Below are 63,520 nucleotides of genomic sequence, written 5' to 3'. Positions count from 1 at the left end.
GGCGGCGGCCATCTTGACTAACGGCTCATGCGTGGCGGTGGCCATCTTGACTGAGGGCTCATGCATGGCGGCGGCCATTTTGACTGAGGGCTCAGGTGTGGTGGCGGCCATCTTGCAACAAGGCTTTGGGATGGCGGCCATCTTTATCACTGGACTGACGACTTGGGGAAGTGCAGGACAGACGGAGACTGTGACATCAAGACCTAAAGTCTTGTTTTCTGTAATTAGTTCTGTTGTTAATCCCCCGGCCAGTACTATGTCTGTTGCCTCTGTTGCTCTTTGTGAAATCTTCTTGAGGTTTTTTAAGGAAAAAGTAGTTAAACTAGGGCTGGTAACTCATATTCCCCCTTCTGAGCTGCCTCTCCCCCGGAGTTGTCTGCATCTTGGGACGTCTTTGAACCTGTCTCCCTTCAGTCACTCACAGACACTATTGCCAAGTTGAAACCATCATTTTCTTCATATGATGTTATCCACCCTAGGTTTTTAAAGCAAACTGCTGATTCGGTTGGACCAGGTCTAGTGTCCTTTTCAAATAAATGTCTTTCAACTGGGGTGGTTCCTGCTCATCTGAAAGTGGCTACTGTCACACCACTCCTCAAGAAGCCTTCACTTGATCTGTCAGTGTTAAAAAATTATCACCCTATTTCTGTTTTACCATTTATTTCCAAGTTTTTGGAAAATATTGTGTTTTTCCAACTTCAATCTTTCCTTGCTGTAAATAATCTGTTTGAACACTTTCAGTCTGGTTTTAAGGCTGCCTACAGTACTAAATCTGCTCTTTTGAGAGGGTTAAACCACATCTTTTTATCCACTCATATGGGTGACTCTGTGGTCCTCGTTCTTTTAGATTTATCAGCTGCTTTCGACATTATTAACCATTCTGTATTAATCAATAAACTGAAATCTTGGATGGGTCTCTCTGGGACAGTTCTAAAGTGGTTCCAGTCATTTTGATCTGACAGGAAATATGTGATTAGGCTAGGAGAATTTTTATCTTCCACTGCTTCTCTCTGCTGTGGCCTTCCGCAAGGCTCTATTTTGGCCCCCTCCCTATTTTCATTATACAGGTGCTGGTCATATAATTAGAATATCATCAAAAAGTTGATTTATTTCACTAATTCCATTCAAAAAGTGAAACTTGTATATTATATTAATCCATTACACACAGACTGATATATTTCAAATGTTTATTTCTTTTAATTATGATGATTATAACTGACAACTAAGGACGATCCCAAATTCAGTATCTCAGAAAATTAGAATATTACTTAAGACCAATACAAAGAAAGGATTTTTAGAAATCTTGGCCAACTGAAAAGTATGAATATGAAAAGTATGAGCATGTACAGCACTCAATACTTAGTTGGGGCTCCTTTTGCCTGAATTACTGCAGCAATGTGGCGTGGCATGGAGTCGATCAGTCTGTGGCACTGCTCAGGTGTTATGAGAGCCCAGGTTGCTCTGATGGTGGCCTTCAGCTCTTCTGCATTGTTGGGTCTGGCATATCGCATCTTCCTCTTCACAATACCCCATAGATTTTCTATGGGGTTAAGGTCAGGCGAGTTTGCTGGCCAATTAAGAACAGGTATACCATGGTCCTTAAACCAGGTACTGGTAGCTTTGGCACTGTGTGCAGGTGCCAAGTCCTGTTGGAAAATGAAATCTGCATCTCCATAAAGTTGGTCAGCAGCAGGAAGCATGAAGTGCTCTAAAACTTCCTGGTATATGGCTGCATTGACCTTGGACCTCAGAAAACACAGTGGACCAACACCAGCAGATGACATGGCACCCCAAACCATCACTGACTGTGGAAACTTTACACTGGACCTCAAGCAACGTGGATTGTGTGCCTCTCCTCTCTTCCTCCAGACTCTGGGACCCTGATTTCCAGAGGAAATGCAAAATTTACTTTCATCAGAGAACATAACTTTGGACCACTCAGCAGCAGTCCAGTCCTTTTTGTCTTTAGCCCAGGCGAGACGCTTCTGACGCTGTCTGTTGTTCAAGAGTGGCTTGACACAAGGAATGCGACAGCTGAAACCCATGTCTTGCATACGTCTGTGCGTAGTGGTTCTTGAAGCACTGACTCCAGCTGCAGTCCACTCTTTGTGAATCTCCCCCACATTTTTGAATGGGTTTTTGTTTCCCAGTCCTCTCCAGGGTGCGGTTATCCCTATTGCTTGTACACTTTTTTCTACCACATCTTTTCCTTCCCTTCGCCTCTCTATTAATGTGCTTGGACACAGAGCTCTGTGAACAGCCAGCCTCTTTTGCAATGACCTTTTGTGTCTTGCCCTCCTTGTGCAAGGTGTCAATGGTCGTCTTTTGGACAACTGTCAAGTCAGCAGTCTTCCCCATGATTGTGTAGCCTACAGAACTAGACTGAGAGACCATTTAAAGGCCTTTGCGGGTGTTTTGAGTTAATTAGCTGATTAGAGTGTGGCACCAGGTGTCTTCAATATTGAACTTTTTCACAATATTCTAATTTTCTGAGATACTGAATTTGGGATTTTCCTTAGTTGTCAGTTATAATCATCAAAATGAAAAGAAATAAACATTTGGAATATATCAGTCTGTGTGTAATGAATGAATATAATATACAAGTTTCACTTTTTGAATGGAATTAGTGAAATAAATCAACTTTTTGATGATATTCTAATTATATGACCAGCACCTGTATATGTTGCCTCTGGGATCTATTTTTAGGAAACATGGAGTGTTGTTTCACTTTTATGGCGATGATCCTCAAGTCTATCTACCTTTCAGGAACTGGTCATGACTGCTGTTTTATCCTGTCTAGAGGAGGTTAAATCCTGGTTATCTCAAAAATGTATATCCTTAAATGAAGAGAAAACTGAAGTAATTGTTTTTGGCCCTTCAGAACATATGAAAGCATTTAATTTTGACCTGGGATCCCTATCGGCTTTTAGGTCTTCACAGGTACGTAATCTGGGTGTTATTTTAGATGACTCATTAAAATTTGATAAACAAATATCCACTGTGATTGGGTACAGTTTTCATCAGCTCCGTATACTTGCAAAAATTAAACATTTCCTCACTGTTAAGACCCTAGAGATGGCGGTGCATGCTTTTATTACGTCATATCTCGATTACTGTAACTCATTATACTGTGGCATTTCTAAAGCTCAAATTGCCCGTCTTCAACTGGTCCAAATGCTGCCTCTAGATTTCTTCTAGAAAAAAGAAAAAAAGGGATCACGCCACTCCGCTTTTTAAGGCCCTTCATTGGTTGCCTGCTCAATTTAGAATACATTTTAAAATCGTATTATTTGTTTTTAAATCTTTACACAATCAAGCACCGGCTACCTATCTGAATTGCTGCATCAGTACATCCCCTCGAGAAGCCTAAGATCTGGTGAACAGAACCTTCTCTTAATCCCTCACTCCAGACTTAAGTGTAGAGGTGCCCGTGCCTTCTCAGTAATCGGTCCTCTCCTCTGGAATGACTTGCCAGTGGAGATTCGAATAGCCCCTAGTCTGACCATTTTTAAGTCTCTTCTAAAAACCCATCTGTTTTCATTGGCCTATTAGGTTTTAAATTCCTGCCTATTATATTTTCTATTTTTTGGTGAATTTTATTTATTTATTTATTTTATTCTGGTTCTTAGTTTTGTGTACTCTTATTACTCTTATGATGCTGTTTCTCTTGTGAAGCACTTTGGTCAGCCTTGTGGCTGTTTTAAATGTGCTATATAAATAAAGTAAACTTGAAACTTGAACTTTAACTCTCCACCATCCCTCATTTCCAGCTCAGATCTTCTGCAGTCAGACTCACTGTTTTGGACGATGTCCTGCATCTTCTTCCAGACTCTGAACGGCAGGTTGCCCAAGTAACGTGGCACATGAATCAAAGCTCCAGAAGCCATCTGTGGATCTGGCTGTGAGCTCTGGACTCTGGAAGAACATTCAGGAGTCAGAACTGCAGTGGCTTTGGATCAGAACCAGAGAGACCAGAGACAGGAGCAGATCACTCACCTTTCCACTGAGACTGGAAACTCCTGCAGAACAAACACACCATTTATCATCAAGAACTCAATCAATGAACCAATGATCAACCAATGATCTGAAATCAGACCTTCAGAAAGCAGACGTCATTGGCTTTCATCATCTCCTCCATGTCTTTGATTGTGTGTGAAAGAGCTGAGATGTGTCTGTTCATCTCCTCCAGCTTCTCCTTCATCATCTGCTTCTTCTGCTCCTCTTCCTCCCTCAGAGCAGTGATTGTAGCTTCTTCTTCATCTCTGAGAAACTGATGAAGCTTCTCAAACTGCTGTTTAATCTGGCGCTCTGTGTGCTCAGCTTGAGACTGAAATCAGATCACATTCACTTCAATTATCTCAATCAACACACATCAACACTTCACATCATTAATATCAGAGATACCCTCAGATACCGACATATAACGGATCCAGAAGCAGATTGATGCTCGTCATTTACAGAAATAATAAACTGGAATCCATTATATTAAATATATCAGATCATAACTGTATATAGTGATCCTACAGCTGTAATGAAAATGACTGATTCTGTTTCCTCACCTTGATGTGTTGAACTGTTTCCTCAAACTCTCCTTTCATTTCTTCATTGTGTTGAAGTTTCTCTTGTAAGGACTCCAGTGCTGTATTGAGCTCCTCCTAGAATTGAACAACAACACATAAAACACCAGATTACAGTTAAGAGAAGAAAAGACAGTGATATGATCATATAATGCTGTGAAAAAGTATTTGCTTCATCCTGATCTGTTTTTGTGAACATCTCAAACTAAACTGATTCAGCAATTAAAATCTACTATAAAACAAAGGCAACCTGAGTGAACACAAAGTACAGTTTGTAAATGACAATGTTATTTATTGAAGTAAAGTTATCCAATACCAACTGGATCTGTGTGAAAATGTATTTGGGTAATGCATATAACTTTCCATAACAAGTTAAGTAACACAATTAGTTACTTTCATAGGAAGCAGGAACATCACTAGAGGGACAGAAGGTGGTGATGTTTCTAGGGGCCTCCCTCCAAATTATCTCTTTACATGTGAAACAAGAGTCATTTGTCTTACCTTATATGATGAAACCACTTCACTGATGGGTCTGAATTTATGATTGTCATGTTTCTGTGAATCTCTGCACACTAAACACACAGGCTGTTTGTCCTCCAGACAGAAGAGTTTGAGTTTCTCACTGTGTAAACTGCAGATCTCCTCAGATCCTGATGAACGCCTCTCATTTCTCTCCTTCAGAAACGACTCACACAAGTTCTTTAATGCCAGATTAACTGGAGGTTTATCTCTTGAGGATTTTCTCCTGCAGACAGGACACTCCTGAGTTTTCTTGGTTCTCCAGAACTGTTGAAGACACTCTTTACAGAAACTGTGACTACATGACAGAAGAACAGGATCCTTGAAGATTTCATGACATACAGGACAAATATAATCATCTTCAGCTGCTGAAGCCATTTTCACTGTTTGATCTGTTTAGAAACAAATGTCTCAAAAATCCTTCTGTAAAGTTTTCTCTTCGTTCTCCACTGATCGCTGATTCTTTATTGATTTTGTCGAGAAAGTCAGTAAGACAGAAAAGAGAAATAATGAGTCTGACTTTTCCTAAACAAAGTGTTTTCAAAATGAACTTACATTGAAACATACAAATATTATGCTGTAAACCCTTTAGATAAAACACAAAAGAACAATAAAAATTATTTATTTCTCTTTATTTGTCTCAGAGTTTCTCAGGGTCTGTCATGGTCAAATGTTTGTCAGAATGATTTCTTCTCATGCTGAAGTTCGGTAATAAACTCTCGTCTGTTTATCGAGCTGATTGTCAGTGTTTGAGAACCGAACAGATTAACAGATTAAAGTCCTCCATAAACAGGAGAAACGGAGATGTGACAAAAGTTAGTGGTCTCTCTTTATGTAGTATTTCTGGTTAACTGTGATAAATACTCACTTCATTAAAGACATTTCTGAACAAATAGTATTTCAATCTACATTCAGCCACATCACTGTTTCTCAGACAACATCACCAGAATAATTATGTTTGTATGTGTGATCATGCAGCTACTGCCCTTATGGATTATTAAAGAAATTAAAGATCCATCTTTAATCGTTGAAACATTCTACAGAAGCACCTTGTTGTATTATTATTAAGATAGATGTCATGTGTGCATGTGTGATTGAGTCGCTGTAGATGATCAGTGATCGCAGAGCTTTCAGTGAGGGCGGGGCTGCAGCACGAGCGGAAATAACGCATCGTGACGTCATCGTCCACACAAACTGACGAAAACACGAGCAGAAATAACGCGTCGTGACGTCATCATCCGCACAAACTGACGAAAACACGAGCGGAAATAACGCATCATGACGTCATCATCTGTCTTAAACCCCGGGAAACAGTGTGAAATGATGACAAACAGCCCAGGATGAAGGGTTTTACAGTCAGTTTAGTGTAACCTTTCACAATATCATCCAGCAATCCTCATCCATAATGGATTATACAGCATCTGCTTTCAGACTGTTGTTTTTTAACCTCACTAAAGACAGCAAAGCTGTGACAGGATTAATTTATTTAATTAAAGAATATTACACACGTTTTATTTTTTATTAAATGTATGTTTTAAATACATGTTTTTGTCTTCTCAATATTCTAATTTCAAGCAAACTAGTGAACAATAATGAGATGGTTATTTAAAGGTTGGTTAGTTAGTACAGCTGGTTAAACTGGACTCTTACCTGATCTGTTCTCCGTGTCTCACCAACGCCTTGAAGATTTCGAAACTGAAACTGACGAGCACGAATAAAGCGCGCGCGCGCGCCCCCGTATGGACTCGATGTCCTGACAGGCTGGAGCTCGTGCATCCTCCACAAACACAATCATTTACCATGACGATGATTAATTAACACACTGACCCACGGCCGCTCCTACTGAATAAAATACTCTGCAGTGAGTCTGCGCAGAGCCGGTGTTCTGAAATATTCCGTGGTGACACTGGGCGGAGCTCACATGAATATTCACGAGTTTACTGTTTTGTGTTAAAATATTTGTGCATGCTCCTTGGCTTACATTAAAGGTAATTAGCCTATGTTTCAGCGTTGAACGAAGTGAAGCGTATATTCTAACTGTTACTGATGCACAATAGTTTATATGTGTGTTAGCCATGTTTAATATGAACACAGCCAATGATTTGTCAGAGGTGTCCTTAGGATATTAAATGATCCAATAGCATTTAATTAGCCTATTTTTGTTGTTTCTGTTTTACATTGAGAGTCTTTAACGCATATTGTTTTAAATGTTTGCCGAAATGTATGGCAGCACAATTATTATTCTACACTAATAAATTTGGTCTTTTAAAGTCACTGTCGTACATTAAGTCACGTTAAGAGTTTTCTTTATGGGAGGAAAATGCTTAATGTGAAATCTTATTGTGGGCTCATCTGCTTTTCTGTACAAAATATGCTTTATTAGCAGTTGTTTACTAAGTTCGGTTTGTTAACACTGTCTTATTAAATTAAGCTTTTTCCACGTAAAGCATTCTAGAACGTCATATGAACATTTGTAAATAAAACCACCATTAGTAACTTTTAGTTTTTGATGAGAAGTATGCATTAATTCATGCATATCAAAAACATAAACATAACAGAAACCTAACATTCTCATTGTGTTTTAATAATATCAAATCAGTGGTGTAATCACTAAATTAAGTTATATCACATGACACAGTGTAACCTAAAAAAACTATTGAGCATACATTAACATTTATTAAAAAGAATCTTAACTTCAAGTTACATATACAGTTCGAAAAATGTTTTAACCTGCAATATGGACAATATTTACTGTGAGTTTTTCAAGTCGCATGAATCAAATACAGTTTTAGTGAGAATTAAAATATGAAACGGTAATACCAACCATCAGGTATTTTATCTTGGCTTATCAAACTGGTAATCATTTTGTCCTTACCATCTTGAGGCCCCCTAATGGGCTCCGGCCCCCTGGTGGAGAACCACTGAACTACAGCATGAATGCTTGTATATACATTTTAGCCACAAATGCAAATTAGACTTTTGTGAAACAGTGACACATGAGTAAGCCTTTATTTTAAAACTGCACATTCAATGTTACAGATGTGCTGAATGTTTTGAACTAAATGAGTTTATCCAGCTTGCCCTTCCATGTTTCATGTTGCTGCAGAGGAGGTGAATTCTGAACAACTATTCTGCTTCAATGTATATCTTTTGACTGATTTATAATCAAGTTATTAACCAACATTAAATTATTTGAATGACTTCTTCAACGTATGTTAAAGCATTTATTTTCCTTTTCATCTTCAAGCACTAGAGAATAATGATGAATATTGTCTGTACTTCTCACCAGAACTAGAACATGTTATCAGTGTGTTTTGAGAATCCTTCCTGTTTATAGTTGGAGCCTGAACCAACGTCAAACTTAAAGTAGTTGTGTATCAGTGTATGTGCGTTTGTTTTCTGTGTAGGTCCTTTAGTGGTAATGATGGACAACTGGCTTTCTCTAGAGACCTGCAGACACCTGTTCATGACTTAACAGATCTCCCTGTGCCTAAATCTAGGGTCTGAGCATCAGAATCGTGATGGATGGAGATATGCTTCTGTCTATCAGTCTGTGTGGAAGATTACTAATTTTGTCTTATTTTAAATCAGATTCATTAACCTGAAGTAATGATGTAGTTAGTTGACTCTGTTAGAGTATAATTGTTGTGGAAATGTGAATGTATATAGAGTGGCCTACGAACTCCTTGGGCTTCTGCTGATGAAACTGCAAACTATTCTTCAGTAAAATTTCTTCGATTGATTGCACTTCTGACTCCTGGTCTTTCATTCATCATATCTGGTCTCAGGTCCTGAACTGTTTATGCCCAACAATTCAATATCCCCAACAATATGTGATGAATCCATAGAAGGTATTTGGAAATATGAGTGTATCTTGTACGGTATTCTCCATTCGACTCATTGTAATAAGACACAATTCCCTGTGCAACATCTCCACAAACAAGTGCACCTCCAGAATCTCCCTGTGGATGATATCATTGATTACTGTATATCCAGCATGCACTAACAATACACCATAGATAAGAATTTGTAAGCAGTGCCACTTGATCTACCTCTGCTGTGCCAGTTGTTCCCTCGCTGCATAGAGTGTCATTTGTCACACAGTTTTTAGAATCTATCAGAGTAACGTTTGCTTCTTTGAGGACACGTGATGGAGACCCATGTCCGTATTCCTCCAAGCCCCAACCCATGACCATGCAATCCTTCAGGATTTCTCCATTCTCAGTTTTTGGCAAGGTGATAGTATTCACAGTTTCGTTCAAAGTTGCTGGAGTTTTAAGCTGAAAGGGAATGTGTAAAAGTCCTGCATTTCTTCCAAACTTTTTCTGAATTTTAAAGAATGCATTCAGTACAAGTGATTAGATTCAGCCAAATTATATTCTGTAAACATCTACTTATTTTTTCAAGACGTGATTCTAATTAAATGATTTTATAAACGTTATATATTACCTTTAGAAGCATGATGTCATAACCTGGAGTGTTCCTATAGAATTCTGGATGTGGAATTGGATGTACCGCTACACTGTCCGGTAAAAGTTTGGTGTCATTGACGCCCAAATACACCACAAGATGACTAAAGATGACCAAAAAAAAGGCCAGATTTACAAAAATATATATTTACAATTTAAAGACATACTGCCACTTTGGATATCAAAAGTCACTTTTTTGTTGATTTTGTTTTCATACAATTGTGGATTTTGAGGCACGTTGTAAACCCTTTCTAATTAAATTCCAGAATATGATAGTTAATTTCACCTACCGTCCGCAGTGGGCAGCTGTCATCACAAAATCCTCTTTTATCAAAAAACCACCACATACTCGTTCAGATACAGGGTCACGAATGTAGACCATGTAGGGCCGACTGTGTGGAACGGAGACATTACCGCCAACGATGGAGAAACCTGAAAAAAGATCAGAGTCTATGAAGCAATTCAACAGCATATTCTGAGAAACAACCTTCTGTAGTTACTGAAGCAGATTAGATGTGGTCACCTGGAGCGCAGAAACGTAACAGCAGCAGACCAGTCATAAGCCAAAGGACGCTCATTGTAGACAGCTCAGTCACACTCAGTACGCACCACACAAATGTTGTCTCCTGCTTTTATACAGATTCAAGGGACCCACACCCGGAAGTTCATGTAGAAGCTGCAGCTTGCTCTGCATCCAGATCAGTTTCACTGATGTAAAAGCATTTACGTTAGAGACTGTTATAGGAAGAGCTGATCACAGGTCAGTGATTATCATCAGCTTCCGCTGTTTTACACTTTGGTGATAATATCAGAAAGTGCACTAGAGACAGTATTTATAGTTGTGAGAATTTTAGCATCTGTAATTTGAGCAACTTTTGGTACCTTGTTTACCATACTTTATCAGGTACAAATTCTACAAACCCCTTTGACCCCAGAAAAGCCTTCATTTATTGTGGTATGGATTCAGCATATATATATATATATATATATATATATAAATTTAGAAATTCTAGTTTCTGTTGGCATGGTGATGTGAATCTGTCCAGCGGTTTCCCGGACAGGGTTTAAATGAATCTAGAATAGTTAATCATGGCTTTAAAAATGGTTTCACAGATTATGTACAGATTACTAACACCTGGACTAAGCCCAGATGATGCCCTTCCTCCAGGGCATCATCTTATTATACTCTGAACTAGACTGTCACAGACACATGACAGACACCGGAGTACTGATCACCGCCACCTGCACTTCATTATCACTCTTATCAACACCACCATAAAGAGCACTCACACGCAGCACTCTATGTCGTTTTGCTATACTTACATGTATGCTTACCTCAAGGACTCCCCGCTCTCTACTTACCTGTCTCCTGTGCATCCCAATCTCCCAGTGTGTTCTGCGTCTCAGTGTGAGTGTTAGTAACATAGACTAAGTCTAGCACTATTTAAATCCACGACATAGAAATCAGATTTCTGTTAATCTTCTTCTTCTAGGACTAGGTGTAATCTCTGTCCGGGAACATCCCCTGAATGTTCTTGGTGTTTCCTTGCTGCTCAAGACATTTCACGACTAATTCAAGTGTCTTCATCTTTTGTGGTGGTATAGACTCTTTAGCATTGAAGCATTTATCCTCTTTGTACAGAGTCCTTGCAGAGGTTGTGCAGGTTTGATCTGGTGTGAGATTGTCAAGAGTAGTCAGTAGCTGACAATCAAAATCTCCACCTTGAGCAAAATCTTGACTTGGATGTTATCCTTGTCTTTTTAGGTGCAGAAACACTTGTCCAGAGAGTTGTGACATCCACTTAGACAGCTGTTGTCCTGTTTCCCAGAAGTACAGCTCATTGGGTTTTTGTAATGCACTAAATCACAAATATCTATATACACACAAAGTATATATGTATAAAATGTCTGAGTGTGTTTCTTGACTTCATAAATGTTCACTATGCTGTTTCGCATTGCTTTCAGTCCTAATCAGTATCATCGAATTGCATCATCTACTCACACAAGAGGATGTCAAGTTTATTCTGCAGATCACCAGATAAAGTCTCCACATGTAGTGAAAATGTGTGAGAATGTGGTTTTTTTCCTACATTATTAGTCATAAAATAAATCATCTGCATCTGTCCTAGAACAAAACTTCATGAGTGATGAGACAGGCCAGTCTGAAAAGACAAAACAGCTCCATTAAAGTACTTTTGCACTATATTGCTTTTTGAAGACATGATAGTTTTTTGTGAAGAAAAAAAGGGCAATTTATGCTATTATTCATTGACAATTACTTGGATGTCACTCTGTTCCTCACACAAAGTTATCATGTGGTTTCCGAAATATGAATGTAACTGCAAAAGTAGAATCAACAACTTTTTTTTTTTTTTGTAAATATTGCATTTGATGGAGAACATATTCCTTTTGTTTTCCCCAGAAGAATCATTTTAAATGACATAATGGTGAGTAAATGATGACAGAAAATAATCTACCAAGGAAATTAGTCCTCTGAAATGAGTTGAATATGGCAACGATAATATAAGAAGCCATGCAGTTAATTTGACCTTGTTTTCTTGAATGCTTTTGAACTTGGACTTAAATGATTAGTTTACCCCAAAATGAAAATTCTCACTAGGTTGTGTAACCAGAAAATACGATTTTTTAATTTTTTAAAGGTTTCTCACGGATACCTGTGATACATTATCAGCCCACAGGGCACACAGGGACAATATTTAATGGTTTTTACAGTTTATTACTTTTCTCTTATTCACGATCTGTCTCTCTCTCTTCCTCTCAGAGCGATAAGACATCTATCACAAACTGCGCAACTGTGCATGATCTGATGTCTTTAATAATGGTGCTGTAAACAGAACCTGCTTCATCTGTTTTTTTTTCAAACAGGTACACCAGGGTCCAAAATGAACAGTTGCAAGTGCCAAATGCACAGAAAATTGGCTTTTGTGAGTTAATTGCAGTAGAAGAAACTCCTGACGAGCGTTCGCCAAAATGAAGCTTTTCTAGAACAGACAGATCAGATCAGTGACATGTTAGAGAGGAGAGGTATAAATTAAGCTGAACATTTGGATGTTCTACTCTTCTCAATTTGATTTGCAAAACATATGGTGTCTGCTTGCATCAAAGAAGGTCCTCATTTTAAAAATGAACCCAATAATGACCAAAATTACATATTGCAAAATAATTCACAATCATATAATCCCAAAGCCTATTGAATTACTCAAAGGCCTCCACTGCAAGCACCAACCTCTGCAAAGAGAAGCACACACTCAACTAGAGGAACGTGAAATCACTAAAAAAACATCTCTTCATCTTCCCACAGATGTTGTCTTTCTAGTAGGTGTCGGTTGATTAGAAGCACTGAGCTCGGAGAGAGATGAGATAAGAGACAAACTGCCAAATCTTCAAGCATTGCACTTATGTTTCAGCTTACATGGAGATGAAACACACTTATCTCACAACCACAAGATAAAAGATCAAAGTTCAGAGGCAGCATGCATCTCACATTCATTCCTCCAACAGATATACAGCAGCCCAAAATTGGCTATTTTTTTAGTTTACCTTTGTAATTTGTCTAGTTTGTGAAGCCATAATGAGACTGAGTTGCATGAGCCAGACTATGGAGAAAAACTGTGGAGATTTACTGTAGGGTTTATTTGAATTACTTATCTATTGACCAGACAGACTGTGGGCATGAGCTTGTTACTGGAGGCATGAGAATCAAGTTTTTATATTTGCTATTTCCTACACTAGTTTTTTTAAATATAATTTAAACATATATTTGAACACTTTCTAAGCTGCAAAATTAAAATAAAAATGTATTAGAGAAATTTGTATATATGTTTACTAAAATTTTAGCAACTTTTTTAGAACTTCCGCAATAATACAAACCAGCTGGAAAACTTCCTGTGAAATGTCACTTGTTGGTGTGTCGGTATCTTCAATGTCCTGAGGTAGCTTTAACAGCATCAATAGTGTAATACTTAGTTTATAATCAGAATATAGTCACTTAAATAGTCAGGCTTAGCGTTAATTTAGTTATTCAAATTCAAGACATTAAAAAGACGCGTCCCTCATTGTTTGTCCTCAGTGACATTCAATCTTTTTTCACACTTGTAAAAAAAAAAAAAGTGTCAACACACTGTAATTTAAGGATTTATTTATGGAGTTAATATCGTGCCATAATTAAACAAACAAATCCTGCATTTCACAAACAAACACGATCTGCTTTGCAAAGGAAAACTCGACTCGCAAACAAACAGAAAGTGATGTGCAAATACAAAGGTCAGTTTGAGCGAAAACAATATATGTATTGTGTTTTACAAATATAAATAAATGTGCCTACATCATATTTCACAAATAAATACAAACCACCCTACAAATGGCATGTAACCTTTGAACAAACACCAAATCTAGTGCATATAAACACACACCTGTCTGTTGAGCAACTTCCTCTTCCAAAACAGCAGATGGCGCTTTGCTATGGGTAAATTTACACTAGTCTCCCAAGAGAAGCCCAGAAACATGTTCACCGCTTATTTTCGTCAGCTGTAAACTGTTTGTAAACTTATTATGTATATGTGATTATTTTGTTTTGTATATATAACTATATATGTCTTGAAATGTGTTTTGATGCATGTTTCTGTCTTCTATTTCCCGCTTTGAGATGCAACTTTTAAAGGCTCTATAAAACTAGTTTATTATTATTATTATTATTATTATTATTATAAATGCATGTTTCAGGGCTTCTCTCAGGAGACTAGTGTAAATTGACCCATAGCAAAGCGCCATCTGCTGTTTTGGAAGAGGAAGTTGCTCAGCTGCATTTGTGAGAAAATCTGCCTGCATGTTTCTGTCTCAAAGCCATTTCAAATCCTTTTAAAGTCGTCCAATGAAACCAGAAATAAGTGGAGGGACATTGCAAGTGTCACAAAGGTTGCAGCATGTAAAAGAGAAGCAAATAAGACTGTTGGAGGTACCAGTTCTGCTCATCTTCTGACTGCAAGGAAGGGAAAGCTTTGGCACTGGAAGGGATCTATGGAGGCACAGACCCATGTGCTTTACCCAGCAATGTGCCTCTTAAAATATTTGGTCTTTTGTAAATATGTGCTTTTCTAAGAAAAACCTAAGCAATTGTTAAATGAAGCATTTTAAAATGCTATTAAATGATTAAATGCTTGAATAACGTGACTAAAATCTGTTGATTATGAAGCATATTTATGAACTGAAATAGAAACTTTATTTTTCAGATTTTACAGTATGGTTTATCATCGAGGTCTGTTTTCTCCTCTGCTACTTTGCATCTCTGGATCTGATGTCATAAACCACAAAAGAAACAGCAGCCACGCCCACCAGAGCAGTGATGACCAATCGGATCACAGGTTCAGTAAATCCGCAACAGTAGTTTTCTGAAGGAAAAAATGAGGACTTATACTGGAAAATATACTAAAGACAAACGCTAATATCAACACTGACATACCTGGACATGGTTGACAGAGTTGACTGATGTCCAGATGTTTGGTCTGGTTGCTGATGGGATTCTTCAGCACACAGCTGTAGGTGTTTTTATCCTGATTCTCCACCTCCAGATGTAGCGAGACGCTGCTTCTGAGATCAGACACACTTATGCTGGACAATAAACTGTTTCCTTTGTACCAGGAGAGAGCCACATGGTTCACATTCACAGCTGAACACACCAGTGAACAGTTCGATGATGATGATGATGATGATGAAGAACACTGTGAGGAGTCTCTGGTGATGGCAGGAACAGGCAGACGGGCTGCAGAATAAACAGACATAATCAATTGTAAAATACAGGCTAAACACTAATTTAAATAATGACTCAAATCATTAGGTTTCATTTGACACCAAATTCAGAGGCTGCGTCCTTCGAAGGCCACATTTGGAGGTCACTGTGGCACAATGAAGTCTGGGAAATGAAGGATACAACAGATGAATCCTTTGTGGCCTCGCCTATCTCACAATTCATTGCACGTCAGTGATGACAGGGTTTATTTTGAGAGAAATTTCCAGATTACACCCTAGACAGCAGTGTGTCGGTGTCAGTAGTGTTGGCCCAGATCCGGCCCACATCTGGTACGTGTGGAATCAGTGGCAGATGTCACATTTGCTAGGCCACAAGAACAGTACTCTATAGGCTAGACCACCCATTTAATCTGCCTTTGTGGCCTATGATGGATGCAGCCTTTGAATTGGGACACATCTTATATGTTCTAAATAATCTAAAAAGGACAAAATTATTGACAAACGTAAATAATTTCCATATTTCATGACCAGCAGGTGGTGCTGTCTGTGGTTTTCTAACTCCTCAGATGTAGTGTCCTCTGCATTACTCCTGGAGAGGTTTTGAAACGGTAGGTTTTTCAGAAAATTAAAAAAGTTTTGAAAACCAGTGTATGCATATGACTCAGCATGAGCATGAGGAGAATTACGTTTCTTGAACCGAAACATCTGACAGACGTTTCAGTTCTAGAAATTGTTATATATAGCAATACTAACAGGTACAGTGGGTGAACATCCAGAGACCAATGCTATAAAAATGAACAATTTGTTGCATATCAACTTCATGTTTCATTATAGTGATTTTGTTCCAATAAAAGAGTTTGAAATTAACCAGTCACTCACAATAGACGGTAAGATTGAATTTCCTGACTTGGTCTCCTGCCCCTCCCTTGACGTTTACTTCATAAGGTCCAGAGTCTGTGGTTCTGCTGTTGTTGATGGTCAGAGATCCAGTCTGATTGTCCAGCTTCAGTCTGTCTGTGAATATCCCATCAGGACCATCAAATAATGAGATCTGACCGGCATCTATGAGAGCTATGAGAGCACCTTGATCTCCAAACGTCCACAGTATCTTATTTCTCAGTAGTTCAGCAGCACCAGGCTTTAGAAGGACTGAATCTCCCTCCATCGCTGACACTGACTTCACTGCATCTACATCACCAAACACTCCTGCAAAACAAACAAAAAAAAAATTGAACAAAAATACATAGACAATCTACAACATTTTAAACAGTAGATTAAATAGAGATGAAAGTTGCTTATATAGAATAATATATGTTAACATAAGTATATAAATTACATAAATTTCCTTGCAATATCTATTACAATGTTTAGGCCACAATATAGATGCTTACCAACGGGACTCCACGAACAACAGAGCAAAGCAAACAGGCGAAGCATTTTCCTCAAAGGTTTGCTGATGTTTCCAGCACCTAAAAGCCTATCAGTTGTCATGAATCTCCTGAAAACTCCTCAAATCCCACAAGTTTTGTAATTAAATGAGAACAAAAGTAGTATGAAGTGATGTTTGTGAAAGCTGACAGTCAGAATAATCTCCCACGATCGCACCACCTTTTGTTTGTGTCGAGTTAAACCCATAAAACCACACAGCACGACTTTTATTGGTGTCGTTTCCCTTTTTAGAGTTAGTTGTAATAGGAAATGACAAAACACATGCTTTATAAGATATGAGAACAACTGAAGAGTGTGCACATAAAAAAATAAATTGTATATTATAGTATTTACTACACTTTGTAAAAAGATCGACTGCTAAAGCATGCTGTATAGCTATTAACTATGGTCATCTGATAATAACTACTTTAGATTTTACTAAAGTAAAATGTGTACTTTTCTATACTATACTTTACTAGAGTATTGGGTAAAGTAATTTTTTATATTACTATAGTAGATTTACCTCAACAACTATAAAATTACTACAACAAATTCATTCAAGTTACTGTAGTAACCTTACCATAGTATGGTTCAAAAACCATAGAGAAATTTTGCTACCTTTTCTATGGTACTATACATTACTATAGTATTTTAAGACAGTTTACTGTAGTATATGTAGTGGGAAATGATCGTAATGAGAACACTATAAATACAGCTGACTAAGCCACCCTGTTAACCAGGGAAATATTAATACTTATGAATTAACCGCATTCAAAGGGCACACAGGAGCGTGGTGTCGAAAGGAAGGCCAGAGATGTAGATACCAAAAGTACAACAACTTTATTATTTTGACAATCAAGCAAAAAAGACTGTAGGACTGGGTTAAAATATACAAACATGGAAGACACTAGAAAACATGAGGAGGAGACGAGGCTTGCTAGTGGAGGTCAGCTAGTTTAATGAACGCTAGGCTCCTTTATCACAATCTGACCACAACAAACAAACACACACACACACACACACACACACACACACACACACGAGGGCCAACTAGTGGCCTGCCTGAAGCCTCACTAGTCTCCAAATAAACAGAACAAAAATAGTATTGATAATTATAACACAAAAAAATACAACAGACCAAATGTAGACAGTTCGGTATTAAACCAGAAAAAAATGCTATGAGCTTCAAAAACTAATATCAAATGGAGATGGATGTTCACACCACTTTCATAAAAACAAATACAAGCAAAAGAAATGCAGACTAAACAGCAAATTTAAACAAAGCAAAAGAAATATAGATAAAGCAAAGATGAACTGAAAGTAGGTTAAGCAATGTGAAAAACAACAACAAAATCAAAACAAATCAAATACAAACTAAAGAGTGAATTTGACCAGAGTAATATAGACAAATTAAACAAGCACACTAATATACAGAAAGCAAATACAAACCAAACTTAAAGAACAAATATATGACCATTCCAGAATTGAGTGAACATTTCACATAGAGAAAGAATACAGAAAGTAGGAATTAAACTTTTTTATTTTCATAAAACAAACTTTAAATTTTAATATTTTGAATGTTTTCTGATCTTAAATTTGTAAGGTTAAAGTTGATCAGAAGCTGATTAGCATAAAAATGGTGTTACATTTATTTCTACATATTACCCATTTTACCTATTACGGAGTTGACAGATTTTTATGCATTTTCAGAATTAATATTTATAGAGTGGCCGCGATCGGCTCCGCGGAGGCTTTAAGGAGCCGTGCCGCATCAGTGATATCGGACTCGTGCATACAGGACATCTTGTATTCCCAGCTCTTCCCAAACTACATTTAAAGCGGCCCAGTACCAGAGCGACTGCGCAGGTGTAACCGTATGCTTCTGTGATCTGTGTTGTGTTGAAAATGAGTGAAGAACGTACAGGAGATCGCCGGATTGGCTCTGCATAGAGAATGTATTTTTATAGACAGGCCTTCACGGCAGCCTCAGCTCACACATCAGTAACACTGCCAACAAAAATAACATTCCCAAGTATACCAATCCACATAAATGAAACATGTATGTTAAATATATATATATGATCTTACATCTGTGAATAACTAACAAAATAAATAAAAACTACTTAAACATTGTGTATTTCTGTGTGTGAATTATTTTCAATCAATGCTAACAACTGATCTGTAACATGGAACACAGCATACCTGTTTCGTTCGGGAGAAAGACGGAAAAGACAATACGGCAGGTATGGCTGTCTGGGCTGAACCACTTTGTTGTAAAAGGAGGGGGGGGTGGTAAAAGGAGGCTCCTTACAGACACTTTTAATGTATTTTAAACACTGGTTTAAACATTTGTAGAATAGTATTGAATGCATATTAACAGGAAAATCTTGTGAAATAAAACAATTTTAACCTCGTTACACTGGCGCAGTGCGGGATTTCGGCGATGGGCGCGGTCCAGAAATCTCAAAGTCCCAAAACAGATCCAAGTAGACAGCGAGACGCTTCTTCAACACAGACACAATCGTCCTTATTTAACTCATTTTCACAACAACATGAAGAACGCGTTTTCTATGTTTGTGTGTTTCTTCTTCGTAAAGGGTAAGTGTTTGAATTCAGATTTTCTTTAATGCTTTCGGTTTCACTTTGTCCCTGACAGGTGTGCTGTCTTCACTTAGTACCCTACATGACAAGCCTTTGCATTTGATTTACGCATTATCTTTATGAGTGATGATATGCTCATTTAAAATATCCTCGGTTAATCACCGCAGTAAAGATAGTTTGCGGTTTGATATTCAGATTTCTTTTGGCTATAAATACGCAGTGCGCTGTCATAGACATGCAAATAATACCGAATATCGTTCTCCATGATTTCTGAATTAAGGTGACGCTGTCCTTTGGGCCGAAATCAGTTTTTTTTTTTCGTAGCGACTCTTAATTTTATAATGGCTATAGCTCCAAATGTTGGACACTTAGAGGAATGAAACTGGTGTCATCTTCACCAGCTTGATCTGTGAATTTTTTCACAGCAAAGCTCTTGTCCGTAAATCCCTTGGTAAGTCCGCCAGTAAGGAATGTGAAAGAAAGGCGTTCTTCATGTTTAACGTCTATTACCAATGAACACGCAGACTGCTGGAATAAAATAACATTGTTTTAGGTCGAGCTCGATTTGTGAAAACTTTCACAATAGCATTTTATCTCGTGGTCGTGTTTCTCTTTGCTCTGCCCCCCGTTTTTTGTATAATATGGTTTTACGTTTGCTGTTTCAATGAATAACCCTTTCCAATCCAGTAGGTAAATGACCTTATATATATAGTTCAGTACAGGTTCAGTACAGGTGAGCTGACCCTTCCCATGGTCAGTAACATCACTATTCTAATCTGTGACAAAGTGATGTAAATGACCCAGGGAAGGGTCAGCTGACCAAAACTGACCTTTGAAAGTTTTCACAGATCAAAATAGTGATATTAGTGACCTTATATATATATATATATATATATATATATATATAGGCTATATATATAAGGATAAGCTCCTGTCATTAATACGCTGTGGTCTAGTCATCAACAGAAAGTAACGGATTGAGAGGGGAGAAGAATGGATTTTGGCATGACATTTCTTGCGTGTGCGTGAGACCGTGAGATTGATGCTGAAAGCGTGAGTGTCACGCCAGATGCGTGAGAGTTGGCAACCCTGTAAACATCATAAAGACATCTTCTAAATGTTTAGGAAACATGTTATAGACATATTGCAGATGAGCAAACACTCTAAAAATACGTCTCTGAGATGTATGTGTGCTATCATGGATCCCATTTCAGGAAAATTAGGATGTAGCTCGTTGTCTGCTGTGACTGATTTTAAACGTTTATCTCGTGAATTGTTGATCTGGTAAATTAAATTCTTCCAAATTTACTGAATTCAGCAAGTTTTCCTGGTTAGCAAACAGAGCTCCTCTCTCTACTATACAAACAGGGATGCGTTTCTCAAAAGTTCAAACATAGTTAAACGATTCTGTGTTTCCCGAAACCGTAGTTCAAACGAACATCAGCAAACAGCATCGCAGATGCTTTCATTGCAGCGCTCAACCTGTTGTACTGGTTAGATCACAGTTTCTTGATAGTAAAACATGTGGACACATGCTGTGAGGCTCAGTGCAGTACAATCTATACATTCCATCCCATTTACAGTATATCATATTGGACACATTACTGTTTGTGAATTCTTTTTGAAAGAAGTCTCTTATGCTCATCAAGCCTGCATTATTTGATTAAAAAATACAGTAAAAACAGTAATATTGTGAAATATTATTACAATTTAAAAAAAACGTTTTCTATTTTAATATACTTTAAAATATAATTTATTTCTGTGGTGCAAATCTGAATTTTTAGCATCATTACTCCAGTCTTCAATTTGACATAATCCTTCAGAAATCATTCTAATATGCTGATTTATTATCAATTTCAGAAACAGTTGTGCTGCTTAATATTTTATTGGAACCTGTATTGCTTTTTTCAGGATTTAACGATGAATTGTAACATAGGGAGTCCACTGGAGGCGAGCGTAGGTAGAACCAAAGTGCAGTTTAATAACAATATTCCAAAGTACAAACGTGAACAAAAACAGAGACGTGACTTGACATGAACACTCATCCTGACACTCACCATAAGCAGGTTACATTCAACAAAGAGGGCTATTTATACAAGGAGACTAATGACAAACAAGGAACACCTGTGAACAGTGAAGACAAAGGACCAATGACAGGACAGAACTGAAATCACATGACAATGACAACCAATGAGGACAATGACACATGAGACAGGGGAAGCACATGACAAGAACACAAGAGGGCAATGGGAAGCACATGGCAAACAAGGAAAACAAACAAAGCAATGGAAAAGCATAACTATAACATAAACCATGAAATGTGAACATGAAACAACACAATAAGACATGACATGAATAAAGTTTAAAAGAACAAAATCTATTCAAAATAGAAATATTTTCTGACAATATAGGCCTTTATTATAACTTTATCAATTTAACACATTCTTTCTGAATAAAAGTGTTAAATTCCTTTCAAAACAAGACATTATAAAAATTATTCCGCTGAATTAAAAGAAGACATTTTGAAGAACGCTGGTATCCAAACGTTGGCCATTGACTTCAATAGTAGGGGAAAAAAATACTATGGCAAACATTGGTTACCAGCATTCTTCAAAATATCAAAATATCAGAACAAATAAGCTCATACAGATTTGGAACAACATAAAAGTTAAGTAAATGATGAGAGAACTTTCATTGTTGGGTGAACTATCCCTTTTTTTTTTTTTCTGGCAATTGTTTATTTTTGATAAAAGGTACAGCATATGGTCAATATATAAATGTAACATGTTTCTGAATATGAAATGAATAAATAAGAATAAATATAATTTAATATGAATATAAATATGTTTTACTAAAGTAAAATGTGTACTATTCTATAATATAGTTGTAGAAAACCTACTAGTGTCACAGTTCCTTTCTGTTCTGGACTCTATATCCCATGATCCTCCCTGCTCCACACCTGCACTCACTTCCAGGTCTCACCACAACACACACACACAGGATCAAGCATGAATAGACAGAGTCCCACCACCGCACATGAGGGCCAACTAGCGGCTTGCCTGAAGCCTCACTAGTCTCCAAATAAACAAAACAAAAATAGTACTGTTAATAATAACACGAAAAATACAACAGACCAAATGTAGACAGTTAGGTATTAAACCAGAAAAAAAAAAAAAAAAAAGACTTTTGTCTTTTCATCCATTAATTCAACTTTGAGCCTAATAAGATAGTGACTTTATATTTTTGGAGTATAAATAAATACATTTAACCAAAACGGTGTACATTTTCTCTAAACATAGCTTTAAAAATCAACGAAATCGTTTAACATTTCATGAAGTAACACTACTTTTTATGCTAATCAGCTTCTGATCAACATGTTAACAATAAAACACATCAGTGTTTCTGCCAGACTAGTATTTTAGATTAACTTTAAAATATGTTTAAATTTTTATTTGTACACATTAGAGTAAATCAGGCTTGTGTTTTCAGTTATTTGAGGTTTTGTTCTGCTGTGCGGCTGTCAAAAATAAACTTTAGTGAAGAAAACATGAACTTTAGTGAAACTTTAGCGCTGCAGCTGGTGTAAACACAAGCAGTGACTAGAGTGGCCGCGATTGCGCAGGCGCAATGCGGGATTTCGGCGATGGGCGCGGTCCAGAAATCTCAAAACACATCCCAGTAGACAGCGAGACGCTTCTTCAACACAGACACAATCGTCCTTATTTAACTCAGTTTCACAACAACATGAAGAGCGCGTTTTCTATGTTTGTGTGTTTCTTCGTCATAGAGGGTAAGTGTTTAAATTCTGATTTTCTTTAATGCTTTCGGTTTCACTTTGTCCCTGACAGGTGTGCTTAGTAGTTTTACATGACAAGCCTTTGCATTTGAAGTACGCATTACCTTCATTATTGATGATATGCTCATTTAAAATATACAGGAGAATTTTAAAGAAACTATCCTCCAAACACAATGTTCTGCTTTAAAGGAAAATAGTTTAGTAAAGTTGGCAACAGATTCACAGATTCGAATTTCCGGGATCAGTAACTCGTGAGCTAAAAGTTGTTACTACACAAATAACACCACTTTATAATACAGTTTTTCTCAGTCGCTTTGGTGCATTTCTCACATCACTATTTACATTTGCACAACAGTTAGTTCAACCTCCACAACATTTAGTCATTTGTGCACATCATAGTAGCAGTTTCTCATTCCTTTGAACAAATTGCAAATGCTTTTGGACATGCATCAATCGCTTTCATACAACTCTCTGCTGTTTTATAACATTATCATTTGCTTATGTCATGTCAGTCAAAATTAACTATACTTGTGAATGCTGAATAGTCATTCCATATAAAACTAATAATCCTCATTTCATTGCTTGAGTCATTACATACAAAAATGTTGAACTAGTTGTCAAAATCTGTCAAGCAAATTTTACACATTTTTTTAAAATCTTTTTTTCCTGAAAATGTCTCCTAAATTGAACAATTTCTCTCAAGTGAATCTCAACTTTCACTGATGAGAAGGGGTGTGTGAAGCATTAGTTGCAACCAATGATAAGCCACTTCTCTACAATCACTGTCAGAGCTGAATCCCATAAACCCCCATTTTACAAGCATATACGAACCAAGCAGGACATAGTGTGTACCATTTCTACAATACTGTGACACAGAAGTGGAAGGTCAGCCTCGTGGAAGAGGGGTAAGGGTGCGGGGAGGAAGGGGAAGGGGACAAAACAGGGGAAGAGGAAGAAGAGGCCAATAGGCAGATCCCTGATGAAATCAGGGCTACAATTGTGGATCATGTTGTCAATCACGGCCTCACAATGGCTGAGGCCGGTCGAAGGGTGCAGCCAAATGTTGGGAGAACCACTGTAAATTCAATTATTCAAACATTTCGTCGGGAGAACAGATGTGTATAAATGGACAGTAATTCAGCACTAAACAATCTGCACTGCACTACTGTCATCGTGTCATACATGAAGCTTGCAGTGGGACAAGAACTTGTCACTGTACATTTTACATTTAGACGTACAGCTTTACTGCATCACACATTTAGTGTATTGTAGCGTACAGTAGTGTTACAGTAAAGATTTGCCATATGTACTGCAATATTGTTTACAGTTGTGCACAGCTCTACCCAAAGGGAGTTTATGTTTGTTGCAAATAAGGGTGTATTTTTTCTTTTGCACAATGCTGTGAACAAATTAGAATTGCAAAGAGCATGTGCAGTAAAAATGTGAAACATACATATTCAGTGTCTTGTACTCAGTTACCTCACTAAATACAGTAATGTGTAACTTTACTGTATTTTTCAAATGGCTGTGCAAATAGTATATAGTGCTGTCTTGAGCATTTTCAGGTAGTGTCACCAAGATCTGACTTTTTTACATTGGAAAACATTGACAGAGTAAACTGTCATAATGAAAACATGACAAAGCCATTTGACTATCTTGTTCATAAACAATGGTGTCAGGACTTTTCATCTTGATGACACTGACACTTTCATTGACACGAATACTTGCTTTTGAGGAATGACCTATCCATTTTGAGCAAGTGACACGCTTTTGCAGGTTATCAACTAGGTTTTGCAGTTTGTACTAATTGTTTTGAGAACTGCATTAACTGTTGTGCAAATGTAAATAGTGATGTGAGAAATGCACCAAAGCGACTGAGAAAAACTGTAACATGCAACGAGCTACAATCTAATTTCATAACGAGCCTTCCTCTGCAATGTACGAGCGGCTGAGAGAGGAGTCCGGAGGAACCGTCTGCAAAGTGCAAACCCCGAAAAAACGTTACAAAAAAAATAGTGCCACTATATTCAGTTTACACATCAGGTCTCCTACTTGTTATGCTATATCATTTAGTTTGAACATAATTTGTATGAGTTTTTATTATGAAAATCATTCAGTAACATAACTGTAACGCATTCACCAAATTCAGTTCACACATCCTGATGGTTATACTACAACACTTAAAACATGTGTATTTAAAAATTAAATAAATAAAAAAATTACATATAAATTATGTAAAAACACCTTTTTTTCAAAGTAAGTTTTGTAGTATAACCAGCTGGACAGCGATGTTGTGTGGACTGGATTTGATGGCATTACACTGCATAACAGTGAAGATATTGAATATTTTTCATAATAAACACTAACAAAAATATGCAAGAACCAATAGGAGACCATTGTTGTGTAAACTGAATTTGGTGACACTACAGTGTGTAACATTAATGTTGACTATTTTTCCAGGAGCACTTCTACATCTGTCTATTAAAAATCACGGTAACACTTTAGAATACTGATCCTTCATTAATGAATAACTACACAGGAACAAATGAGTAATGCATTATTAACACTATAGTAACTACTATTAACTAACAAGTAACTCTGATGAATGAATTAGTAAGTAATAGTGCTCAGTTAAAGGTGGTAGTTCACTATTAACTAATCAGTAACTACTGTTTTTTCATTCCTCCCAGAGAACTACTAAGAACTACTATATACAGGTTCATAATTAACGTGAATAATGAATAATGTATAATTAATTTTAAAGTAAAGGCCTTGGTAACCCACTAGTAATGACTTAAGTATTACCAAATACTTAAGAAGGAATTACTGATTATTTGGATCAGTATTCTGGGGTATTTTGAGCTGAAACTTCACAGACACATTCAGGGGACACCTTAGACTTATATTACATCTTGTAAAAACATAATCTAGGGCACCTTTAACATTTTTTTTTCTGCCAATTGTTTATTTTTAATAAAAGGTAAAGCATATGGTGAATGAATAAATGTAACATGTTTCCGTTTGTTCTGCAGGTGTGTTTGATGTTGATCCAGATGAAGTGAAGACCGTGATCGAGGGAGATTCTCTTAATCTACAGACTGATTTTATTGAAACGCAGAAAGATGGTCTAACAGAGTGGAAATTTAATGATAATAGCATAGCAACAATCAACAGAGCAACTGGAAAAGTTGAATATAGTGATGTGAAGTTGATGACGATGTTTAGTGACAAAATTAATCTGGATCAAACTGGATTTCTCACCATCTGGAATATCAGAATCCAACACTCTGGTGTATATAAAGTAGAGAGTATCAGCAGTGTAGGGATCAAATCCAAGACATTCAAAGTTATTGTGAAAGGTGAGTAAATCTGAGAATATGCAAGCTGAATTATTCAACAGTTATGGGATTGTGATATTATTTTTTCAGAATCTCCACTCAAGTCTGTTGAAGATAAAGATGAAATAAAGGCATTGTTAGCCACAAAGGGAAACTCTGAGACCCTACACACTGATACTGACCTACAGAAACATGATCTGATACTGTGGAGATTTGGAGCTGAAGGATCTCTCATCGCTAAAGGTGATGCAGATAACAATCGGACCTTGTACTATGATGGCGACGATGGGAGATTCAGAGACAGACTGAAGATGGACAGCAGGACTGGATCTCTGACCATCAGTGACATTGAAACTGAACATGCTGGAGAATTTAGACTAAAGATCATCAGTGACAGAAGGATTTTGTTAAAAAGATTCACTGTTACTGTCTCTGGTGAGTTGATGTATTCCTTCAGCGCAACTATAAAACACTAGCGGCTACTAATACTTTAGATATTCAGTTAGATAATTCAGGTTCCCTTTCGAAAGGGAACTCGCTCTGCTTTTGAACGCTTTGGGGAACGTCACACGTGACCCGGTGTCTGAAAGCAAAACTATTCAACAACTCCAATCCCTATTGGCCGGCAACAGCCTATGACGTAATATGGATCGTTTGAGAGAGCTGTTTCTCTCTCTGCTTCCCCGGGGCTGACGAGCATGAGTTGTTGGATGACGATGACGTCCGTGTTTTGACATCATCACTTCCGGCAGTGCGCCGGCTGCTGTGTGTGAGGGCTGCTGTGTTTGTGGACGTGCTTTTCGGCAGGCTGCCACTGCCGTGAGAGCGCGTTAAGAAAGGGGCTGCGCGCGGACGGCTCGACAAGTGGTTCCTTTCTGTCCGTGAACGCTGCAGCTCCCATAAACTTTCCATTCACTCCTGATATCCACGTTTGAGATCAGGAGGGCATGGAAAAACACCTAGCCATTCAGATTTGTGTCTGAATCCAGACAGACTGGAGGAGGAAAAAGCGAGAGTGAGATGGAGGATCAATTGTAAACACCACTGCGTTTGTAATCGATTCCCCAGCTATATAGGGCGACTTTTTTCTACCCTCTCTTCTTCTTCTTTCACCTCCTACATATATATACAGTACAGTCCAAAAGTTTGGAACCACTAAGATTTTTAATGTTTTTAAAAGAAGTTTCGTCTGCTCACCAAGGCTACATTTATTTAATTAAAAATACAGTAAAAAACAGTAATATTGTGAAATATTATTACAATTTAAAATAACTGTGTACTATTTAAATATATTTCACAAAGTAATTTATTCCTGTGATCAAAGCTAAATTTTCAGCATCATTACTCCAGTCTTCAGTGTCACATGATCCTTCAGAAATCATTCTAATATGCTGATTTGCTGCTCAAGAAACATTTATGATTATTTTCAATGTTGAAAACAGTTGTGTACTTTTTTTTTCAGGATTCCTTGATGAATAGAAAGTTCAAAAGAACAGCATTTATCTGAAATACAAAGCTTCTGTAGCATTATACACTACCGTTCAAAAGTTTGGGGTCAGTAAGAATTTTTATTTTTATTTTTTTGAAAAGAAATTAAAGAAATGAATACTTTTATTCAGCAAGGATGCATTAAATCAATCAAAAGTGGCAGTAAAGACATTCATAATGTTACAAAAGATTAGATTTCAGATAAACACTGTTCTTTTGAACTTTCTATTAATCAAATAATCCTGAAAAAAAATATTGTACACAAATATTTTGTACAATTGTACACATTAAATGTTTCTTGAGCAGCAAATCAGCATATCAGAATGATTTCTGAAGGATCATGTGACACTGAAGACTGGAGTAATGATGCTGAAATTTCAGCTTTGCATCACAGGAATAAATAACTTTGTGAAATATATTCAAATAGAAAACAGTTATTTTAAATTGTAATAATATTTCACAATATTACTGTTTTTTACTGTATTTTTAATTAAATAAATGTAGCCTTGGTGAGCAGACGAAACTTCTTTTAAAAACATTAAAAATCTTAGTGGTTCCAAACTTTTGGACTGTGCTGTATATATGTATGAATATATGTATATGAGTATATGTATATATATTTACATATGCATGTATATATTTTATAAACATATATCTTGCTCAGATACTTATGGTCAGACTGATGGCTGGGCCCATAGTGATTATTTCTGTCGACCTGCTTTTTCGGTTTGATAATGGGAGGATCTTTTAGGTTTAAAAGAACCTTAGATTCCATTTTCGTGTGAAATTAAGGAGTCTTCGGTCTTTGAGATGCAGGAGGGTCTATATTTTTATGTGTTTAAAATAAGACCTTGTTTTTCCTGTATAGTTTTTCTGAGCATGTAGTCAAAAATGGGTTTTTGGGTAAACTGAAGTTGTTAAGCTGGCATGATATATTGTGCAGGCCACAAAATGACCGCCTCTTAGCCACCTGTTTAGAGTTGCTTCTCATCTGCTGTTTTCTAGAGTAGTTTGAGTTAGCACTCGTCACTTCAGTAAGTATGTATGTTAGGTTGGCCTTAATCGGCCGCCTGACATTGTTTGCTTGTGAGCTTCGCTTTCTTTCTCTTATCCATGAAATTTGGAGGTGAAGCCCAGGCTTCACTAGGCTTGTGGCCCTGTAAGAAGGCCCGTAGCTTAGCGGCTAGGCTAGAGCTAGGTTAGGTGTGTTATATGTTACCCTATGTTTACTATCCTCTGTCAGGTGGTATAGTTCCTAGTTCTGGCCTCCTCCCGAGGGAGTTGTTAGGCCATATGCCCATTGTCCCCTTGTTTATGTAGGTGCAATTGTTGAGTTTAACAGCTAAGTTTGTAGACTGTTTTTAGACTCCCTGATGCTGTTTTTCTCAGGTGGTAGGCCCTTATCTTTGCGTATATAAGTTATCAGTTTATGCTAGGCCCCACTTTCTAGAACCTTTCATGCTATGATAAATGTTTTTCCTCTGAGCCACTTGATTTTCATTCAAGTTTGAGTTGACAGCGCTAGCTTTTTAGCCTCCATCCTCTAGGGCTCAGTACAGATTTGCGAATCTGTTTGGAGAGAATGTTTATCCTATTAGGATGGCATGTATTTCAAAGCATTGTGTTTTGCTTTGAGTTCTAGCCTTGTGCCCTACATTTGTATGTGAGCTTACTTATGCTGCCACAGATTAGCACCTGTTCTCATAATAGCAGGCCTTTTTTGATTTTAACCTCTATTTAAAGAGATTGTTGACTATTTTAATATTCCCCAGTTAGGGTTTATTTGTGTCACTGAGTGCATCACCTGCTGGATTGCATACTCAGGGTAGTGTTAGAACCGCTTTTGCAGTCTGGTTTCTATTAGCTCCCTTTAGTGATCTTGATAACAGCTATATTGCATATAACTTGGAATGTAGGTTCTTATGTCTTTAGACTCTTTCTAGTTAACAGCTTGTGAAAAGTTTTGCAAGTGCTGTTGTTAGGTGATCATAGTTTGTTCACATAGTTTATTTCATGAGCTGAAGCCACGTGTCATTGGAATGGTAGGCCCCTACAGGCCTCCTTTCTAGTTCACATGTTGGCACAGTCCGTGTTTTATTCTGCAAACAGGCTGAACGCCACTTGTTGCTGAGATTGTAGGCCCCACAGGGCCTCCTTTTTTAGCCGACTTGTTGGCAGGATACCTGGGAGTCATCGGCCACGCCCCACCTCTGTTGAGTAGGCCTTAATCAGGTCTCTCGTGGAGTATGTGGCGTAATATGCATTTCCTTTTAGTAACTAAATCTTGAATGCATGGCCTGATGGTTGGTATGATTATGGTCGCCACTAGCTGATGCCACGTGTTTACTAGGGTAGGATCTATGGGCCTCCCGTGCAGCATGTTGGAGTTCAGTTATGTATTCCTCTCACTTGGGAGTAAAAAGGTGCTTTTAATGAGTACTCTTTTGAGTGGTTGACCTCTCAAGGGTGAGTTTTTGTGGTAAAACCTTACTAAAGTTTGGTTTTAACTACATCAGCCTCCTTGAGTCTGGGTTCTACTCTAGTCGAGCTAAATAGCTACCTAGTATCTAGGTTGGTTCTATTTTTTGCTCCTAGAACCCTAATGGTTAAACACTGCCACAAGCTGATGCCACGTGTCTGCTAAGGCCATAGGCCAGTCAAAGGCCTTCCTTAGTGCGTGTTGGTATACGTCGTACTTCTCTTGATTTAAAGAGTAAAAAGGTTAGTTTACCAAGTACACTGCTCATTGGATTGTGTTAGGTAGATTGTCATGTGGGCAGTTTAACTACTGTTACTAAGTCATATGTAACCTGCGCCCCGCAAGACAGGTGTTCAAGGTGGCCCTCACAGGCCACCATTGAATGTCCTTCTAATGTGGCGAAATGTTTTTCGTATATGATTATGTGCCCAGTAGGGTCTACCTGTTAGGTTGAGCTTTGTACTTCCCTGCTATGGTTGTTTGTGTAATAGTGCTTAGCTCCATAAGCTGATCATGGGTGGTAGGCCTCCATGAGGCCTCCTCCTGAGGTTCAGCCCTAGGCTGGTTTGTGCTCCCCTGTATCTGGGTTTCTAGCGCACAGCCTCCTCAGTGCAAATAATCAAGCGCTGAGTATATCCTAGGATGAGCGGATTAAACTTAAGCTTTATAGCTGAGTTCTGCTCTCTAGGATGCTAGTCCTTAGGTGGCCACTAGATTAACGTCGTATGTTTTACAGGTATTAGGCCCCCTGGGCCACCTTTTGAACATGCTGGTGTATGTAATAGTGTACTCCTCTCGTGGTCAGAGTTACTAGTATTTCACTGAGTACATTTCTAGTTGGCCAGGGCCCCAGGTCATAATTTAGCCTCCTTATGGTTCGGTTATTTGTCCTTCCTGGTGCTTAAAACACTGCCTCGGGCTGATGCCACGTGTCTGCTGAGGTCATAGGCCCTTCTTCTGGGGCCTTCCTTAGTTGCTGATGGCGTATGCTGTACTCCTTTTGTTCTAAAGAGTAAAAAGGGTTCCTTTTACCGAGTACACTGCTTGTTGGATTGTGTTAGGTGGACTGTTATGTGGGCACCTCACAGTTTCATTTGCTGTATACTGAGGTCATGTTTCTTGCTTCTAGTGAGATAAGTGTTCAAGGTGGTCTTCGCAGGCCACCATTGAATGTCTTTCTATAGGCCCTTTCTGGCCTCCATGGTTATGTGCCCACAGTATGGTCTACCTGTTAGGTCGAGCATTGTAATTCCCTGCTAGGGTTGTCTGTGTAATAGTGCTTAGTTCCCTAAGCTGATCATTAAGTGAAGGCTTCCATTAAGCCTCCCATTGAGGATCAGCCCCAGGCTGGTTTGTGCTCCCCTGTATCAGGGTTTCTAGCGCACAACCTCCTCAGTGCAAATTATTAAGTGCTGAGTAGATCCTAGGATGAGCGGATTATACTCCCCTCAATACGAAGGTTCATAGCACTCAGCTGAGTTCTGCTCTCCAGGATGCTCGTCTCTACGCATGGGTTTGAGTTGCTTACTGCCCTTCTTGCAGTTGCTCTTACCTGCTCTCTTCTGGAGAATGCGTTTTGGATATTCTGTATTCAGACAGGGTTGGCTAAGACTAAATTTGTCCTACATCAGATCAGGTCGGCCTCCCTGGTGGCATTGGGGGTGACTTTGTTCCCCTCTAGTGACTGGCCGGGACTCCTTTTTCGGTTCCCTGGCCACATTCCCTTTAAGGGACCACTTTTTCTCGGAAATGTTGGTCCCAGATGCCTTAAGCGGCCTTAGTAGGCTTTCTACGGAAGGCCTCTTTTAGGCTTAGCTTGGGCTGTTGGCCGTAGGGAATGCTGTCACTGACAGCCTGGTGTGACCCGAGGGTGAGTTGCTAAGCGTTTCCTTCTAAACTGTTTGTCATCTTGTCAGCCATATTATTTGGCATGCACTCTCCTTAAGCATGGCGGCATTGGTATATCGTTCCCCAAAGCGTTCAAACGCAGAACAAGTTCCCTTTCGAAAGGGAACATTTCAGGTTACATATGTAACCATAGTTCCCTGAGAACCCTCTGCGTTTCCTTGCCATGCTTTGGTCTGCCTGCCTGCAGAACAGTGCCTCAAGACAATAGATGTTGTCTGTTTCTCCAGGCGCTCCTTTTATAATTCCGGATCGCATGTCATAGGCTGTCGCCGGCCAGTAGGGATTGGAGTTGTTGAATAGTTTTGCTTTCAGACACCGGGTCACGTGTGATGTTCCCCAAAGCGTTCAAATGCAGAGTCTCGTTCCCTGGTTTTCAGGGAACTATGGTTACATACATAACCTGAGATGTTTTTCTGTATCATTACAGTACCAAGTATTTCTCCAGGCGCTATAGTGGGGATTGTTCTGCTGGTGGCTGCCGCTGCCGCTGCTGCTGCTGGTGTTGGGATTTATTGTCGACGCAGTAATTCTGAACTAAAAAAACTAATGTGTAAGTCATAAAAAAGTCATGCAGATGATGAAGAATCACTAAGAATCACACAGTATCTTCTCAGTGTTTCTGACATGCTCATGTGTTCATTCATTTTTGTTTCGATGTGCTGCTGACATGAAGCAAAGTTCTCTAAACAACTAGAGCTACTGCGTAAATATTCCAGCTGACACAGAGCTGTATTGTGCTACAGTAGATTTTAAATATATTACAGGATTTGTCATAGTCAATATTTATAATTTTACCACAAGTTCTGCTTGTGTTTGATTTAGTGCAGTAATGAAGTGTGTGATTATCCAGTATTGACTGCATGACATTATACTCATGACTGAATTGCTATGATTTAAATGCTGAATTTACAACAAATTCACTTATAATCTCATTTCTGTTTCTATGTGCTGCTGTGACATGAAGCGGAGATCTCCAAACAACTAGAGCAATTGTGTAAGTATTAAAGCTGATACAACAGATGGAACATTTAGCTTTATTGTGCTACAGCATAGTTTAAATACATAATATGATTATAAAGTCAGATTTGCCTGATTAAAAACTCGCAAATCTGACTTTTTTTTCTTGCAATTGTAAGTTTATATCTTCTCAGAATTATGAGATATGAAATTGTGAGTTATACAGTCAAATTCTGAGAAAAAAAAAAAAAAAACTTTCTTAAAAATTTTAAGTTTATATCTCAACTTTGACATTCTAAGATATAAACTTGCAATGAAATTGAGAAATAGAGAAAAAAGTCAGATTTGTGTGATTAAAAAGTTGCAATCATCTTTGGTATCACTTTATAATAATGTTTAGTTATAAGTCACTTATAACTAGTAACTAATCATTTACAAAACATGATTATATGTTCATAAATGATTAATAAGTGATATGTTAACATTTTATGAATGTTTTATTAATTCAGTTATAGGTCATTTGTAAATTGTTTAATAATGTTGAACAAATCATTTATAAAACATGAATATACTTTCATAAATGATTAAGTGATATACTAACACTTTAAGAATGTGTAACGATTGTACAGTTATTAATCAATTTATGGGTGGAATATGAATATAATAATTCATAAAGCTTTATGAATAATTATTATGCACATACCGACCCAAGGGGGAATTAACCATATATGGTGAATTAATTACAACGAATTATAATCAATTATATATATATGATTAGTTCTGGTTTAATAATTATTTAGAGAAACTGTTCGTTTGTCCAGCAAACTAAGCTCCTCATAGAATATTATCAAAGGAAGGTTTTTCTCTGGCCACGAGGATAAATTCCTATGATAGCATCAAACATAGAGTTATTGTATTAGAATCGAAACGTTAAAGTGACCTGGTTTTTGTTGAACGAGTAAGAAAACAAAAAGCATGGATATAATGTATTTAATATATTTAAACTACTACTACAGAGGTTATACGCCTAAATACAGAATATACACATGTATACAAGAGTGGAAGTCAAGAAAGGGAAAGAAAGAAAGCAAGTAGCAAAACCTATCAGTCCTTGAAAGCCAGCACAGAAATCAGTTTCATTATCTAAGATTCAGAAACAGTACTTGCGTCAGTTTGCTTGCTGGGTTTCAGTTCAGTGCTGCTGCAGTTCATTGTCTTCTTCCGTTTCCGCGGGAGGGTTTGAATGGAGGACGTGAAAGTTAGTTTTGCCGGAGAAATGGTGGTCCCGAAGAGACTGGCGCGATGGTAGCATGGTCGCTGTGACGTCCGGGAGAGACGTGCGTGAGTGGGCGATGGATGATTCAGGGCAATTGGGAGAACACGCAGAAGAATCCTGGTGCTCCTCTTTTATGACAGATAAGCCGACACACCTCCTTGAGGTGGAATAGCCAATGACATAGGTGCAAAGTTGGCGGGCAAGCGTTTCATTTGTCTGGTCTCCTAACTGAATTTGCATACTTTATGGCTATCAGATCGGATTTCAAGATGGAGTACTTTCTTCACAGCATCATTAAACCAATCGAACAATGCATTTGACAGCCATGTAATAAACATAGGTGAATGAGACGTGGAAATAGCTTTAAAATGAATCTAAACTTGACATATAAGAAAAGCATGTAGAAGACGTTATGGTTTACAGGCAAAATTCCATCATTAAAATGAACACTAGCACAAATACACTCATTTAAACTAAGTCTAAACACTAGGAAGCATATATGCACTGGATATACGTGACGGGTACACTTTGGCACAGTCATATTCTAAGAGTAGCTGTACATACAGTCTCTAAGCATGTTTGTGTGTTTTTGTGTGTGTCTGTGTGTGTGGTGTGTGGTGTGTGTTGGAATGTGATCTGGCACTCACATGAGGGGCCCCCTTTGATGTCCCAAGAGCTAGGAAATTGGGCCCTCTGTCTTACCTCGGAGGGTAACAAAAATGCCAAAGTCACAATCACTCCGAGACCGGCCGGAGCCGATTCGTGAGTTACATGCAGAGTTCAGGAGGTTAAAAGCGTTCTGAAAATTCCAAAGTTTATTGATTATCCTGATACGTGTGCATATGCTACAAATGTTTTATTAATTTGGTTATAATTCATTTATAATTTATTAGTTAATGATCAGTGATTAGTAAATGAGTATTAGTAAATTAGTAAATGATCATTAGTAAATGATCAGTATATGATTTATTGATTAAGTTGTAAACTGGTCTGTGTTCAAAAGCACAAACATGCAGGTATGCTAAAGCACCATTTTTAAGAAGAGTAATTTATTTGTTTTGAAGTGGATAAACATTTATAAATGCCTTACAGTCACACACTACAAAGAGTTCAACACCTGTTATAGATGATGTGTAAATGAATGAATAAATCATTTACAAAGCTTTCTGCATCCCCTAGTCTAAAGTGTAAACTATTCTTCACTTGTAAATGTGTTACGTATCATTTGTAGATCTTTTGTTTTTCATGGAACAGCTCCTCACCATAACACGAAAACGCACTATAAACTGATAATAAACATAGTCCATTATTTCGTGCATTTTATTTCAAGTCTTAAGAAGTCATACGATGGCATCGTGTGAGGAAAAGATTTGCATAATGTATGGTCATATTACGTTAATAATCATACCAATCCACCGTTACATAACTTTCAAAATTGGCGCTTCTAAAAATACGACACAGGCTTGCGGCAGTGACGTCAAACCTCGCTCCTTATTGGCTGTCACATGTGATTTGCAACTACCATAGAGTGTTTGCGACATGCCAAATTTGAGTTGCTGTGTTAAATTCAGCGCGACACTTTGGAGGATGGACAAGCAGATCAGTGGAATGTTTGCAGCGATTAAACACTTTAATTTAATTCTGTAATTTACACAAAATTATGTTTTGCTGTAATTTGGCTGGTAATGTAGCACACGCGTCATTTTGTCTGTTCTGTATACTGCTTTTTGTAATGTTTTAAATAAATTGTTGTGATTAACGTACATTTATCTGCCTGTTACACTAAGTATATTGTCAAAATGGTTATGCTTAAGGTTATAGGGTGGAGTAGGGTGCTTAAAATTATTCTTTTTATACAACAGTATATCAACTAAGATAACAGTCACTGTAAATATATCTATATTGCATTTTTATTTTTGTGAAGTGGCTAAAAAGTGGTCATGTTTAGGTATGAGGGGTGAGTTAGGGGCTCAAAGATTTCTATATAATAGTAAAATATATTTGCATAAAAATATTATAATTTTTATATAAAAATATGTAATTTAAATATTGGGATTCGTATAGATTTTTATATCCTGTAACTGAAAGGTATACTTTGCATATGGCAAATAAATGGTACATTTACAAATTGCAGTTTGTACATAATTTATAAAGAAGATCTGCAAATGATATGTAACACATTTATAAATGATGAATAGTTTACACTTTAGAATAGGGGATGCTACATATACAAATAATTTGTAACAGGTAAGAAAGATCTGAAAATGATATATGACACATTTACAAGTGATGAATAGTTTACACTTTAGAATAGGGTATGCAGAAAGCATGATTTAATCATCTATAACAGGTGTTGAACACTTTGTAGTGTGTACAGCAGTGTAAGTGCTGACTGGTGAGGGTATAGACAGCTGTCTTCTCTGACACACATGGAGTGTTTAACTCTCTGCACCTGATGTGAGCTTCAGTGGAAAGTAAAACCGGTTCAGAGGTTCACTTCATCACTAGACCCCCCACACTCCACACAGAACACAAGTCTGGGCTGATGAGTGAAAGGATTTAATATAATCCACTGGAATCACCTGACTGTAAGGCATTTATAAATGTTTATCCACTTCAAAACAAATACATTACTCTTCTTAAAAATAGTGCTTTAGCATACCTGCATGTTTGTGCTTTTGAACACAGACCAGCTTACAACTTCATCAATAAATCATATATTGATCATTTACTAATGGTTTGTTCATGATTAACAATTGTTTATTGAGATGACAGTAAAACAATTTTGTCATAAATATTCAATTATTATAAGTGATAAATAATGTATCAACTTATAACTTATAAACCATCTACTAATGATCTGTTTGATTTATTTGATTAAGATAACTTACAACACATTTGTAAATTGTTAGCATAACACTTATTAATCATTTATGAACTTTATAGTTGTCATGTTTTGTAAATGATTCGTTCATCATTAACTAATAACTTATAAGTGTCTCATAACTGAATTAATAAAACATTCATAAAATGTTAACATATCACTTACTAATCATTTATAAATGTATGGCCATGTTTTGTAAATGATTTGTTCATAATTTACAAATAATTTTTAAATGACTTATAACTGAATTAATAAAACATTCATAAAATATTAGCATATCACTTATCAATCATTTATAAATGTATATTCATGTTTTGTAAATGATCTGTTAATCATTAACTAATAATTTATAAATGACTTATAACTGAATGTTATTATGAAGTATTACCATCTTTTTATTTGTTTTTAATGTTTTTCTGTGCAGTTTTTCCCATTTCTGTCATGTTCACCTGATCACTCATTTCTAATCTCCTCTTTTCTGTTTCTATGTGCTGCTGTGATATGAAGCAAAGCTCTCTAAACAATTGTGTAAGTATTAAAATTGATACAGCAAGAGAAAACTGTTATCGTTTAAAAGTAAAGTTTAATATAAAAAACATGACTGTAACAACAATCCACTGGAGGCAAGCTTGAAGAACAGAAGACTAATGACTAAACAATGTAAACATGATTAAGATAATTAACCAATGACAACATGACACAAACAAGGGAAGCAAAATAAATGATCACACAACAACACAGGAAACATTATTGTGACAACAAACATAAACATAAACCCAAACGAACAAAAACCCAACACCAAAAGTTCAGGAGGGTGGTGGAGCAGAGGCAGTCTTGGGGGAGGGACAGAGGGATCTTTCCAGAGGGCTCTGATGTGGCGACCGTGATATGAAGAAACTCAGTCTTGGTTAGCATCATGTAAAGAAGCTCAGGTTTGGCAAGCATGATGTGAACAGTCTCTGGCTTGGCAGGTGACGTCAAAAGGTTCTGCTGGCCTGACATGACGTGAATAGACTCAGGCCTGCGCTGAGATAGCTGAAGATGTTGCAGCACCCCCAGAGGCGGTGGCACTGCCCAAGCTCCTTGATCTGCCAGCGCCGCCCTTGATGCCTGTCAAGCAGGCTCCGCCCTTGATGCCTGTCAAGCAGGCTCCGCCCTTGAGGCCTGTCGAGCTGGCTCAACCCTTGATGTCTGCTCTGCCGGCTCCACCCATGCTGCCTACCAAGCCTGTACTGTCCTTTCTGCTTACCCTGCTTGGTCTGTCCAAACACCCAGCACCTCCCTGGCCCTCAGCCAGGACTCTAGTACTGCTGGAGCCTGCCTGGTTTGTCCCTCTGGTCTCTGGTTTTCTGCTAGGACTCCAGACCTGCCTGAGCCTCTCTGGTTGAACCCAACTGACCCTCCCTGGTTCCTCTTTGTGACTTTTTGGACATTCCTGCTGGCTCTGACTTGGCTTTAAATTTGGTTAAATCACGTTGATGGATTTAACTGATGGTCATGCATAGAAATTTAGTGTTGCCTAATTTTCACTGATCATTAATATAAACTCATGCAGATGATAAAGTGATTGTTAGAAGTTCATGAATAATCACACAGTATCTTCTCAGTGTTTCATGTTCATCTGTTCATTCATAATCTCCTCATTTCTGTTTCTATGTGCTGGTGTGACATGAAGCCGAGATCAATGAAAAAGAACTGGGTAAGTGTTAAAACTGATGCAGCATGTGAAACAGTAGTTCATAAATGTACTATGAAAACCATTTTTGCATGTCTGTGTGTCTAGTGCATTACACATTTTGAACAGTAGTTTGGAATATATGAAACAAAATTAAAAATATAAAAAAAGGAAAAAGTGAATAGTTCATATAATGATATCACGTAAAAGGATTATGTTTGTTCGGAGCATTTGACTGCAGATATAAAATATACACTGCAGTATTGCTTAAAAATGGTCAGTTTTGATTTCATGGTGATTTTAATACACACAACATGACTGTAATTGTTACAGACCATTAAGATTATGTCATGCAGATTATCATACAGTGTCTTCTCAGTGTTTCTTCATCTGTTCACTCATAATCTCCTCATTTCTGTTTCTGTGTGCTGCTGTGACATGAAGCGGAGGGCTGTGACAAAGAATTATGTAAGTATTAAAATTGATACAGTCAAAGTAAAAATGAGCTTTATTGTGCTATTTTATATTTAAAATATATAAGATGTTAATTCTGTATATATAATATATTCATCTGTTCATTCACTTAATCTCCTCTTTTCTGTTTCTACATGCTACTGCGCCATGAAGCAAAGATCTCTGAAAAACTAAAGGAAATGTGTAAGTATTACAGTGATTACAAAAGAAAAGTGATTATTAGAAGCTTATGAAGAATCACACAGTATCCTCTTAAGTGTTTCTGACGTCTTCATCTGATGGCTCACTAATAATCTCCTTATTTCTGTTTCTATGTGCTGCTGTAACACAAAGCTGGGAACTGTGAAAAAGAAATGTGTAAGTTTCACAGCTGATACAGCAAGAGAAACAAACTGCTCTGAGACGAGTGCTGAGAACATGCAGCTAAGGGTATCCACAATCGTATTCAAAATAGCAGGAAAAAGGTCAAAACCACAGGGCAAACAATGGAAACAAGAGTCTAAAACACAGGCAAACATTGAAGTCCAGGAAACCAGGCAGAAGATCAAAACTATTATACAGAGAATCCTAGCGAGAGCTCAGAAACACAAGCAAGACAGGACAGGACTTGTATAGGCAGAGAAACACCTGAAGGGAATCAGGCACAATGAGTCTGGGCAATGGGTTATGGGAAATGCAGTCCAGGATGAGATGGCAAAGGATTATAGATGTGACAGCTTAAATGAATAATAATTTTTCATAGTCAATAATTCACCATTCAGTGACGCATCATCACTGAAGTAATTTCAAAACAAAATGGTGTGGAAAGTATTGTTTATTAATTCACACACAACATTTCTGTAATTGTTAGGGATCATTAATGTAAAGTCATGCATATGATGAAGTGATTATTAGAAGCTTATGCAGAGTCACACAGTATCTTCTCAGTGTTTCTGACATCTTCATCTGTTCATTCATTTTTGTTTCCATGTGCTGCTGACATGAAGCGGAGATATCTAAACAACTAGAGCAACTGCGTGAGTATTCCAGCTGATACAGAGCTGTATTGTGCTACAGTGGATTTGAATATTTATAGTAGAGTCAATATTTATAATTTTCACCACAAGTTCTATGATTATCCAGTATCGAGCTGCATGATATTAATATACCGACGACCATTATCAAATTACAGTAATTGTCACTGGTTGCTAAAATGCTGATTTAAAAATAAATAAATTAAGATCTGTGTTAGTGCTATTGAAGCTCACAGAACTGCAGAAATGTAGTGCCAACTGGCTTAAAATCATAGTCTTGACTTATTTTGAGTGTTATCTTCTCTGTGTGTCACTGTTTCTGTCATGTTCATCTGATCACTCACTATAATCTCCTCATTTCTCTGTCTGTGTGCTGCTGGGACAGATGAAGAGAAGATCTCAGAACGACTGTGTAAGTATTAAAACTGATGCTGATTTACAACATTACTGTAGTTGTTACAGATCATTATTACACACCCAATTCCAAAAAGTTGGGACGCTGTACAAATTGCGAATAAAAACAGAATCCAATGATGTGGAAGTTTCAAATTATTACAAGAATACAACATAGATGACATATCAAATGTTTAAACTGAGAAAATGTATCATTTTAAGGGAAAAATAAGTTGATTTTATATTTCATGGCATCAACACATCTCAAAAAAGTTGGGACAAGGCCATGTTTACCACTGTGTGGCATCCCCTCTTCTTTTTATAACAGTCTGCAAACGTCTGGGGACTGAGGAGACAAGTTGCTCAAGTTTAGGAATAGGAATGTTGTCCCATTCTTGTCTAATACAGGCTTCTAGTTGCTCAACTGTCTTAGGTCTTCTTTGTCGCATCTTCCTCTTTATGATGCGCCAAATGTTTTCTATGGGTGAAAGATCTGGACTGCAGGCTGGCCATTTCAGTACCCAGATCCTTCTTCTACGCAGCCATGATGTTGTAATTGATGCAGTATGTGGTCTGGCATTGTCATGTTGGAAAATGCAAGGTCTTCCCTGAAAGAGATGACGTCTGGATGGAGCATATGTTGTTCTAGAACTTGGATATACCTTTCAGCATTGATGGTGCCTTTCCAGATGTGTAAGCTGCCCATGCCACACGCACTCATGCAACCCCATACCATCAGAGATGCAGACTTCTGAACTGAGCGCTGATAACAACTTGGGTTGTCCTTGTCCTCTTTAGTCCGGATGACATGGCGTCCCAGTTTTCCAAAAAGAACTTCAAATTTTGATTCGTCTGACCACAGAACAGTTTTTCACTTTGCCACAGTCCATTTTAAACGAGCCTTGGCCCAGAGAAAACGCCTGCGCTTCTGGATCATGTTTAGATACGGCTTCTTTTTTGACCTATAGAGTTTTAGCCGGCAACGGCGAATGGCATGGTGGATTGTGTTCACCGACAATGTTTTCTGGAAGTATTCCTGAGCCCATGTTGTGATTTCCATTACAGTAGCATTCCTGTATGTGATGCAGTGCCGTCTAAGGGCCCGAAGATCACGGGCATCCAGTATGGTTTTCCGGCCTTGACCCTTACGCACAGAAATTGTTCCAGATTCTCTGAATCTTTGGATGATATTATGCACTGTAGATGATGATAACTTCAAACTCTTTGCAATTTTTCTCTGAGAAACTCCTTTCTGATATTGCTTCACAATTTGTACAGTGTCCCAACTTTTTTGGAATCAGGTTTGTATAAACTCATGATGAGATTGTTAGAAGCTCACGATGAATCACTCAGTGTTACTGACATGTTCATCTGTTCAATAACTTATAATCTCCTCATTTCTGTTTCTACATGCTGCTGCGTCATGAAGCCGAGATCGCTGACAAAATAAAGAAAATATGTAAGTATTACAGTAGAGTTTAACATTAAGACATGAAACTCTCCTGAACTAATGTGAAAAATATTTAAATCAATTGCTGTGAAAAGTATTGTGTATTGATAATTCATGTTAGTGATGGATTTAACTAATGTTTACACACACAACATTACCGTTACTGATCATTAATATAAAGTCATGCTCTTGAAGAATCTTGCAGTATCTTCTTCATCTGTTCATTCACTCATAATCTCCTTGTTTCTCTGTTTCTCTGTGACAGGTGAAGAAAAGAAACCTGAACAACCAGAGCAGCTGCGTAAGTATTACAGCTGACAGCAAGAATTAGTTCCCTATCGATGAATGGCTGCATCACACCTCATTCAGGAGACGGTTTGCTGCATGCATCCTTCAGACAATAAAGCACACGTCTGTTTGAAGCAAAACATTTTCTAAAAAATGCTGGATTAAAAACAACCAAGTTGGGTCAAATATGGACAGCGACTGGGCTGTTTTGACCCAGCAGTTGGGTTAAATGCTTTAATTACTGGGCAGTTTTATTTAACTTAGCTATTGTTTACTATATTTCTGGCTTAAATTGAGCCCAAAATAGGCTGGAAATTTAACATCAGACACATAATTACTAGAGGCAACGATAAAAATTGACATTTATTAATAAACAATTTAAGAAATGTGTATTATTTCACTTTTATTTATTAACTGTATTGATAAATGTTCTTTTTTTAAACATATTAATGATAAATGTTCATTTCATTTTAAGCAAACAATATAGTAAATTGTAAACAATTGTTGAGCTAAATAAAACAGGTGGGGTCAAACAGCTGCTGATGCTGTTTAATGTTGATTCACATTAACGATAGATTTAACTAATGTTCACAAGCAAAAATAAAAGAAGATGCAATGATAAGTGTTTATTAGAAGCACAGGAAGAATCACACAGTATCGTCTCAGTGTTTAGTTCTGTCACGTTCATCTGATCACTCACTTATAATCGAATCTCTCTGTGTTTTATGTGCAGCTTTGACAGGTGAAGCAGAGACCTCTGAACCAGAAACACGTAAGCATTACTGCTGAAACAGCAAGTGCAATGCATGCTTTCAATTTTCATGTACAGTAATTACTTCAAATAATTGTTTTTTTTTTCTGATATTTTTTTCACAAACTAAACCACTGAATTAAGCTAAACATTTAATTAAACACAAACTAAACATCAAAATGATGTGGCAAACCTGAAAGAACATAATGTATATTCTTCATGTGAATTACAAATCAAACTATTATTTTTGCATTTATTAAATTAACATAAAATTAACACCTGTTGCGGTAATTATATAGTAGCGGAAATAAGAATTTCAACAGAAAATGCAATTAAATACTAAAATTATTAATTCCTATGGTGAAATTGCTAAATTTGTGCAGGGTAGAGAACAGTGTTGTCATCATTATACTGTTTGATTATATTAGTAAATTACATATTACAAAGTTGTAAAATACATATTTTATATTTAAAATCTTTACCGCTTTGGTGTTTTAATGGTTTTGTGATAATCACCCAGCTAAAACTGTTACCCTGTTCTGTTGCTGACCTGCATTTGTGATTGTTTTCCTGAGCTTTTATTTAGATCATTTTTTTTTAATGCCGCAAATCAAAATGGAGACAATAATATGAAGTTTCTGTGTTAGAAGACCAAAAATCATGTGCATTTTGAACCAATAAAAATCACTTCAGTGATCTTTGTGTAGTGGTTTCCATCTCTGATGTTGAAACTCTTAATCTAATGTCTACTTTGTCTGTCTCTGTTTCTAGATGCTGATGTCACAAAAGTAGAGACGACAGGATCAGAGCTGGAGAAAGGTGCGTTTATGTTGAAGAGACTGTCATAAGTCTAGCGATAGGTGCTGATGGGATATTCAGAGGCAGTCTTCGGGATGTGCTGCAGGAGACTTTACAGAGTGCTCACCTCTTGCATTGTCAATTTTCAACAAACTTTGATGGACCTCTTGATGGAAATAAATGTTGTGATGTTATTTCCATCAAGAGGTGCCGTTTTTGGACAGTATCTTCTTTTGACATCCTGGAATATGGTCATGATACATATTCCTACATGGTTGTTTAAGAAATGCAAAGCTACACACAACATTTTTTAGGGCTGAAAGAGCAGTCTTAAGTATTTGCCTATTAATCTTTTTTTTTTTTAAGTGTATATTATTACACAACACTGTATATATATCACTGTCGTTTGTACATCATCTATTCATTCACTATAATCTAATTTCTCTGTGCAGATGAAATGGAGATCTCTGAACAAGAAATATGTGAGTATTACAACTGAAACAACAAGCGTAAAATGTGTTTTGTTGTGCGACAATTAATGTTGAATGAAAAAGAGGTTTGTTAAAGGACTATAATGCATTAAGAGCTCGCTTAGGTACTGGGGAGCTAAACCATTTAGTTCTTTGTAAGTAATTAGCAAGATTTTAAAATCTATACGATGTTTAACAGGAAGCCAATGCAGTGATGACAGAACTGGGCTAATATGGTCATACTTCCTAGTTCTAGTAAGAACTCTAGCTGCTGCGATTTGGACCGGCTGGGTTTGTTTATTAGGCGAGTAGGGCAACCACCCAGTAGAGCGTTACAGTAATCTAACCTTGAGGTCATGAACGCATGAACTAACTGTTCTGCATTCTTCATTGAGAGCATATGTCGTAGTTTAGATATATTTTTAAGTAGTTTGAGTTTGAGTCTGTAAATCTCTCTGAATCTCCAGGTCATTTCAGTCCCTGAGGTTCGCATGCAAACACACACTTGATCTAATGTCTACTTTTTCTTCGTATTTCTCTATCTCTAGGTGCTGATGTCACACAGATGGAGAAGGGTGAAGGGGAACGGTGCATTTATGTTGCAGAGACTGCCATAAGCCGAGTGATGGGTGATGATCGGACAGTCATAGACAGAAAGGGCAGGAGGAGCCTTGTGATCCGTAACCTCAGTACTAAACGTGCTGGAGGTCACACACATGGTGAGTAGGTGTCTTTGAAGTGTTTTAATGGAAGAAGGGTTTGTTTATTCAGTAATATTCAAGTGCTCCTGAGAAAGTGATAAAATGTGACAAAATAAAGTTACGATTGTTAGGTTTGTCCACATGAACCTGATCACGCTGAAATAAAAATGTCCATGCTGCCGAGTGGAAAGTGGGTTTTAAATCCTACTATCCTGTTTGCCTACAGTCCACTGCTTCATTTTGGCAAAGGCTTTTTACTAAAGACCGAGACTCCTGATGACTGGACCTGACTGTCTTCTGACTGACCTGTAAATGAAACAAAATGATCATTTGTATGAACTGGAAAGTGTGCAGACAAACTATTGTTTTAGACCTCAATTTTTTTCTTTCTAGTTTTCATGTGACCATCATGTCTAATAAATTCATTGTCTAATTCATCTGTGATTGTTGTTAAAACAGATGGAAAAGATCCTGAAAATGATCTGAAAGAGCTGAAAGAAGGTGAGATTCTGTTGGAAACAAGATCATGATCTGATGTGTGTGATGTAGCTTCATTCAGATTATGTCAAACACCATCATGTATTAAAAAAAATCCTCTGAACACAAGCTGCCAGATAGTCATTAATGAACATAACTGAATACAAATTGTTTGTACTGAGAGAAATGGTTGAAAAGTCAATGCAAACTTTAGATTTGAGTTTGCATGTTGTAGAAGGTGCATGACTGAGGGGATGTTTACATGACGATCCCTGTTTACACGGATCTGTGAAAATAACTAAAAAGGCTGTAATACGCATGTCTGGCCAGTAGATGGCGATGTCACTTTGTCAAAAACACCTTGCAAAAACGAAATATGAATATGTGAACACATAATACGCATGCGCATGTCATCACCGTTTTCACGGATTCACGTTTTTGTTGTTTTCATGGAGACGGTAAAAACATACTTTCTCCTAAAACGCCGTTGTGATGTAAATAAATGACCAACACATACAAAGTTTTCCGTTTTCTGTTGGAAATGATGTTGTGTAAACGGCCCCAGAGTTCACAAATATAATAAATGTCGTTCATTTGTGAGAAAAGAGCAAGTGCCCAAACAATGTGCTGTTGACAATATTTTCTTTATTTAATTATTTTGTACATTTAATTTCTAATGATAATTTGATGATAAATTATTGACATTCATTTTGATTTCCTTCCAGAACCATCAGGAAAAGAAGCATCGACTATCAGCCAAACAGACGAGGATGGAGAGAATGAGCAGTAGAAGAAGAGATAAGACACGCCCACTACTGTCAATCACTGTGACATCATCAGCATTTTAGCTCAGTCTTTCAGAAGCTTCTAGAAAGACTTTAAGAGCTCAAAGACACTGATTCATTTCTCACTTTCAGTGAAAAGCTTTTTGGGAAACACTGCCATATATAATCGTATTAATGTTTCACTACATACCTCACCTTTAAAGTGTTACTCTTAACGTAATACTAATTTGACTCTCACAATGTATTTTTAAAGAAGTGTTTTACCGCAGCAGTATCTCTCTATGTGCTGTTTTATGTCATTAACACTAGTGCAAGGAGGTGTGTTTCATTTGCATAAAACACGTCCATATAAGGGCTTTCCGCGCATGCTCAATTCCTTACAGCCTTTCGTCACTCGTGTCAAACTTGCCGCTGTTTGCGGTCGCGCTCTCTCCTGATCCTCGAGCAATGACAGGTGTGCCGTTCTCACCGTTCTCACAATAAACCGCTTTCATACCGACCCGGATTACAGAGCTGTCAGACATTATCACAGCTGAAGATATAACGCAGCTTTTCTTACTCTTTAACTGTATATAATGTATTTAAAGCTGCAGTCCAGAACTTTTTTTGGCTCTAAATTATCCAAAATCAGTACATATCCAGCTAGTGTTCAGAACTATCTCCTTATCTTAGCCTGATTCACAACGGTAAGCTTGTAATAATGTTTCAAAATCTACAGGTAATACACTAATACACACTAAATACACAGTCACGCAATGCTGATGTTGTAAACATTAATAATTTAAGAAAAACAAAGTATAACAGTGATAATAATTTGCACGGTTTGGTGTGATCCGAGCTAAGCGATCGTTAGATTTAATCATCATTGGCAGCGCGATTTATTGTAATGCTTTTTTCCTCAGTTAGTCAGAACAAAAGTGGCAGACATGTTACTTACTTGTTCAGATGATATTTTCCAGTGAAATTCTTATATTGGTCATACTTTCAAGACGTAGAGTCTGTGATTCTGAAGTTCAGTATCCACACCGGTGCGGTGACTGACAGCAAACTTTGGATTCATCCACTGAGGAGTCGTGTCGAAGCACAACGCATGTACAGATAACTGTTCCGCATATGACTGCAATCACAGGTTTCAAACAGAGATGGCGACAAAGAGGAAAAATGCAGCTTTAAGATTGAATGAAATTGTAATATTTAATAATTGTATTATATTATTTTATATATGGATTGTATAATACAATTAATTAAACATACTTCAGTATAATTATAGTCGTGTTAGGATGAAACTTCTTAACACCATTATAAGGCCGTACAGAGAAAGTCCTTTTGTGTACGTGTGGTTTCAGTTGTTCCCATATGTTTACGTAAATTTAGAATAAATTATATTAGGAAATTCTTGGTGAACTGTGATTTGTTGTTAAAATCGTTCATACGCACACATTTGTACGTACGCATGTGAATGAGACCCAGTGTCTGCTGTCATTGTCTGGTTACCAACATTCTTCAAACACATTCTGACTTCTGATCAAATCAGACTTTCCAATAAATGTGCAATAAATTAATGTTTGCGAATTTTAAGCAGCGACATGATATTGACAACCAACGATTGTCAACTTACAACATTTTTCACAGTCGATCAAAATAGGCAAGTATTGTTTTAATGGCATATTTACTTGTGAATGTCCACTGAATGTCCAATGTAGTGTGATTAACAAGGCTATTGAATACGGATGTCCGAATGTGCGAATATAAAACCAACTTTACCCAAGTCGGATCCAGTTTCTGACATTGGCCATTAGGCTAAGGGTGTCTGTATAAAATATCGGAGGATATTTTTGCATATAACATGTTCCTAAAATAAAAAGCCTTTGGCTCCGTATGGACAAGTTACCTAACTTTAGTAGTGATTAGTGATTATACTTGGTTGCATTTTGTTGTACAAAGACATGATACCTATGATATGAGCCAGTTTTGTTTGGGGTCCAAATATGTCCAGTATTCAAAAAAAGGTTGAGATTCAGTATGCTAGAAAGTTATTCATATTCATGGTGTTCCCCTTAGATTTGAGTGTGGTTTCGAATTAAACCACATATAAACAAATAAAATTCGAATAACGAATAAAATTCGCATATCCAGCTCTCTAGTCTAACACATGGCCATAACACTAGAAATAAAAAGCATTTGCTGTACATATTTCCTTTTGTTAGTTAGTGTGTGTGTGTATGCAGTATATGCAGTGCGGAGGGGGGCGCCATTATGCCAACACAATTCTATCAAAACCTTTTTGAATAAAATTAAAATATATATATATATATATATATTTTTTTTTTTTTTTTTTTCATTTTAAATGACAATTTTTTAATTTTTTCAAATGTTCAGCTGCTCTGTCCATTTTGACATTGACTGTCCGTAAAGAGCAACGGCTCTTGTATGTCATAAAGGTGAGCAGCTGATTTCACTTGATTAATACAAGTAATGTTTTACTCATTTAAAATGGACAGAGGAAAGCGTTCTGGGAAAAAAAAAAAAAAAATGTCTTAAAATGAGGAAATCAATGTCTAAGTGGATAACAAGCAATTGTCTTTTAAGAATGGTCTGCTGAATCATTAATTTTACTCGGTTCGTTCAAAACGCAGATTCAGAAATGAAACACTGCTGTGAATTGCTTGGAGATGAACAGATCTGCTTTGTCTTTATAGTCTCATTGGCAAAATTAAACAAAATAGAAAATATTTTGTCTAAAATAACACAATATAAACTTACTGAACTCTTGTATAAAAGAGTGGTATCCATACCATGTGCGTGTGTAATTTGTTCATTTACAGGGTATAACCAAGTTTACCATTTAAAGTTAAAGGCACACTATGTAGATTTTTGCTGCTAGAGGCTGAACGGTCTTTAGAATGGTAAGGAACGGTTACAGTTTCTACATGAGCCTGGTACGGCACAGCACGATTATAAACCATTCTCAATTCTGGAATTTAACATTAACAATTATTTCTATGGCCAAAGGTGCTTACTCATTGCTTATTTGAGGGAAACAGAGGAGGAAAAATGGCACATAAGGCAAGAGAAGTTGTTATACCTTTTATTTTATGTTATTTGTATATTTGGAAACGTATTTTGTATTAACTTATTCTTGCACTCAATGGACTGATATTAGCTATGCCCAACATTTCCATGGGGCAATATAATTTCTCAACATACTTATCGTTTCAGACACATAACATTGTAATACATAATCATGTGTGTATTATTTATCATTATTATATTATTATTTATTTGATTGCAACGTTATATTGTCCTAAAGTCTATTTCTCACCATGTACCACTTGCATAAACACCGCACCAGTAAGGGCTGCCATTGTTGTTTCGCGGGCTATGTGACGTCAGAGCGCAGAACTGGGAGTAGATCGATCTAGTACGAGTTCACGGGTGGGATATCACAGGTTTGACTGCCATTCCAGTGCACTTTCATGGGTAGAAGTTTGGACTGAACACCAATCACCAGTCAGTGACAGCACCAAACTAAGATTAAACAACTAATATTTACTTTATTTGTATAATATTTCCCCTAAACTCAGGGACCTGTTCCAGGCCAAAAACATTCAGGGCTAGATTTAAATCATTTAGGTGTAGCTTGATGATGCCAAGTTTGAATATTAATTTTAAAACGTATTGTATGATGGAGAAAATGCTGTATTACTGTTACTAAAAATAAAGCTGCATCTGATTATGCTATGTTAGCTACTTCACAAAATAGTGTTTTTCTCTGAGGCATGGTAAAGCATGGTACTCGCAAAAAATCAAGACAATTAGATTTAAACAATAAGACTAAACGTGTTGAGCTATATAACAATAATTAGTTTTCTGTCTATAAATATATCAAAACAGTTGTTCCCTTGTCTATTAAAACATGTAAATATTAAAGCGTCTTTGGTGTTTCCATGGTTTCTACAAAATAAAACCGGAAATCGAGGGTAACGCGGGTATGATGACATCAATAGGTGACACACGGACACAGTCCGTGTCCTTAAAGGGTTAGTTCACCCAAAAATGAAAATAATGTAATTTATTACTCACCCTCATGTCGTTTCACACCCGTAAGACCTTCATTCATCTTCAGAACACAAATTAAGATATTTTTGTTGAAATCCGATGGCTCAGTGAGGCCTGCATAGCCAGCAATGACATTTCCTCTCTCGAGATCCATTAATGTACTAAAAACATATTTAAATCAGTTCATGCGAGTACAGTGGCTCAATATTAATATTATAAAGCCACGAGAATATTTTTGGTGCGCCAAATAAACAAAATAACGACTTATATAGTGATGGCCGATTTCAAAACACTGCTTCAGGAAGCTTCGGAGCGTTATGAATCAGCGTGTCGAATCTGCGGTTCGGAGCGCCAAAGTCATGTGATTTCAGCAGTTTGGCGGTTTAAGTAGTTATTTTGTTTTTAAAATTTAATTTAATTACTTTTAATTTTAACTTTTAATTTAATTTTTTATTTTTGTTTTTATTTTTATTTATTTATTTATTTATTTATTTATTTTTTACCCTTTAAAATTGCTTATTTCTCTGGATTTAAACATTCTTGAAAACATTTGGGATAATGTATGTACACAAGTCAACAACATATATAACATAGTTTGAGTGGTTTTTGGATATTTTAATCCAAAACTCATACATATTGTACCTTTAACTTTACTGCAGATCATCAAGTAAACAGCCTGTGGCAGCAGTCCATTGGTCCTTTGTATGCCAAAGACCCTCAAATATAACAAGTCCTTGCGCAATCAAATTTAATGCTTTTTACAATGCAGATTATGTCAAAGCAGCTTTACATTGATAACTGGTACATAATTTTGGCTGCACAGCAGCTCTTAAAGAATAGTGTCAATGCAGGCAGATCAAAGCACTGTTGAATAAATGTCAAGAATACTGTTGAATATCAAATGTCAAGTCAAATGTCAAGTGTCCCCAACTAAGCAAGCCAAAGGCGACAGCGGCAAGGAACCCAAACTCCAACAGGTGACATGCTGTCTGATTTCATAGTAAACAGTTCATCTTCATTGATAGTTTAGTGAACAGTCAAGACCTAAATGTTAAATATTTTCTTATTATGTTTTATTAAAAACTTACACCCCGGTTGTGCATTGCTAGCAATAAATCCAACAGAGATAACACACTGCAATAAAATCCAATTCTTGATGAGTATTTATGTCATGAGGCAATATGTATTTATTTGAGTACCAATACGACAGACTTTGTTTTCAAAGAAAGCAGTGTAGTTCATTGTTTCACCTGTATAAAGCGATGATTTTCCATAATGTTCAGAAGTTCCATCGTTACCAACAGATTTCCACAGAACATCATAGTTAGCTCATGATGCTTTTGGGAAACACACCCCGGAACAGTAAACCAGTATCTGTTTGTCTTCTGAGCTGGTCTGAAGTTAGTGTAGTATCAATAAAACTGGTTGTTTGTTTTCCAGGTGTGTCTGTTAAGGAGACAGAAGAATCTAAACCTGAGCCGATAACGGTGATAGAGGGAGATTCTGTGACTCTACACACTAATCTTACTGAAGTACTGAACGATGATACCATTCTGTGGCTGTTTGGACCTAAAGACTTGCTCATATCTCAGATAAGGGGAAGGGATGACTTCACTCCAGTTTTTTTCACTGATGATCCTGGATTCACAAGCAGATTACAGGTGGACCAAAAGACTTTATCTCTGACCATCAGAAACACCACTCGGGAAAATATAAACTCACCATCTCTAGAGAAATGACTACAACAAAAATATTTAATGTCACAGTCATTGGTGAGTATCTCAAGTCTTTCACTGCAACAATGATCATGTGATGTGATATGACTAATAAAGATTAAAAAAAAATCTTTCTTTGAATCTTACATTTTAAAGTCATTTACTGTTTTTTTCTGTCTAAGATGGTGGCATGCAGTGGCTGCAGTGCATGCAGTGGCTTTGCTCTGATAGTGTTTTTTGTTTGTTTTGTTTGTTCTGTGTCGATCAGCAACTCTGCATATAATTGAAATGTTCTGTTAAAGGGGTGATGAACTGAGAAATCAAATTTTCCTTGAGCTTTTGACATATCCTGTAAGTTTTAGAGCTGAAAACTTCGTGTTAGTCTAATAAAAGCTTTAATTGACACCAGACCTAGCAAACAACAGGATTTACAAAGTGGGGATCTATGACATCAAAGGGCAGCAAGCACCACCTCTGCAGAAGAAGATCAATGCCTACTTCATCACTGCCTGTTTAGCCCCGCCCACCGATTCACGCATGACATGCAATAGAATAGGTAGCCTAAGTAACATAGGCCTATGTGGTGCTAAACCAGATCGAGCTACCAAGCAATAAACATGCGGTCGAGGATTACAAAATATTGTGCAGTGCCTGGACTCGACAGTAATGCAACAACATGTCAGTAACTGTGTTAATTCTAATGCCTCATCTGATATTAATGATTCATGTACAGTCAGATGTTCTTTGTGTGTCAGTAAATCAAACCCGTGACTAAACATCAACTTGCGTTGTTTCTCTTAGGATGGAAAAATCTGTTATGTAACAGTGATTAAATTATATAAAGAAAGAGATCAAAGTTCCCTTTGCAATCGTTGGAGCAGCACGTGCTGAATCTGTCAATCAAACAGCGTGAGTTTATCAGTGACTGACGCGCAAAACTCCTGTTCCCTTTCGATACTTCACTCGTACTGCGTATGGGGAAAGGTCTCCTTTTTCACCGTTACTGAAGCCTTTTTCAATAATGCAGTGTAACTGCATCGTCATTGGTTAACTCATAGACAAGTTGTTGAACCAATGACAGCGCGGCATAACTGCGCGGCCTATGGCAACAGAGCGCGCGAATATTCCTGCCGAAATGGGCGGGGTTTAGGGCTATATAAGCAGGCGTTTCGCCATAGGATTTCAGTTCTCTCTCCTTCAGCGACGACTTCACATCACTTCTCGCTGATCTCCAGCTGAAGCCTTTGCCACCTGGAAGAAGCTCGCCTGGAAAGAAGCTCTCGCCGCCGTCGAAGAGGCTCCCGCAGCGGACTGCTGAGCTCGCCGACGAAGAGCTCGAGCCGCCCGCTTCCGGCCGCCTGCCAGCCCGTCTCCTGCCGCCATCCGGCGCGCCTAAAAGAGCAATTTTCCCGGCTGCCTGGGCAGACCCCACGCAGAGGCCACGCTCACCGGGACCTCATGTTCTCACTGTGAGATCCTCTCGAAAGCAGTAGAGGTTTTGGACCTCGAATAGGCTCCGCCAGAGGAGCCATCACGGAGCAGGCTCGACGAGTGGTTCCTGCCGGGTTTCCGCCAGGCCCCTCACCAGCGCGCCGCCCCGTTTTTCCCAGAGGTTCACGACGAGCTGACGAAGTCGTGGCGCGCCCCGTATTCTGCCCGCCTACGAACTACACATTATTCAGCTCTCACCTCTGTGGATGGCTCTGAAGAGAAGGGTTACGAGCATCTACCGCCCCTGGACGAAGCAGTGGCAGCTCACCTCTGTCCTCCCGCGGCTGTGGGTTGGAAAACTAAGAGGGCCCTTCCATCCAAGCCCTGCAGGACCACTTCTGCCCTGGCTGGCAGAGCATACACGTCCACGGGCCAGGCTGCCTCAGCGCTGCACACCATGGCGATTCTCCAGGTGTTTCAGGCGAAGCTCCTCCTTTCTCTGGACGAGTCCGGCGTCGAATGCACCTGCCTTCCGTGACCTCCACAGCACCACTGACTTAGCCCTGCGTGCCACAAAGGCCACAGCTCAGGCCATTGGACGATCCATGGCCAGCCTGGTCGTGCTTGAGCGCCGTTTGTGGCTCAACCTGACCGAGATTAGGGAGATGGACAAGACGGTCTTTTTGGACGCCCCGGTCTCTCCCTCTGGTCTCTTCGGCCAGCAGTAGAGGGCTTTATGGAGCGTTTTACTGCAGCACAGAAGTCGTCCCAGGCTATGCGACACTTCCTGCCTAAACGCTCCAGCTCTACATCTGCTTCCAGCTGCCCCAAGTCTGCGCCGGCTCAGCAGAACAAACCTGCCCCCTCTACCTCTCAGGCAGCACCACCCAAGGAACAGCACCATCGTAAGCACTCCTCCTTCCCAAGGCAGCGTCAGGAACCCCGGCCTAAGATTACGCTGGACCCGACGCCTCCTAAGCCTTCCTGAGTTTTCAGGAAGGAAGAGGATGGGGCAAAGTCTCGCCATGGCCGGACCACCCCAAAAGCTCGTTCGTTCCATCCCCCCTCCGCCTCGTTCAGCTCCGGGCGTGGGAGATATGTTCAGTGTTGTGCTAACTGGGCCCAGTGCTGCGTCCATGCAAAACGCCGTTCTTATGGCGAACACTATAAATATTTTATCTTCTCAAAGAAAGAGCGAAGTTCCTCTTCCACTCTCTCCGGTGTACGGGTCCCCGATTGGCGGCCCGTCAGCCGATACTATTCAACCCCTTGTCACGTGGGCCGAGGCCAGGCGGGCCATCCCCGGAGTGTCAAACTGGGTTCTGGGGACCGTAAGTCGAGGCTACTCGCTTCAGTTCGCCCGAAGGCCCCCGCGCTTCAGCGGGGTGCTTCAGACTTCAGTCAACACGGACGACGCTCATGTCCTCGGAGCCGAAGTCACGTCTCTTCTGAGGAAAGGAGCTATAGAAATAGTTTCCCCCTCAGAGAGCAATTCGGGGTTCTACAGCCGTTATTTTCTAGTTCCCAAAAAAGATGGTGGTCTCAGACCCATCTTAGATCTCAGGCTCATGAGACGGAAGTTCAAGATGCTAACGCTGAAGCAGATCCTCGCGCAGGTTTGCCCCAGGGACTGGTTCTGCTCGCTGGACCTGAAAGATGCATACTTTCACATCCAGATAGCCCCCCATCACAGGCGATTCTTGAGATTCGCATTCGAGGGTGTGGCTTACCAATATACGGTCCTTCCATTCGGGCTGTGCCTAGCTCCTCACACTTTTACCAAGTGCATGAACGCTTTCCCCACTGAGACAGATGGGAATCCGGGTTCTCAATTACCTCGACGACTGGCTCATCCTAGCCCAGTCACGAGCCGAGCTGGAGCATCACAGCTCCGTGTTACTCAGCCACATGGAGTGCCTGGGTCTCAGGGTCAACTTTGCCAAGAGCTCACTGCTCCCCAGCCAGCGTATAACGTTCCTGGGTGCAGTTTTCGACTCAGTCCGTATGACGGCTGTAGTCTCTCCAGAGCGCGCTCTGGCCATTCAGCAGCTCGCAGCATCAGTCAGGAACAGAGCCTATTTCCCTCTGAAGTTCTTCCAGAGGATACTAGGGCTGATGGCTTCCGCCTTCCCGGTTCTGCAGCTCGGCCTTCTTCGGATGCGGCCTCTGTAATACTGGTTGAAGTTCCGGGTCCCTCCTCACGCATCTCCAGCTAGCACAGGAGTGGAAATATCTTGTTCCTGGGGTGCCTGTTCTGGTGACGAGGGGCTAGACCCTGGTGAACCAGTCACACAAGGCTATTAAAAAAAGCCCTAGGTCTAATTTGGGCACTTAAACTTTTGGAGGTTTATCAGTGTTCAGGTGGAGGACCATGGGTGGTTTAAACAGATCATAGCCCTCTAACATTTCTTTATTCTTTACAGAACCCAATCAGTGATTTTATGAGATGGTGTACAGTGGGTACGGAAAGTATTCAGACCCCCTTAAATTTTTCACTCTTTGTTATATTGCAGCCATTTAAATCATTTAAGTTCATTTTTTTTCCTCATTAATGTACACACAGCACCCCATATTGACAGAAAAACACAGAATTGTTGACATTTTTGTAGATTTATTAAAAAAGAAAAACTGAAATATCACATGGTCCTAAGTATCCAGACCCTTTGCTCAGTATTTAGTAGAAGCACCCTTTGATCTAATACAGCCATGAGTCTTTTTGGGAAAGATGCAACAAGTTTTTCACACCTGGATTTGGGGATCCTCTGCCATTCCTCCTTGTAGATCCTCTCCAGTTCTGTCAGGTTGGATGGTAAATGTTGGTGGACAGACATTTTTAGGTCTCTCCAGAGATGCTCAGTTTGGTTTAAGTCAGGGCTCTGGCTGGGCCATTCAAGAACAGTCACAGAGTTGTTGTGAAGCCACTCCTTCGTTATTTTAGCTGTGTGCTTAGGGTCATTGTCTTGTTGGAAGGTAAACCTTCGGCCCAGTCTGAGGTCCTGACCACTCTGGAGAAGGTTTTCGTCCAGGATATCCCTGTACTTGGTCGCATTCATCTTTCCCTCGATTGCAACCAGTCATCCTGTCCCTGCAGCTGAAAAACACCCCCACAGCATGATGCTGCCACCACCATGCTTCACTGTTGGGACTGTATTGGACAGGTGATGAGCAGTGCCTGGTTTTCTCCACACATACCGCTTAGAATTAAGGCCAAAAGTTCTGTCTTTGTCTCATCAGACCAGAGAATCTTATTTCTCACCATCTTGGAGTCCTTCAGGTGTTTTTCAGCAAACTCCATGCGGGCTTTCACGTGTCTTGCACTGAGCAGAGGCTTCCGTCGGGCCACTCTGCCATAAAGCCCCGACTGGTGGAGGGCTGCAGTGATGGTTGACTTTCTACAACTTTCTCCCATCTCCCGACTGCATCTCTGGAGCTCAGCCACAGTGATCTTTGGGTTCTTCTTTACCTCTCTCACCAAGGTTCTTCTCCCCCGATAGCTCAGTTTGGCCGGACGGCCAGCTCTAGGAAGGGTTCTGGTCATCCCAAACGTCTTCCATTTAAGGATTATGGAGGCCACTGTGCCCTTAGGAACCTTAAGTGTAGCAGAAATTTTTTTGTAACCTTGGCCAGATCTGTGCTTTGCCACAATTCTGTCTCTGAGCTCTTCAGACAGTTCCTTTGACCTCATGATTCTCATTTGCTCTGACATGCACTGTGAGCTGTAAGGTCTTATATAGACAGGTGTGTGGCTTTCCTAATCAAGTCCAATCAGTATAATCAAACACAGCTGGACTCAAATGAAGGTGTAGAACCATCTCAAGGATGATCAGAAGAAATGGACAGCACCTGAGTTAAATATATGAGTGTCACAGCAAAGGGTCTGAATACAATTCTGTGTTTTTCTGTCAATATGGGGTGCTGTGTGTACATTAATGAGGAAAAAATGAACTTAAATGATTTTAGCAAATGGCTGCAATATAACAAAGAGTGAACAATTTAAGGGGGTCTGAATACTTTTCTTACCCACTGTATCTTCCTACAGGAGTATCATCTCATAAGACACATGAAGGGTACAGATATTTATTGCATAGTGTATAAATTGCATAGCAATTTATTAACCATTAACAATTTCTGCACATGCACCTGTGGAACAGTCTTTAAAACACAAAAGGTCCGATTGCATAAATGTCCTTTCAGCGATTGGTTCAACAGAAGACTGCTCAGCTGGAAGGTGACGTGCGATGTCAGATTAAAATTCCTCTTTTAAAGTAGCCTTTACAACAGGACATTTGTCTTATGAGGTTCATAAGCAGACAAAAGAAATGATCTATATGCATTTTTTCAGAACATCCTTTAATGTGCAACTATGAAGCTAGTTTTGGTTCACAGAAATGTATTTATCTTTCAGAGAAGAATCTATATCTGAAGTGTGATCTTGATAAATCAGATCATGTAAAGCGGTTTAGCCCATGAACATCTCTAAAGATCTGCTCTGTTTGTGGTTTCACAAACACAAACTCTGAGTACTAGTGTAAAAAAAAAGAGAAATGTGATTATTTCATAATTGTACACTCTTAAAAACATAAGTTGTTCCATGAACTTACACAATTACAGTTTGGATAACAATAAAGGCAATTTATAATTTAACAAATGATGCTTTTTTAGTCAGTAGTTCTGTTTTAAAAATGAAACCCTATGATTTTATGGGATAAAAGTAAATGTGCTTTTATATTATCTTTTAAGTAAACAGAAGAATCTTTTTTTATGTTTAATATTTAATTTAGGAAATTATGCTGCTTAACCAAAAGAGTATTTACCTTTATGAAATAGTAATTTTGTTTGTGTCTGAACACATCACAGATTATTTATCTTACTCTGAGGAATCTAGCTGTAGATGAAGTGTGATGTTGATGCATCTGCTCATTTAAACTGCTTCACTTCTGAAGGATGTGAATTTGTGGTTTCACAAACTTAGTAGCCGTTTGACCTAGTAAAAGCCTCATTGTGCACTCACAAAAACAATGTATGCGTGCTAAAACCTGTGAACATGTGAAGGCAGAGAACAGAGCAACACACAAATGGAAACATTAGTAATATGTTATTGGTTATGGGTTTTTTAAATGAATGAATGAATAAATGAATAAATGAATGAGGCATTTATATAGCGCTTTCATATGTACTACTGTACACCCAAAGCGCTTTACAATCATATCAGGGGTCTCTCCTCAATTTTAATTAATTTTGAATCAGTTAATTAACAGTCATGTGCCTCAACAGTGAAGTCATAACATAACTATATACTATATACTCTATACTTGATCTATACTTTTATACTTTGCCTAAATAACAAACCCTTTTAAAATTATAGTAGTGATGTGATGCGAAAAGATTGTGCAAATGACAAAAATGACTCTCAGATCACTGAATCTGGTCACTTAGACATGACTTTATTTCATTATGATGAAGTTGTGTTTTCAAATAATCAGCAGCTACAATGAGAGGAAAAATATGTTTATACTGATTTTTGTTGAACTGATCATTCAAAGCACTTTGTTCAGTGCCAAACACAATCCTTTCATTTGGAGTTAGTTGGTTTCTGGATGTCACTGTCCAGTTCAGCTCACTTTCTGTTCCAGAGCTTTTCACATTAAACACAGTTTCACAGCAGAGATCTTTCTGATCACTTCTTGTCTTGACTTTAGTGACTGTCAGTGAAATGCAGAGCTGTATCTTAGTGTCAGGACTAAACACTCAGTTGATGAGATCAGAGGAAGTTCTCAACCACAGGAGGAGCTGATGATGATTAAAGGAGGAGCTGTAACTATATAATGAAGAGAAAGACTGACAGAAACAGAAAATGGCTGATCAGTGTGATCTGTGTCTGCTGGGACTGATCATTCTCTCTTCACTTCTCACAGGTAAAGAAATCTGGATTTTCTCTAAAGACATTTAGTGGAATTAGTCTGGAAAGAGTTGATTTGAACATGCTCAGTTTATTCTTGTTGTGTCGTGTTTCATACAGATCATACTGTATTATTCCTGATACTGTCATCTGATGATGAACAATTATTTTCATATTTAAGAATGATTCAAACAGCTCTCTAATAAAGAAAAAATGTTTATTCTGGAGCGTGTGATGTTTGTGTTCAGTGAGGGGAAAAAATACTGAATGATCTGCATCTTCTGCTTTTAATGTTGGTATGTTTTATATCTACATTTATTAATATATAAGAATGATCAGTCAAATATATTGTGTTTCAGGTACCAGTGAAGTGGATGAGATGATGTGTTCATCAGTTCTGGTGAAAATGTCCGTCTGCCCTGTAATAATGCTCTTTCTGACTGTACATCAACTACATGGATCTACTATAACAGATTCAGAGGTTCAGCAGCAGTTAAACTGATTGAATTAGGGATAAAGAATAAACATACAGAGAGACATGAGAGACTGAGTCTGGGGTCTGACTGCTCTCTGAACATCAAGAACGTCACAGAAGATGATTCTGGATCTTACTTCTGCCGACAATATGTGAATGACAAACAACAAGGAACTGGTGCGAGTGTTTCTCTGCATGTTCTTCATGGTAAGTTTACAATTATGTAAAATTATGTATTTATTTATGTAAAAATCAGTTACAGTTGTGTGAAAAAGTGCTTGCCCCCTTGTCACAATCGGCTCAGTGCCGCGACAAATGAGGGAGGCAACGAGAACGAAAGTGAATCAAAAAATGTTTATTAACAAAACTGAATTTACATATCACAATAATTAACATTGAAAGCACTGCTAAGGAAAAGTAAATTACTAAGTAAGTAACAGAAAATAATAAACCTTCCAACATACCAAACAGGCCTGCAAACCTAAAGCCCCAAACTAAACTAATACATAAAGCAAATGAATAATCACAACAAAGCAACCCAAAACTAACGAAAACCAGAGGGTAACAGAAGGGGGCAAATCAGAGAACCAAAACATCATGTTTCACATGATGAATACCTCATAAGTCCCGCTCCACAAGCAAAACAGGCCCATAATAATGTTTCAGATCATCAAACAAATTTAAATATGAATCAAAGATAACACAATTAAACACAACATGCAGTTTTTAAATGAAGGTTTTTATTATGAAGGGAAAACAAAATCCAAACCCACATGACCCTGTGTGAAAAAGTGCTTGCCCCCTGAACCTAATAACTGGTTGGGCCACCCTTAGCAGCAACAACTCAATCAAGCGCTTGCGATAACTTGCAATGAGTCTGTTACAGCTCTGTGGAGGAGTTTTGCAGAACCCAAGTTCACTTCAGCTTTAGGTCATGAACAGATGGCTGGACATTGTCCTTCAGGATTTTTTGGTAGACAGCAGAATACATGGTTCATTTATCACAGCAAGTCTTCCAGGTCCTGAAGCAGCAAAATAGCCCCAGACCATCACACTACCACCACCATATTTTACTGCTGGTATGATGTTCTTTTTCTGAAATGCTGTTAAGATCATCAAATGTGTTCAAAGCTGTTCAAGATGTTCAAAACTGAGACGAGCCTTTATGTTCTTTTTGCTCAGCAGTGGTTTTCGTCTTGTTACTCTGCCATGCAGGCCATTTTTGCCCCATCTCTTTCTTATGGTGGAGTCATGAACACTGTCCTTAACTGAGGCAAGTGAGGCCTGCAGTTCTTTGGATGTTGCTGTGGGGTCTATTGTGACCTCTTGGATGAGTCGTCGCTGCGCTCTTGGGGTGATTTTTGCCGGCCGGCCGGCCACTCCTGGGAACGTTCACTACTGTTCCATGTTTTCTCCATTTGTGGAAAATGGCTCTCACTGTGGTTTGCTGGAGTCCCAAAGCTTTAGAAATGGCTTTATAACTTTTCCAGACTGATAGATGTCAGGTAAAAGTGTATCGTGCCAAAAACAAATAACACAAATAACCAATTAAGGTGCATCCTGTAGATCAGGGATGGGCAACTCCGGTTCTGGAGGGCCAGTGTCCTGCAGAGTTTATCTCCATCCCTGATAAAAACTCACTTGCCTATAACTTTCTACTAATCCTAAAGACCTTGATTAGCTGGTTCAGGTGTGTTTGATTAGGGTTGGAGCTAAACTCTGCTGGGCAGTGGCCCTCCAGGACTGAAGTTGCCCATCCCTGCTGTAGATGTTGTGAAGGCAAGGCGTTGTCCTATGCTATTCTCTCCAGATGAGTTTTTTTGCTTTATTGCAGGGCACTTGATCTCAGTTTTTGTCTGAGCAGGAAAATCAAATCTCTATGTCTCAAATCTCAAATTTCTATGGATCTCAACATGATGTGTAGCTTTTGAGGATCTTTTGGTCTACAAACCCAATTCCAAAAAAGTTGGGACACTATACAAACTGTGAATAAAAAAGGAATGCAATAATTTACAAATCTCATAATCTTATATTTTATTCGCAATAGAATATAGATAACATATCAAATGTTGAAAGTGAGACATTTTGAAATGTCATGCCAAATATTGGCCCATTTTGGATTTCATGAGAGCTACACATTCCAAAAAAGTTGGGACAGGCAGCAATAAGAGGCCAGAAAAGTTAAATGTACATATAAGGAACAGCTGGAGGACCAATTTGCAACTTATTAGGTCAATTGGCAACATGATTGGGTATAAAAAGAGCCTCTCAGAGTGGCAGTGTCTCTCAGAAGTCAAGATGGGCAGAGGATCACCAATTCCCCCAATGCTGCGGCCAAAAATAGTGGAGCAATATCAGAAAGGAGTTTCTTAGAGAAAAATTGCAAAGGGTTTGAAGTTATCATCATCTACAGTGCATAATATCATCCAAAGATTCAGAGAATCTGGAACAATCTCTGTGCGTAAGGGTCAAGGCCGGAAAACCATACTGGATGCCCATGATCTTCAGGCCCTTAGACGGCACTGCATCACATACAGGAATGCTACTGTAATGGAAATCACAACATGGGCTCAGGAATACTTCCAGAAAACATTGTCGGTGAACACAATCCACCGTGCCATTCGCCGTTGCCGGCTAAAACTCTATAGGTCAAAAAAGAAGCCATATCTAAACATGATCCAGAAGTGCAGGCGTTTTCTCTGGGCCAAGGCTCATTTAAAATGGACTGTGGCAAAGTGGAAAACTGTTCTGTGGTCAGACGAATCAAAATTTGAAGTTCTTTTTGGAAAACTGGGATGCCATGTCATCCGGACTAAAGAGGACAAGGACAACCCAAGTTGTTATCAGCGCTCAGTTCAGAAGCCTGCATCTCTGGTGGTATGGGGTTGCATGAGTGTGTGTGGCATGGGCAGCTTACACATCTGGAAAGGCACCATCAATGCTGAAAGGTATATCCAAGTTCTAGAACAACATATGCCCCCATCCAGACATCGTCTCTTTCAGGGAAGACCTTGCATTTTCCAACATGACAATGCCAGACCACATACTGCATCAATTACAACATCATGGCTGCGTAGAAGAAGGATCCGGGTACTGAAATGGCCAGCCTGCAGTCCAGATCTTTCACCCACAGAAAACATTTGGCGCATCATAAAGAGGAAGATGCGACAAAAAAGACCT

At 38.3% G+C, this 63,520-nt stretch overlaps 5 protein-coding genes across 7 annotated transcripts in view; 2 read left to right on the top strand and 3 right to left on the bottom strand.

Moving 5' to 3' along the window:
- Positions 1–2,777: 2,777 nt before the first annotated feature.
- Positions 2,778–5,487, bottom strand: LOC125247435 (E3 ubiquitin-protein ligase TRIM35-like). 2 transcript variants are annotated; one of them, XM_048158732.1, is made up of 5 exons: positions 5,079–5,487; positions 4,560–4,655; positions 4,097–4,327; positions 3,997–4,019; positions 2,785–3,915 (listed from the first exon to the last, which is right to left on the bottom strand). In XM_048158732.1, exons 1-5 carry the CDS (start codon positions 5,472–5,474, stop codon positions 3,684–3,686), a joined length of 978 nt encoding a protein of 325 aa, XP_048014689.1. In that variant the 5' UTR covers positions 5,475–5,487; the 3' UTR covers positions 2,785–3,683. The 2 variants fall into 2 exon arrangements, with proteins under 2 accessions (XP_048014697.1, XP_048014689.1); XM_048158740.1 differs by lacking the exon at positions 4,560–4,655 and having other exon boundaries at positions 2,778–3,915.
- A 2,225-nt stretch (positions 5,488–7,712) lies between these two features.
- LOC125247885 (chymase-like) lies at positions 7,713–10,440 on the bottom strand. The gene is made up of 5 exons (XM_048159430.1): positions 10,089–10,440; positions 9,856–9,997; positions 9,546–9,669; positions 9,149–9,376; positions 7,713–9,058 (listed from the first exon to the last, which is right to left on the bottom strand). The coding sequence occupies exons 1-5, from the start codon at positions 10,141–10,143 to the stop codon at positions 8,897–8,899; spliced, it is 711 nt and encodes a 236-aa protein (XP_048015387.1). The 5' UTR covers positions 10,144–10,440; the 3' UTR covers positions 7,713–8,896.
- A 3,434-nt stretch (positions 10,441–13,874) lies between these two features.
- On the bottom strand, positions 13,875–17,015 carry LOC125247638 (SLAM family member 9-like). The gene is made up of 4 exons (XM_048159050.1): positions 16,723–17,015; positions 16,211–16,537; positions 15,045–15,344; positions 13,875–14,973 (listed from the first exon to the last, which is right to left on the bottom strand). Exons 1-4 carry the CDS (start codon positions 16,820–16,822, stop codon positions 14,858–14,860), a joined length of 843 nt encoding a protein of 280 aa, XP_048015007.1. The 5' UTR covers positions 16,823–17,015; the 3' UTR covers positions 13,875–14,857.
- A 2,216-nt stretch (positions 17,016–19,231) lies between these two features.
- LOC125246742 lies at positions 19,232–47,552 on the top strand. Of its 2 annotated transcripts, none has more exons than XM_048157746.1 (20): positions 19,232–19,357; positions 26,189–26,515; positions 26,585–26,929; positions 32,797–32,919; positions 33,334–33,363; positions 37,994–38,014; positions 39,162–39,185; positions 39,606–39,629; positions 39,789–39,818; positions 39,969–39,992; positions 40,622–40,651; positions 41,034–41,060; positions 42,471–42,500; positions 42,757–42,792; positions 43,513–43,551; positions 44,302–44,349; positions 44,781–44,810; positions 45,347–45,517; positions 45,959–46,000; positions 46,702–47,551. In XM_048157746.1, the coding sequence occupies exons 1-20, from the start codon at positions 19,312–19,314 to the stop codon at positions 46,764–46,766; spliced, it is 1,512 nt and encodes a 503-aa protein (XP_048013703.1). In that variant the 5' UTR covers positions 19,232–19,311; the 3' UTR covers positions 46,767–47,551. The 2 variants fall into 2 exon arrangements, with proteins under 2 accessions (XP_048013703.1, XP_048013697.1); XM_048157740.1 differs by lacking the exon at positions 19,232–19,357 and adding an exon at positions 22,652–23,150 and having other exon boundaries at positions 46,702–47,552.
- A 12,268-nt stretch (positions 47,553–59,820) lies between these two features.
- LOC125278010 overlaps positions 59,821–63,520 on the top strand; it is a 17,255-nt gene continuing 13,555 nt past the window's right edge. Inside the window, exons 1-2 of the mRNA XM_048206737.1 lie at positions 59,821–59,881; positions 60,245–60,547. Coding sequence (XP_048062694.1) covers positions 59,821–59,881; positions 60,245–60,547 — 364 coding nt within the window. The remainder of the gene's footprint in view (positions 59,882–60,244; positions 60,548–63,520) is intronic.

This window comes from Megalobrama amblycephala, linkage group LG1, assembly GCF_018812025.1.
Source record: "Megalobrama amblycephala isolate DHTTF-2021 linkage group LG1, ASM1881202v1, whole genome shotgun sequence".
In the NCBI taxonomy this organism is placed as follows: domain Eukaryota; kingdom Metazoa; phylum Chordata; class Actinopteri; order Cypriniformes; family Xenocyprididae; genus Megalobrama; species Megalobrama amblycephala.
Note: the sequence above shows the minus strand (reverse complement) of the source record. Positions and strands in the feature narration are given on the sequence as shown.

Coding starts and splice junctions, on each gene's coding strand:
- LOC125247435 (XM_048158732.1), bottom strand. CDS start 5,474: ATGGCTTCAGCAGCTGAAGATGATTATATTTGTCCTGTATGTCATGAA. Junction 4,656..5,078: donor AAGTGGTTTCATCATATAAG/GTAAGACAAATG, acceptor GTTCAATTCTAG/GAGGAGCTCAATACAGCACT. Junction 4,328..4,559: donor AAACAGTTCAACACATCAAG/GTGAGGAAACAG, acceptor ATCTGATTTCAG/TCTCAAGCTGAGCACACAGA.
- LOC125247885 (XM_048159430.1), bottom strand. CDS start 10,143: ATGAGCGTCCTTTGGCTTATGACTGGTCTGCTGCTGTTACGTTTCTGC. Junction 9,998..10,088: donor GTTACGTTTCTGCGCTCCAG/GTGACCACATCT, acceptor ATCTTTTTTCAG/GTTTCTCCATCGTTGGCGGT. Junction 9,059..9,148: donor GAACAACTGGCACAGCAGAG/GTAGATCAAGTG, acceptor TATCATCCACAG/GGAGATTCTGGAGGTGCACT.
- LOC125247638 (XM_048159050.1), bottom strand. CDS start 16,822: ATGACAACTGATAGGCTTTTAGGTGCTGGAAACATCAGCAAACCTTTG. Junction 16,538..16,722: donor TTGTTCGTGGAGTCCCGTTG/GTAAGCATCTAT, acceptor TTTGTTTTGCAG/GAGTGTTTGGTGATGTAGAT. Junction 15,345..16,210: donor ATTCAATCTTACCGTCTATT/GTGAGTGACTGG, acceptor TTTATTCTGCAG/CCCGTCTGCCTGTTCCTGCC.
- LOC125246742 (XM_048157740.1), top strand. CDS start 22,988: ATGCGGGATTTCGGCGATGGGCGCGGTCCAGAAATCTCAAAACACATC. Junction 39,186..39,605: donor GATCAATGAAAAAGAACTGG/GTAAGTGTTAAA, acceptor TGTGACATGAAG/CGGAGGGCTGTGACAAAGAA. Junction 44,350..44,780: donor AGGATCAGAGCTGGAGAAAG/GTGCGTTTATGT, acceptor TTCTCTGTGCAG/ATGAAATGGAGATCTCTGAA.